The 72,089-nt window shown below is 42.8% G+C and overlaps 2 long non-coding RNA genes across 2 annotated transcripts; one reads left to right on the top strand and one right to left on the bottom strand.

Annotated features, from left to right (window-relative positions):
* Positions 1 to 31,911: 31,911 nt before the first annotated feature.
* On the top strand, positions 31,912 to 32,599 carry LOC142924646 (uncharacterized). Its single transcript, XR_012941758.1, has 2 exons — positions 31,912 to 32,214; positions 32,291 to 32,599. It is a non-coding gene; the product is annotated as an uncharacterized LOC142924646 (long non-coding RNA).
* On the bottom strand, positions 32,362 to 44,034 carry LOC142924645 (uncharacterized). Its single transcript, XR_012941757.1, has 2 exons — positions 33,552 to 44,034; positions 32,362 to 32,518 (listed from the first exon to the last, which is right to left on the bottom strand). It is a non-coding gene; the product is annotated as an uncharacterized LOC142924645 (long non-coding RNA).
* Positions 44,035 to 72,089: the final 28,055 nt, after the last annotated feature.

Below are 72,089 nucleotides of genomic sequence, written 5' to 3'. Positions count from 1 at the left end.
CATTTCACTGAGTAGAGTCTTGAGGCCATTATTTTTCAAAGTAACTTTTTTTTTAATTTAATACATTTGCCAAACGTTGCTTCTCAAATAAAAAGCACTTATTTAAGAAATACATTGATGATTAGAGATATAATTGATGTCTAAGGCCCATTACAATGTTGCAAAAGTACATTTATTGAGAATGAGTTTTAATCAGAAGGAAAAACATTTGTACCCATGTAAGTCGAGTAATTAATCTCTTAACTTCTAATTAGAAATGCAGTGAACATCTTGGCATGAGAGTGAGAGAAAAGTGGTGCTCTAGGGATCTTAACCACACTGATCATGAAGACTTAGTATATATTATTTCATAACACATATTTCATACTTTCACCTTCTAATGCATACAACACACCGACACTGTGTGTTCACAAGCACAGCACGAGTCCTTAACCACCAGGCCTTTGCCATTTTTTTTTAGTGTGATGTTCTAATTTTAGAAAATATACACATACACACATATATATCATTACATGTTATTCGTGACCATTTAGTGCTTTATTATTTACGACACTCGGCTTTGTATGAAAGCACAAACACCTATCATACTTGCAGCCAATTCACGCCTTGCAAGCTGAATATGTGCGGAGATAACCATGGTCGCTCGTGTTGCTGCGCGAATTGCATAATGTGCGCTTGGCGTGCGCTCGGTATGCACAGGATGTGGTGGTACCTGACGCAGGCAAAATTGCCATTTAAAGCGAGTAGGTCTCACGTCACGGCGCTGTGCACTGCAGTCCCTTTTCATCACCCCCATGTCTCCACTGGAAATGAGATATTGCATCTCACTGGGTGCTCACCTGCGTTTAATTAAAGAACTTGACTGATTAGTAGCTGGCAAATGCACGCAGTGGCTGCAACTCTGAGCACACAGCGGCTACTTCATCAGCCTCTGTTTACTTTTTAATTTTGGTAAGTGTGGCCCCTTCATTAGAGGGACTTCGAGATGAAAGACAGCTCTCAGATGCATCACAGGAATTTGCCTGAGGTCATGTAAATGTCCTGCCAATAATATGCCAGCATGATGACTTCCAGACACCATATCACTTTCCAGATAGGAAAGGCAATCAATTGCTTTCGTGATAGCTCAGAATTAAGGGAAACTTGTAGTAAATTGTATTACTAAGTAAGTTAGCAAAAGCAATGAAAAACCCTAATTATATAAATACTTTCTTATTAAATTCAGCTTGATGAAAAGGTTGCCATAGTATATAGTGGTTAGCCCACTGGATTTGCAATCCTGAGGTGTCTGCTTCACCTGGAACGTCAGTTGAATTAATGTAATTTTCCCGAAAAAAAAATAACTTGACGAAATAGCATGAGCATACACCTCATTAAGAGGAACTTTGTTTTAATGAATGCCAGGACGCACTGGTGCTGTCTCAAATTAAGCTAGACCCACTCGCGTGCCTCCTTCCGTTCTTTTCATTACCACTGGAAGAGCCTCTTGGAGCAGCCGGTTGGCAATTACTTTCCCTCTCTTGTCAAACTGGGCGATTCCCTTTAGTCCCCCTGGTGTTGTGGATGGTGCACGGGCTGCGTGGCGAAAATATGTTTCGAAGCGATAGACACACGCCGGGCTTCTGCAAGCCAGCTGTGGCTTGGCAGGCATGCGCGCACACTGCCATCCCTGCTAAACGGGGAGCAGATACCATGGGAGCCTCCCTTTCAGGGACAACATATGCCTGCCGCAGATGGCTGCCATGCGTTCAACCGCGTTGTATAAACTTTTTCAAGGTGATGCCACCTTCAGTGGAAATGACGGATTTTCCTACAAACTTCAAAACACACTACGTGCCACTCATTGTAGATGAGCCCCGAGGTGCTACTGATTGACTTTCCATAAAGCAGTTGCACAGTCTCAGATATGTATAGTTACTTAATATAATGTATCTGTACGTACATATCTTAACATATATATATCGAACAAACACTGAAAAGTGTGCCGCAAAGTATAGAAAAAGTTATGCTTGGAATTACATTGAGAGGCAGAAAGGGGAACATGTGGATTAGAGAACATACCCACCTAAATGGACATAATTCAAACTGTCAGGAAAAGTATTTGGCCTTGGGCTGGATATGTCATGACTAGAAGCGATGGTGGCCAATGGTTAAGATTAAGTATGGAGTGGAAGAAAAATAATGGAATGCGTTCGAGAGGACGTTACTGAGTGGTTGAAGCAATGAGATCAGTCAATGTGTAGGCACTGGGTGGATTCTTTGCACCGCGAGATCATGGGAGGTGGCAGTGGTTTGGGAAGGTCTTCATCCAACACTGTATTAGCCATGACTGAGGATGATGATTATCACGATACATGTGTAAAGACTGTGTCAGCAAGTCTCGATGCGAAGACAGGGTGTCAGCGAGGCTGGATGCGAAGACGAGGCACCAGCAAGTCTGGAGGATCTTGGGTGGGGAAATTCCCCAGAGGTCCTTGGTTGGGGAATTCCCCAGAGTGTCCAAAATGAGTCAGCTGGGGAAATTCCCCCAGAGAATCCACGAGGATAAAAGCAGGGCAAGAAGGGAAGTTCGGGACTCTTGAGAGGGAATCGGGCCATCGTCACTGTCTTCATGTCGACGCTGTCCGCTCGGTCACACGATCTCCACGTTGGCATTTTCTCATGACGACGTGGTCCTAAAGCTACATTACGTGCAATAAAAGAAACCTATAAAGTTCGAATCCGGAGTCGTTACACATGTTTGAATATGTAAAGGTTTGTGAAACAATACACCTGTGAATATTAAACTATACATATATATCATGTCAATTGTAGTAGACACAGATTGCAACTGCCTTCCAAGAAAATTCAAATGTCTTCAAAGTGGCTTATATTTTTGAGACATCGACTCGTGAATTATTTGGCTGGGTGAGACTTTGACGGATTACCGAACTCACACTCGGACGTCTGTGAGTTCAACCCTCAGGAGTGGGTCAAACTCTGCCCATCATCCTCAAGAATACATACTAAATCAGCATCATTTTGAAGCTATACATCATTGTTTGAAAGTGTGGTCTTCGTGATGCAACAGAGGGAAATGTTCACCAATGGCGCCAGACTACCAAAGTAGATGAGCACCTCCAGAGAGACTTCAACTTGACATCGTACAATGCTCAGTTTAACACGTAATGCTTTCTATAACTTCACGTAGGTCGTAATTTATCAAAGACATTTCTTTATACTCTATAGAAGTTCCATTCCTGAAAGAATTAGCCTCCAATAATACATTATGTTATTTAAAAAAAATGTTAATGATGAAGGGGGTGTTTTTTTTGTTTAAAAAGAACATTGCAGTGGTTATAATGAAAAAAATATATAAAGCATATCCACCAAGATTGCAAAAAAATGCAATAACTGCTCATAAACTATTCGTACGATCTTTTAAAAGTCATATTTCATACATATTGTGAACGAAATGCATTTGTAAGACAAATTACGCTATTTTCCTAGGTAGTAGCCAAATTAAAAATGATATAAATGAAGTTTTAAATTATTTCCTATTCTAAAGTCTCGGTGATACTGCTCATAACCCATCTGCTATATTGTTCCATAAAACGCATGAGATGTGGCACAAAGTGGGCACTAAAATAAAGGCGAAGTGGTTAATGAAGACTGGGAAAAGAATCAAAAGCAAAATGCGATTGCAATTTACCGAAATGTGCCCTTCATCCCGTCATAACAGAAAATGAATTTGCAAAACTTCGTGAGGCACCATAGGGAAAACTGGTTATGTGTTTAACCCCGTTAAAATATCATTAATATAGCTATTTGCGTATTTTTTCATGTCACTGTCAATGTTACTGATGTACAAGTCATATGAGGTTAGATGCCCCTCACTGATCAAGTTTGCTGTTCAAGCACATTGGTTCGTTGTTCTTCATTGTCAAATTTAATTTCCCAAAAAATATCCACCCTGTGACATTCCAGGATCATGAGGAGCGGCGATGGCATTGGGAAACCTTCATCCAGCAGTGGACTGACCATGTCTCGATGATGATATTGGTAACTTTCACTGCATAGCTTCCTGTATTGGTTAAAATATAATCAACTTTGACACGTGACATTTCGAATGTTATGCTGCTGACCTTTTAGTGCACATTGTAAGTGTTATCCTGCACATGATTGGATTTTCTCCAGATACTGTGGTCTCCTTCCACTCACACAAAAAAAAAATAAACATTGGCCCAACATGTTGAGCAGAACTCCCTTGACAAAACGTCCTCGTACTCTATGATGATTAAGGAAGAATCATGACTATTGTATATTGTATCCAGCCTAGTGAGAGGATGGTTAGAGCATTTGTGGGACTGTGAGTTTAAATCCTGGTCGAGGGGTCGGCTTAGCTGATCATACATGTGGGGGTTGTTAAAATAAGTACCAAATTTGAGTACCAATTTATGAAGATATGACATATACACCTCCAGCTCAGAGTTGCCACATGTGCAGATGATCACAGTCCAATGCTCATTTGAAGCAAGGAAACACAATAAATAAGTCACAAAGCAATATAGTACTCTTCCAAGATGTCTGCCCAACTTGGAAATGTAGGCCAAATACCCTCCAGAGGGACTCTGGAGAGTTCCTCTTAGTGGAGGTCCTTCCTACAGCAGGGGTGTGAGGAAGCCATTTCAGGACTACACTTTTACTTTAGCAAAGTTATATATTGTATTTTAGTTTGTGAGGCCATACTGTCAGGTTTAAAAGTAATTCGAAAACATATACATATGAATGTATTAAATTTTGATTTAAAGCTTTCGTGACTGCAGGGATTCATATTCTTGGTTCTTTCGGTAAAGTCACGTAGAAGGGAAAAAATAAAATAATAAAAAAATATATAACAATAAAATTCTCACGACGTTTCCACTGCAACACAAGCAATCATCATCAGGTGTTTCCCTTCGACGTGACTTTACCGAAATAACCAAGAATATGAATGTATTAGTTTGGTACCTACAACAAAATTATGATGTAAATATGGATATTATTGATTTCTAAACTACATTATTATTATAATAAATAAGAATAAAATGTGTGCACCATATTTGAGTCTATTGTAGGATAAAGGAACCTTGACATTAATTTTATTATTGTTTTTAGGGATCAAAGATTGTAAGGGTCAAATGCCATATAAGTAGAGGTAATGCAATAACAACACCCTTAATGGAACAGTGCACACTTGACCTTACATAATGAGCTTGATATATAAAATGTGCACGACAAACTAAGGATTACATTTACATTGTTATACACCTTGATGGTCTCGGTACAGTTCTTTGTCATAATTTATGATATACTGATGTGTGTACCTTTACTTTGAAAGTATTTTTTTTCAATTTGATACTTAACTTTCCGTTTTATCTAATAATTAATTATAACAATGAAATGGGTTTCATGAAAAGTGTTTTGTAAATCTACATGCAGTACACACAGTACACACCTAAATACATACTTGGTGTACATATACAGACATACAATGTTCGAGCTAAACAGACAAAGAGGTTCATTCATATATTAGTAGAAATCAATCTTGATTTGACAGTTCATAATAAAGGTTTTTGGGTTAGATCGCGTTTATTTATAAATGTGTCGTAACCCTCCACCACTCGACACGGCCAATCAGCAAAAAAAGTGTCACGTTGACAAAAGACAAATAATTCACTACTTTAGCCCACCGGTGTGTTGAAGAGTGAATCCACATTTACAGTTTGAGTACGACGTTTCGCTGGTAAATACATCCAGCATCATCGGGCAATTCGCCAGAATGGTAAAGCCCTCGCTTGCTCCCGGTTTTATATAGAGCAGCAGGGTGACGTCATCACTTAACTCAAATCAGGTGCAGTGATTAGAGGCGGAGGGGGGGGGGGGTATTGTAATTATATAATCGATTAGTAATCAGTCATTGGTTATGATTAGTAATGAGTTGTAGATTAGTAATTCTTTAATCAAAATGTAATGTGTATTATTTAATAATACGCTTCCAGGCCGCACTAAGCCTGTAGCTGTCAGAGCGATTAAAGTTATTCTTGTTCCTCTCAATTTCAATGGATTCTCTAATTAGTCTTTGCCAGTAATAATTCGTTTTACACACCACTGCAACATTGTCAAAATCAATTGAGTGTCCTAGTGCGGCATGGAAGCATATTATTAAATAATACACATTACATTTTGATTAAAGAATGACTAATCTACAACTCATTACTAATCATAACCAATGACTGATTACTAATCGATTATATAATTACAATACCCCCCCCCTCCGCCTCTAATCACTGCACCTGATATGAGTTAAGTGATGACGTCACCCTGCTGCTCTATATAAAACCGGGAGCAAGCGAGGGCTTTACCATTCTGGCGAATTGCCCGATGATGCTGGATGCATTTACCAGCGAAACGTCGTACTCAAACTGTAAATGTGGATTCACTCTTCAACACACCGGTGGGCTAAAGTAGTGAATTATTTGTCTTTTGTCAACGTGACACTTTTTTTGCTGATTGGCCATGTCGGGTGGTGGAGGGTTACAACACATTTATAAATAAACGCGATCTAACCCAAAAACCTTTATTATGAATAATATTGGTCGCGAAAGCCTACGTGTTAAATTGATTTGACAGTTCCATCATATTTGCCCGGAACTAGTCTATTTTGCCGAGCGTCCACACAACGCTCCCCTCCCCCTACCCCCTCCCTTGCCCCTCTCCCCTCTCTTACCTATATAACCTTTACCACGGCATATCTCTCTCACTTCAGCAAAAACATTGCTGTGGTTTTCTCACCTGATGATGATTGCTTGTGTTGCAATCGAATCGTAGTGATTTATTTTTATTTTATTTTATACCTACGTGACTTTACCGAAAGAACTAGAGAGCATAGTAGAAATCAGTTTCTGCAACAACAAAAAAACGCACAATTCTGGTATTTTCTGATGTTTTAGAAGTTTTCCTCTGGATTTCAGTGGGGAAAAAAATGCTTTCATCAAAAAACGACTCAAACCAAATCCCTCTGTTAAGCCTTATAGACTATTGGGAAAGTTATGTTCGAACAAAATGCCCTTTAAACACAAGATGTGACACGAACAATGATGTGGTCTGCACCCCACAATATTATCAATTTGTACCCTAAACTTAATCATAAAAAGCAATGTACCACTTTCATAAAAAAATGCTTGTAATCGGTGCATAATACCTTTTATGAGATACGGATCAGAAACATGGTAATAGATAAAGAAATGTAATAAAAAACGTAAAATGTGGACATTACATGGAGAGGTTGCACACTTTACATTGTGACGAGAAACACAGGAAGGAAAACATAGATTAGAGAACATATGCAGGTTCACAACATCGTATTATTGCTCAAATGTGCTCACCTTTGCTGGCAGTGATGAGATATTTGTGGGAATTCACATCTCCATACCTGGATCCAGTCTCTCAGTAGGAAAACCAGTTTTAACTTCTTACACATCGATATGTTCTCATTTTATTGACTCCAGACGGATGATAATGGATTGAGTTCACTCTCGACTGGGATTTGAATTCACGGCCTTCCAAATTGATGGTAAACAATAAAGCAGTTGAGATGCAATGACAGACAGAGAGAAGTGAAACAACCACTGCAAAGAGATGTTGGTGAAAGAAAGAGCCATGTTCAACGGCCCAAACGTCCATGGGACTCGAAACATTTATTTAGCTGTATTTTCACCCAATACATACTTCACTTGGAATTGAACATTCTACAAATAAACTGAAGGCACCCCAATGGGTTCTCCCTTATCTCCGGTCGTGGCCAACATTTTCATGGAAAATTTGAGACGGACACCATCCAGGCATCCACTCTACGCCCATCAATTTTGGAAGAGGTACGTGGATGACACGTTCGTCATCTGGCCACATGGCCGACCGGCTCTGAAACAATTCCTCAACCACATAAATTCCATACACCCAGCAATCAAATTCACCACGGAGGTAGAAAAGGATGGCATGCTACCCTTCTTGGATGTCTTAATCAAAAAGAGACTAGATGGCTCAATGAGCCACTCTGTCTACTGGAAAGCAACCCATACTGACGCTTACCTAAAACCTGATTCCCACCACCATCCATTCCAGAAGAATTCCCTCATCAAAACGCTACACCATAGAGCTCAATGTATCTCCGACCATGAACACCTGACCAGTGAACTCAAACACGTACACCAGGCCCTTAAAGTGAATGTATAGTCTGACTACATAATCTGCAAAGCCATTACCCCAACCGTGAGGAAGGAGCCATCTGAAGATCCAATCAAACCATCACCTTACCTTACATTGCAGGGATAACCAAAAGGATTTCCAAAAGCTTGAACAAACACAAGATCCAGGTGCGATTTAACACAGTGCACAAAATTCGTGACCTGATCCCATCTGTGAAGGACAAGATTCCTGACATGCAATATCCCAGTGTTTACAAACTAAGCTGTACCTGCGGCAGCAGTTACATTGGGGAAACCAAACGACATGTCTCGGACCATGTTCGTGAACACAAGGCAGATCTGAAACACGTCAGAACCAATGCTTCTGCCATAGCTGATCATTACTTTAATGCGGCTGGCTCACATGAAATTGATTTCTCTATGACGATGGTACTTTGCAAGCCGACTGGCTATCAACAAAGATTAGTTCACGAAGCCATCTATATATACAGACACGGACACTATTTCAACTGAGACAACGATTTTAAACTCAGCAATCATTGGAAAGATGTCATCAACCACTTTGGGTCATGACTTTAATTTGTGTTTCCTTGTCAACCGCTACCGTCAGAGTGTGGATGGGTGTACCGCGGTGCAATTCCTCCCCTCTCCCATCTCTACCCCCCCCTTCTCTGCCCCACCCCCTCTCTCTCCCCCTGTCTCTCTCGCAGCCCTTTCCCCCGCCCACTCACTCTGGAAGCCCTTATAAGCAGCTACATTTGGAAGCTTGCCCCCACTTTTCTCTCCGCCTGATGAAGACCGCTTGTGTTGCGATCGAAACGTCGTGAGTTTTTTGCTTTAATAAAAAAAAAATGTTTTCTATTTACGTGACTTTACTGAAAGAACCAAGAATATGTATTTCCACAGTCCCAGATGTAAGACGTACACAAGTTTCTCACAATCAAAACATTCCTTTTGCTGAAATAAGCAACAATGTAGCAGGAAACACCATAATACCTATAATTCTATACAACTGTTGAGTCAAGTGCCCTGAATTGATGGGGACAAATGAGAATGATTTTGTTCAATCACTCATGGATGTATTAAGCTGCACAGCATCAGTCGGTCACTGCTGATTGTGTAATAGCTTCAATCAGCATGAGCAGTACTTTACTTAGGATGATGACAACTGGAGGCACTAACCAGCTGCCTTTGTACAAATTGCAGTTTGAAAAACGACTGGGGGCTGCTGAAACAGATGCACATTTTCTTGCAGCACTGACAAACCACATTCAGGGCAAGTCATTGTCAACATGTATCCTTGCTCCAATAAGCAATGAGGCAAAACACTTCTCAACAATGGAAATGCGGAGACAGTGGTGGATATTACGCATTCCTAAGGCAAGGTCCAGTCTCTCTAAAAGTCGCCGCACAAGTGGTATGGGGTGCTGTGGTGGTGAGATTCATAATAAAGGTTTTTGGGTTAGATCGCGTTATTTATAAATGTGTCGTAACCCTCCACCACCCAGCACGGCCAATCAGCAAAATAAAGTGTCACGTTGACAAAAGACAATTAGTTCACTACTTTAGCCCACCGGTGTGTTGAAGAGTGAATCCACAACATTTACAGTTTGAATACGACGTTTCGCTAGTAATTACATCCAGCATCATTGGGCAATTCAGCCAGGATGGTAAAGCCCTAAATTGCTCTCGGTCTTAAATAGAGCAGCAGGGTGACGTCATCATTTAACTCATTTCAGGTGCAGTGATTTGAGGCGGAGGGGGGTATTGAATAATATTGGTCGCGAAAGCCTACGTGTTAAACTGGTGATGAGATGTTAATTACCTCACCTAGTATACAGGAGGTTGTGGGTTCGATCCTGACCCTGACGCCTATATATTTAGACTTTGCATGTTTTCCCTGCAGTCGCGTGGGTTTTTAGTCAGGTTTTCCAGTTTTTTTCCCTCCACATTTAGAAACATGCGTTTTGAGAATTCAGCTGCTATACATTTCCATATGATAAGCCACTTCGGTGAGCTATAATTTTTGGCCAGGTCACTTCTGAAAAAGGACTATTTAGCTGAAGTGGGCCTTACTTAGTAAAAAAAATTTCAATAGTTTTTTTTCGATGCCCTAAATGTGATTGGCTGAGCCATTCTCTGACAAGGCTTTGAATTTGGCTGAGACCGTCAACTCACTGTACTTGAGAACCGAGTTTAATCAAAGGTGGCTCCCATATTAAAATCCAGAATCTCCGTGAGGGCATTTCAGCACTGTGACACAAGCATTAGCCCCTTAAGCCAACCTGCCACAACGGACATAAAGGAGTTCAACACTCAAACAAATAATGGAAGGAGCCTGAGATTGCTGTGCCTGGAGTAGGTGTTTAAGGATATCCAGATCCGTGATATTAACAAGTAGGGGGAATACGGCATTGTAAGGCTGGGCGGCCATCCATGTATAAGGCATGGGTTTTGAAAGCATAGTCACATGAGAGTCTTAGTTGAATGTTAAAATAACAAAATAAACATGGGTAACCGTTAAAGGCCCAGTTGAACTGCAGTGAAAATGCTGCGCAACAAATCTAGTGCAATGAATAGATTAAGATTTTATTAGCGTTTTTTTGTTGTCAAGAAAGAGCATATAGCATATGTAAATATAAGTCAAAATCAAAATGTTTCTGCTGAAACAAACATGGAACAATACTCATCTCCATTGGCAGTCCTGAGCCAGTCGTAGGAATTCAACATCCTAAATGTGAGAAACAGTCTCTCCATCAGGGCAATTACTGTGAACTTACCAGGAAGTGTGTATCTTTTATATCCAATATGGTTTTCCTCATATGTTATGAGACAACGAATCAATTTGGAAATCTCACAGAGCAGAAAACTACACGGGTCAGAATTGACAACAAACTAAAAATAATCATCAATAACACATTCAACGCATTCCACCATTCAGAGGCAGAGAATAACCCGCAGAAGAATGTTTTTCAGAGGATGTTTTAAGTGACCACTTGCAGTGGCCTTTTTAAGGTTCATTATTGAAATTTGGGTCATTTCGAGAGGCCTTTTTATCCTTTACATAATTAGGGAACACCTTTGGCACAAGCTCTTGATTGAAATAATCGCATGACATACAAACCAATAATTTAAATCATTTTAGCTAAATCAAGTGCAGAACCAAATTAAACGTGATGTTTTTTTTGCATAGTCATCAGACACCTTTGAAGACCATCCACTCACTACACTTGATAGTTAGGTTTATTTATAGGCAGCTACTAAAATACAAACCCAGGATCTCAGGAATGTGGCTCAGCGTTTTAACCTTGGAGCCACCCAGTCAGGTTAAGTGATATTTATTTTATCAGCCCTGGTGGGATGATAGGCTGACTCAACCCTTGATTAGATTTGAACTCAGACTTCTGAATGTGAGTTAATAGCTCTAACCAGTGTCTTTCTGCCGATGCTATATTAGTCTTGTTCAGTACACCTTTCCGCACATGACCTTTTAACAAGACCACTGCCCCACCATCCAATTTACCCAATAACTTTCACAGGCAGTTAACCTGAAGTCATATCTGTTTGGTCACGATAGGTTAATGTAATAATTTTTTGACTAAATAGAACATTTTCCACTAAAGTTCCACGAAAAATCAGTGCCAATTAATGTATAATACAAGGCATGTTGCGGCTTGCATGGCGCTTTCATGAGAAGTTTGGGGGTAGAGTCATGTTGAGTTGTTAACAACGAGTTACCGATACCCAAAATCAGCGCATCACAAACAGCCACAATTAAATAAGATGGGACAAATCACCACTCTGTGTGAACTGCAAAACTCCATTTATGACTAAATGGAGCACAACGATAGATCATGTTATCTTATCCCCCGAGTTTGAAATTGCTGCATAAATCAGGCAAATAATATATGGAGTTGTTATCGACCACAGGAGCAATTGCTTAAGAAAGTGACGTCAACCATTTCACCAATGGCAGTGCGTGGCTATTTTTTCCCACACAGTCCTCTTGCAGATTATTTTGGAAAAAAAATGTTGTAAAGATAATTATGACTGAGTGCTGTTTGGGTTTTTCCCCCCTTTAAATCCCAAAAATGTGATGTGTGACAGGTGAGTAGTGAAGAATGTTACGGCAAGTTATTAGCGGAATGGATTTCTGTCTCGGTCACTGAGCTTCAATTCCAGCCATGGCGAGTCACACTTCTGGCAATGTGAGGTCACTGAGAGAACTTGTTTCGGGCCAAACAACAACAACAACAACCATTGCAATACTGCATTGGGTAGTGCTATTGACAGTTGTGGTGAGTTTTTATTTAGGTCTCATCAGTATGTAAACCAGGTAAGGCCCACTGAGCTATTTAGCTCTTTTTTTCAGAGGTGACCTGGCCACAAATGATAGCTCAATGTAGTGGCTTATCATGTGGAAATGTATAGCAGCCAAATATTATAATTGCATCTTGACTTAAAGCTTTCATGACTGCAGGAATCCATATTATTTGGGTCTTTTGGTAAAGTCACGTAGATAGGTTCAAAGAAAATAACAAAAAACTACGATGTTTCGATCGCAACACAAGCGGTCATCATCATATTCTAATTGCATGTTTATAAATGTGGAGGGAAACACTGGAGGACCTGGAGAAGAATCCAGCGACACACCGCAAACTCAAAATATACAGCAGGCGTCAGGGTCAGGATCGAACCCACGACCTCCTGTATAACAGGTGAGGTAGTTAACATCTCGCCACCGTGGCACCCACGATTTTATAGACGCTTTACCTATGGGCCAGGATATAGCTCAGGTTAGCAGAGCTTTCTGGCTTCCAATCATAACACTGGAACATTCAAGCCCCATCCAGGGTTGAATTAGCTCATCATCCCACCAGGTTGGCAAAAGGACACAAACTAGTGAGGCAATACCAGGATGTGGGAAGTTATCAATGGTCGTAATATGGGTAGACTGGTCCCGTTCATAAAAAGGTGGAATTTTCGCATTTTCATGATAGAGCCCATAACGGAGTACAGAACACAACCTCTGCACAGTTGGGAAAGGAGACACTTTGCTTTAGTTCACTTACCACTGACTAACTGACAACTGGTGAATGAATTGCTAATTACAATACATTTCGTTCAGTTTAAATGCAGAAAACAGTTGAATAACAAGTAGCTTTATTTAGCACCACACAATCAGTTTTATAATGTGCCAATTCCTTTTAAAAAATCCTTTAGATTTTATCACTAACTTTAAGTCGACCTGCCCTTGGCATAAAGGTGTGCTAACACCCAAGCCAACAGTTTTCCAGTCAACTCTCCAAAGTGTCACCTGCATCTTTAGTTGCCCAAAGAGAATAATTTAATGCAATGCATCTTTTAACCTCAGACCCACTATCTCCTCTGGCAGTGATACAATCTGTCATTACACCACTCTCATCTGGGCAGATTTGAATCCCATTTATATATGTCAGGCTGTAGCTGTATAGAATGGAAGTATGTCTTCCTTTTGCCATGGGGAATAATAAGAAGAAGACGTGCTGTGTGTGTTCTTTCTGAGCTCAGGGTGGAATATGCTAAACATGCAGCTCCTACTCTGTGCAGTCCTATGAGGTTTCTCCAGGAGTTAAAACGTAATTGCATTTTTCCCTGAGAAAATTTATGTAAATAATATATAAATAACATGTACAAAATAACTACACATTATTGTGTATTTATAGGACTTAACTAAATGCATACGGCACTTATGCAAAATATTATTCTAAGAGTTTTGACATATATTTTTTACGTTTTATGATATTAATTATAAAACATTAAATAAATTAAGGTTATTCTATTGCAGCAAACAGTGCAATTATATTTGTGTTCTGAATTGCTGAAGTTGAGTGTAGAATGAAAACCAAATAAATGTAAAGTCGAGTTTCCGAGTCAAAGTGTCTCCATTCTCAAATGGGCATTGGACGACGCTCTTCAGCGACAGCTGGGCCAGGAATGAATATTCCACATCCCTATAAGTAACAACTTCTTTCTCCATCGGACAACCAATGCTAAAATTCCCATAATGTTGTACTCACGCTATTGCTATTGGAAGGCGTATGGTTTAAGTCAAGACCAACACTTAAAGTCCTGATATTTCACTTGTGAGACTGGCACTTTGCCACTCCCAGAACTCTTGTAACGTGACTGGTAATGCTACTTGTAGTGTATGCAATGTCATATTTGTTCACTCTCAAGTATTTTTTATGATCTTAAATATTATGCAATTTGTTTTCTTATATATGTGTCAACGACACATATTGTAACCACCCCTCACCCACCCCCTTTCATTGAGAGCTCTAAATAATATAGTTGTAAGAGAAGGCAATAAATATTTTATTTTACTGCTAAAATGTCTATAAAACTTACTATCATGATCAGATTTTCAATAGCGCAAAGATTTATGCACATAAAGTGATTGACCCTTACACATCAGCAAGTGTTACAGACAATGCAATTTACAGAGCTTCACCCTGCACCAATTGTGCCTTAATCTTCATTCAAGTAATTTAACAATATTGATTGGCCTGTGCAGCTGGCTATCGACGTATTGTAATTTCAGCAGGAAGACAACTTCATTGGCCCCGGCCAGCACATCCCAGCAAGGGATTAGATCATTACAAAGGGCAACACGGATTAATATTTGCTCAGTTCAGAGCCCTCTGGACTTCAGTTTGGACAACAAAGGCCAACGCTTACAGTGGGACCTTTCAATATCGCCGAATGTGACCATGTGTTTTCGTCCTCATCCCAAAACAGTACACATCACCTTACTTCGCTTCAGAACCTGTCCTTGATCTGTCCAAAGCAGCCTCATTCTCAGCCGGCAGCCCGCTGTAAATCCCCTTATGGATCATTCATAATGATATGAGCCACACAGGAGCATGCAACTGGCCTTGACAGCGCCGGAAAAGCATTAATGCACATGATATGTATATATTATTACCATGCATGGAGCACTGTCTGGTCAAGCCTAAAAGCCCCTTTTTATTCCGTCACATCCCCGAGACTGCCTTTGAGAGCAAAGCTGCACACGGACACTTGCATAGCATGCCCCTGAATGCTATGCAAGTATATTACGACTGTAACTGACACGTGTCTAAATGCATGTGAAAAAAATGTTAAGGTAAAAGTGCAGCCCTGCAAGTGTTTGCTCACGCCACTTCTGGCAGAAGGGCCTTCGCTGGAAGGAGCTTGAGAGAGCTGTTCTCTAGTGGATCGGTTTGACCTCCTCTTCCAAGTTGGCCAGATGCCTGGGAAGAGGTGGCAGGATTTACACTTTATCCCACCGCAGGTAACCAGCTGGTCGACTTAACTAGACATAATATGAAGTGGTTAATCCAATGAAGTCACTGTCCCCCGTCATGAAAATGTGGAATTCCTACTGCTGCGGGCTGGAAATTGACATGGTTACAAGGGCAATGCTCTTTAGAGCAAGAGACACTTCGACGTGCGTATGTATGAAAATCCGCAAAGTTTTTACGCATATTTATGTGTCTAGTAATCAATATCCACAGGGGGTGATATGGCCATATCCGAATGACTGTGCTTGCACTGATTGCCCTGTGTCAGCCATATAGAATCAAACTCTGCAGTCAGTACCGAAGTGAGCTTCGCACGTGCGTGCTTAATCAGTGCTGCATTAATCACAGCATTTTATATATAATGATATCAACATTGCCATACTGTTTGAATGTAATATTATATTTTAATTGTCTGTATTGTACGACAATCTGCTTATATGATGCCTGCTTTGTACAGCAATGTATGGCTACACTTGTGCTTGTTCTAAATCATCCGAATGCAATGCATGATACTTTTCATTAAAAGTTGTGCAATTGCTACAATACCTGAATGAGAGTGCTTGTTCTGTTTTGTGTGCAGTTCTTTGAACTAATTTAAAACATGAATAATAACAGCACACCGCAGGAAAATATTCAAACAACTTACCAGCTTGCAGTTTATTCAAACAACTTTTGAAAAAGATCAATACTTCTAAGAAAAACCCCGACAAGAATACACATGTATACTCGTTTTTTCTTTTCATTGTCGAGAAAAAGAAAATGTAAATTGTTATTATGAATGCCTTAATAATGCAGACATACATTAAACATTAATAAAGCCGTGCAGAATATGCTGTTGTGTAAAATGTACTTTTATGAATAGCCATTGCTGGGGTTTTAAATGCAATTATTATTGCGTGATGTATGTCTGCCGATAAGGAAAGCTACACGGGTGACCTTTTAAATTAATTTCCGCACTCAAAATCACTGACTTAGGATTATTTCATTAAAGCGTAAATATCTGGCACGTAAACTTTCAAACTGTGTGGAGTGGCGGCGTCGTGGGTAGCACACTGTGCTGTGAACCGAACAACCTGAGTTTTGATTCCTGGCCATGACTATCATTCGTGATATCTGAACCGATCCATTCCTTAGACCTGGTGCCAAAGCAAGACAGAAATTCAGTATTCGTTACAGTGCATGCTCGTTAAATAAGTGGAGCCGGTGGGCAGTCGTTACCCATGTGCACCCACACTCAGCCAGTGTGATGAAGCATGGTAAACTAGCCCCCTCCCACTCCTCACCAACCCACACTCATCCAGTGTGATGAAGCATGGTAAACTAGCCCCCTCCCACTCCTCACCAACCCACACTCAGCCAGTGTGGTGAAGCATGGTAAACTAGCCCCCTCCCACTCCTCACCAACCCACACTCATCCAGTGTGATGAAGCATGGTAAACTAGCCCCCTCCCACTCCTCACCAACCCACACTCATCCAGTGTGATGAAGCATGGTAAACTAGCCCCCTCCCACTCCTCACCAACCCACACTCATCCAGTGTGGTGAAGCATGGTAAACTAGCCCCCTCCCACTCCTCACCAACCCACACTCATCCAGTGTGGTGAAGCATGGTAAACTGTCCTCCCCACAGTACGGGAAGGTCATCTTCGAGCAATAGATTGAGAAATGCCATGCATTATTATTCATAAAGTGAGGGAAAAAAGTATTTGATCCCCTGCTCATTTTGTACGTTTGCCCACTGACAAATAAATGATCAGTCTATACTTTTAATGGTAGGTTTATATTAACAGTGAGAAACAGAATAACAACAACAAAAATCCAGAAAAACGCATGTAAAATGTTTTATGAATTGATTTGCATTTTGAGGGAAATAAGTATTTGACCCCCTCTCAATCAGAAAGATTTCTGGCTCCAAGGTGTCTTTTATACAGGTAACGACCTGAGATTAGGAGCACACTCTTAAAGGGAGTGCTCCTAATCTCAGCTTGTTATCTGTATAAAAGACACCTGTCCACAGAAGCAATCAATCAATCAGATTCCAAACTCTCCACCATGGCCAAGACCAAAGAGCTCTCCAAGGATGTCAGGGACAAGATTGTAGACCTACACAAGGCTGGAATGGGCTACGAGACCATTGCCAAGCAGCTTCTTGGTGAGAAGGTGACAACAGTCGGTGCGATTATTCGCAAATGGAAGAAACACAAAAGAACTGTCAATCTCCCTCGGCCTGGGGCTCCATGCAAGATCTCACCTCGTGGAGTTGCAATGATCATGAGAACGGTGAGGAATCATCCCAGAACTACACAGGAGGAACTCTCAAGGCAGCTGGGACCATAGTCACCAAGAAAAAATTGGTAACACACTACGCCGTGAAGGACTGAAATCCTGCAGTGCCCGCAAGGTCCCCCTGCTCAAGAAAGCACATATACATGCCCATCTGAAGTTTGCCAATGAACATCTGAATGATTCAGAGGACAACTGGGTGAAAGTGTTGTGGTCAGATGAGACCAAAATGGAGCTCTTTGGCATCAACTCAACTCGCTGTGTTTGGAGGAGGAGGAATGCTGTCTATAACCCCAGGAACACCATCCCCACCGTCAAACATGGAGGTGGAAAAAATATGCTTTAGGGGTGTTTTTCTGCTAAGGGGACAGGACAACTTCACCGCATCAAAGGGACGATGGACGGCGTCATGTACCGTCAAATCTTGGGTGAGAACCTCCTTCCCTCAGCCAGGGCATTGAACATGGGTCGTGGATGGGTATTCCAGCATGACAATGACTAAAAACACACGGCCAAGGCAACAAAGGAGTGGCTCAAGAAGAGCACATTAAGGTCCTGGAGTCGCCTAGCCAGTCTCCAGACCTTAATCCCATAGAAAATCTGTGGAAGGAGCTGAAGGTTCGAGTTGCCAAACGTCAGCCTCGAAACCTTAATGACTTGGAGAAGATCTACAAAGAGGAGTGGGACAAAATCCCTCCTGAGATGTGTGCAAACCTGGTGGCCAACTGCAAGAAACGTCTGACCTCTGTGATTGCCAACAAGGGTTTTGCCACCAAGTACTAAGTCATGTTTTGCAGAGGGGTCAAATACTTATTTCCCTCATGAAAATGCAAATCAATGTATAACATTTTTGACATGCGTTTTTCTGGATTTTCATGTTGTTATTCTGTCTCTCACTGTTCAAATAAACCTACCATTAAAATTATAGACTGATCATTTCTTTGTCAGTGGGCAAACATACAAAATCAGCAGGGGATCAAATACTTTTTTTCCCTCACTGTATACATTTTCAAACTAACACAACCTAATCCAATGATTATGCAGTAGTAGTTGGGAGACAGATGGCAGTATTAATGACAAACATATACTATCTGCATGCTGGAAAAGCAAAAGCACACATACACCCTCTGTTTTATGACTGTTGACTCCTAAATGCACACTGTTATCTGAATAAACAGCATAACTTCACTATCCTAAACAAAACAGCCCTTTGAGCACCAAGCCATAGAAAAGTCAGGTACGAACACAGATGTCTCCTTTTTTTGTTTCAGTCATACGTGAGCCTGTCAAGGCCATCACATTTGACTGTGCATGAGAAGCATTTCTAGACTGAGGGGACAGAGATATATTTCCCCATGTCCACCCCAAGGCTCGAATCAAAAGATAGTCTCTGGAGAAGTTGCATTATCTGGATTTGACATGTGCATTATCCGTATTCGGCCACCAGCTACGTACGGCGATGACCTTTGAAGAAATCTTTACATATAAATAGAAGCAGTGTAGAGTAGCAGATATATGCATTACAATTAACATCTGAATATAAAAACGTCAAATGACATTTAAAGCCATTCTAATAACCTACAGTACAATTAATACAGTGGTGCCTTGCGTTTTTTGGCCAATGTTATTTGGGTCGGTTCAGTGGTTTTTTTTAATCCTGCCAATGTATGATAGCCATTATCTCGGCAAACCTCAATGAAAAGGAATATTACATTTTGTCAGGAGGGTTTTGGCTGGAACTTTTGGCTAATTCCTCGACAAGTGTTTTGGATTTTTTTCGATTTAAAGCTTTCGTGACTGCAAGGATTCATCTTCTTTGGTTCTTTCGGTAAAGTCACGTAGAATGAGAATAAAATAATAAAATGATAAAATAAAATAACACAATAATATTCTCACGACGTTTCGGCCACAACACAAGCGGCCTTCATCACCACTCCAGCGCTGTCCTACCAGACAGTCTCGTCCCTTCACCTGATGAAGGCCGCTTGTGTTGTGGCACGAAACGTCGTGAGAATATTATTGTGTTATTTTATTTTATCAATTTATTATTTTATTCTCATTCTACGTGACTTTACCGAAAGAACCAAAGAAGATGAAGTGTTTTGGAGTATGGGAGGAAACTTTAGCACTCCGAGAACAGCAAGACACACGAGGGGAAATCCTGAAACAACCTGTTGTGTTGGTGGCACTATTTACCATTATTTTCAATCATGTTGAGCCACCCCATATATAATACATTGTTATCCAACACACAGCGGGATTTGTTTACATTTAAAACAGTGACACAGATTACTATATAAATGGGGATTTAAGATCACGTACAGTAATGTGGAAATGCACTTTGTATGGACAATATGTCCAAATTAAGATATGCATGCCAATAATTTCCCCCAAGAGATTACTTTTTATAAGATCACCCCCTTTTTTTGTTTGCGCAAAGGTCATTAAGGCTTTAAAACAACATTCCATTTTATTGTGGTGCTCATATTAATTGACTCAGGAATCTGAGGAGAGCAATTAAATTAACCTGGAATTAGAATGGTGAATCAACAAAGCCACCGAATGTATTATGTCAGGTCAAATCATCCATCAAAAATCCAGCGCTATGGTATGCAAGAGCTCGTGCTGAGTTTGAGAGTTTTGATGTGATCTATCATCGAGTCCTTTAATTGAACCTTTCATGGTTAAGTGGCTTATCCTGGCATGGCCGAGTCGAGATAAATTATTTGCTAGTAAAGAGCATAATGAACTGATTAATGTACTGGGCTACAGTGTGGACCTGTTTATGCCTTAATAGAATGCGCTACCGCTGTTGATCATACATCACTCTGGCAGTGTCATCAGTTACTGACACCAGAGCACCGCACTTGTGCGCATGCATTCCCCCCACACAGCAGGATTAGCTACATTTACATAGAATGCAACCGAGCGATGCAGGCAACCTTGCACTCACTTGCACATAGACACCTTTGGGCAGGGAGCCATTTGGAACAGGAATACAATGTTTATGCAATTTGTATTTCCATCCCTTAAAAAGACACCCACACCACACACAGTTAATCTCTGTATTGGTATCTATCAGCCTTGGCATGTAACAAGCACATTGGACACCTAATGTACTGTATACAACGCTCTGAAAAATGTGCCACTTTGCCGATAAACATGCTGTAAAATGAACAGATAAATGTGACTTTTTGCTTTAGTTCTGCTTTTTTTTCAATAATTATCGTGTTAAACCCGGCATTTTTTCTACACCTATCAACTTATTCTGTTCATTGACAAGTCAACAAGTCTGATGGTCTCCCTGTTCAAAGATAATCTGGTGGTGATGATCTCAAATTATTGCAGTGAGCTAGTGGTTTGAATGTGACGTGACTATGGTGATGGCCAGTCTTTGACTTATCACAAAGCGATACTAATTTTACAACCCATCCTGGAGAGACGATGTCCCTGAGTTGCCCCACAACTATGGCGTGAACTCATAACTCTTACTGAAAGTAAGATGATCTGTCACAGCCGCATCTAGCCTGTTAATTTAAACGTATCTTGTATAAAAAAAAAACCATACAAATGTTACCATGGTGTAATGGTTAGAACACATCCAGGTGATGTTTAGTTCAATCTCTTGGCATGGAAGTAGAAACAATGGTGCAAGTTTCACAAATCGCCCCATCTCTGTCCACCCATAGGGATAAACGTGTACACCACAGGAAGTCGATTTGCAGTTCCAATATTAAACTAAACTTTTTTTTTATTTTACCAGGTAAGGCCCACTGAGCTATCGGCTTTTTTTCAGAAGCAACCTGGAGACAAATGATAGCACAACAAAGTGGCTCACTACGTGTAAATGTATAGCAGCCAAATACTCTAAACGCATGTTGATTCTAAATGTGTAGGGAAAAAACCTAAGCAATGTTCACGCGACGACGGGGAGAACAATGCAGCTCCAAATATACAGACTTCAGGGCCAGCATCGAACCCACGACCTCCTGCGTACCTCTAGAGGTAGTTAACATCTCGCCGCTGTGACACACTAATATCTGGGCAGCGGTGCATGAGTTTAGATATTTTTGTGAGGCTGCATTTTTACATTTTAACATTTGCAAAAATGTGTCAACAAAAAAACGGTCATGATGTAAAAAAAGAAATACGTAAATATAATCTAACCTTTATTGCATGTGTATAACATGTACAGATATCCAAAGCACAATGTATTTTCTATGAAGTTTTATACATTTAAATTTCACTTATCCTCTTGTGTTGTGTAACATTGAATGGCACATCTGTAAATCAGTCCATGTGACAGTCTCACATATGTTACTGTTTATCATAGCATCCGCACATCAAAATTTGGATGCTGTTTACATAAAAGCTTCATAAGTCCTATCGTGCAATACATCAAGACAAAGCTATCAACACGATAACGTGCTTGCGTTTTTTTTTCTTGTAAACTCATAAAACATTCTGGTGCATTTCCTCCGTGGTTTTACCTGTAGTTATGCACGTTTTGAGAAAGGTTATTTTATATTATATACATTTTGATTCATAAATGTCCACGTCAAAGTAAAACGAGCGAATCTTCCTGCTTTCAAATTACTGCACACTTTTAATTGCAATATGCACATTCCACCTCTTCCTTTTTTACCCAGCGATGTCCTTGAAACACATGCGATAGCTGATTGCGTGTCAGCTAAGTGTTATGCCCTACGCAACTACTGTACAACTTTTTCACCGCAGTATATTATGTAGTGATAAACAATCACATCGCCGACTTGTGCTAGCGACTCGCCACGTTAATTTTGTGCACGTTATAAATCGAACTTAACATCACTATCATGGTTATCTCCCATGTAATTAAGTACACACATATACGGGTCAGACAAAGATCCCCTCTATAGCCTACATAGGCTGTTGGGACAATTAACGCTGGCAAACAGAGTGGAAGAACGGCGGATGTCCAGAATAAACACGTAATTCGAGACCCAAACATCGCAACTTCTGGCTTTGACATTCCTCAAAGACGCTGGTGGTAGCATCATCCGCATCAGAATACCAACAGGCCAGTCCACACATCTCATTCATACATGTACAATTGAAGACAAGCCACAGTGCGACCTTGGCCATGTAACCAAAACTACGGACCATATAATAAACCACTGCAGTCTGTGCTGCTCCTTCAACTACACAGATGTTCTCCCGAAGCCCTCTCTTGGCTAGCAGCACTGCGACATGACAAGCAGCTGCAAGGGCGCTGAGCCAACGATGAACAACAACGGAACAACGTTAATTGCTAGTCTATCGGCGTGAGAAAAAGTCGTAGTTGTCACTTGTGGCCCATAGCCAAGGTTAGTCGTTTCGAGTGAGCTCCGAATGGTGGTGGCGACGACTGCTGCTGCGGCTCGGACAAGCGAAGGGAAGGACTCTTCCAGGTGCAGGGAGTCGGCGACAGTGAAGTTGCGGACACCGGATATGGTCATGGGGACCTTTTTGCCAGTATGAAACATCAGAATAGGTTTTACCCGTTCGGGCGATAACGCAGGCGTTAAGATGTTCCAACGCCAAATAGACACCTTTTGCAAGGAATCAAGTGTGCATTGACCAACACGTACTTGTGGTGAACATGCAAAAAAAATTGCCCTGCGAATAAAGGCATTGTCTTTGAAACTGATTGGCCTACACCGGAGACAGCCTTCTTTATGGACTAGTCTCACCAGTGTTAGAACCAGAGAACGCCAAAAAGCGGACAGTTGCGTTCTCTGGCGCAAAGACAATGCGTATATTTTCAGAGCATGTTTGTTTGCGTGTTCACCACAAGTGCATGTGGTTAATGCAGACATGAATCCTTGCAAAAAAAAAAAACAACATGTCTATTTGGTGTTTGAACATCTTAACACCTGTGCTATTACCAGAAAGGGTAAAACCTATTATTATTATTATTTTTCATAGCAGATATCGCGTTCGCCTTCAGGACGCGCAGGGGTCTGGACTCCTCCCAGACCTCGGGGGAAGTTCAGACTCGTGGCGGACATTGGCAACGCATGAGTCGGCTCCACCCTGGGTGCTTGTGATCAGCACTATCCGTCCGCGTTGATGTTTGTATACGCCGCGTGGTGCTCATTTAAGGCTGAGTCAACCCATGGTAGGCCCAGCGCCGGCTCATATAGCACTCACCACTGATGTTAATAATCGCCGAATAAGGAACTCAGGTCACCACCGAGCCCATAGCTCAGTGTGCTAATCAAGACGCCACTGCTCCCCGCTAAATGTATAAGGACAGCAACAACAGCTGCAATTCGCCACTAACTCGTGGTGACATCACCACGCCACTTGTGCCAGTTCAGGTGCATTGAGGCCACGTGAAGTGTCGAACGCTAGCTGGCAGGAGGTCATGGGACAGACCCAGGTGCCATATATTGACAAACACATACAAGCACAGATGTACATTTTTTTTCCCCCATATCTATGATGTTGCCATTGGAAAGTGCCAGTCCAAAGGCAATGAAATAACCCTTGCTTGAAATGATGGCCCCTAAAAGCTAATAACGCCATTCATTTCTTAATGAGAAGCAAATAAAGCACGGAAAGAAAAGTAATTGGAGGAGATTGTGTAAAGGTCATTTCACTGCCAAGGACAGACAGCCAAGCTTACTTAAAGTAGTTTTTTCTCCCTCCCCTTTTCTACCACCACTACCCTGCCCTCCCTTCCCCGAGGATTTTAACTTTTTTTTGTTGCAATCAGGAGGCACAATCAGAACAAACATTTATCTCTGTCTGGGTGTAACTGTTAAATCTGCCCCCACACAGAGGCTCCCTGGGTTGTAAGAGTTTTAATCAATGCCCCCGTGTTTAATCTGACGGCGCTAGATTTATGGTGATGTGGCTGAGGGCCTGTGGCAGCTAGTGGGGGCATACTTACCGGAAATAATTATCGGGCTTGATTGATTCAGGGATAGACTTTGAGGTTTAAAGGGCCCAGCAAACGCCAAACATTTTGTTAGTCGGAAATGGAGGTCTCATCTGCTTTTACCCCAATGCCTTTGTAATCACAAATGATGGATGTTACCAAAGGCATGGCCTGGTTTGAAGGGATTTAGCAAGGGAAAAAAAAACGATTACAAGGGATCCCTGTAATCGGAGAACACGATAAAGGGCGCACTTCACTTGTAACTTTAGTATGGTCAGCTAATTGTAACTTGAGATGTGTTAAAGTAGTGTAGGTGTTAATGGTAAAGTATCTTCTCCAAGTTCGTGCTTTACAAACGAAAATCCTTACAAAAGCCCACGAAGAACATTACACACTGGAAATGTACCTTCCCTGACCCTGATGAGCCTTCTCTATCCCTGAGGATGTTGTACAGCGGTTATGGGGTGGGTCAGGCGGATTGGTTTGTGCAATGAATACAGGATTTGCATTCATTGCATTCTCTTTGAATGATTGTGAATTGTGTTGGATACTTAAGTCCATCTGACATCATGTTATATTTCACTTTGGTCTCGATTTTAGTGTCAATGACTCCACTTCATGAGTGAGGTGTAAGCACTTGTGCGGTCATATCTAAAATGAATACCGTTTTTGAGTAAATACATTATTTAGAATAAAAGCACTTTACTCTTAACGTTGTGAAATGAGATCCAGTCATCACCTTCATAAGTGGCAAATCAATGTAATCCCGGAATGCAACTGTGAAGACCCTGATTAAACCGTAGAGCACAATGTGAAACACTCACAGCTGCGAAATTCAACGCAGGCAGCAGCAGCAGCAGAAGCAGCAGTAGCAATTCATTCAGCCTCATCTGCAGCTGTCGTGTGACTTTCAAAACTTGGACATTGATCTTTAAGTTGCTATTCACTGGGCCATACGAAAAGAAGAGTGTTGGAATGTGTACGTCATGCACAGTAGCTGGGCGATTCAGTCCAGGCACCTGCAAGTTCTGCATGTCCGCTACCTTTTGAAACCTTTTCTCCTCCTTTAAGCATTGCCTCACCGACCTGCGTAATGACTTCCCTACATGGATAAACGGCTACTCCTTAAAAAAAAACGAGGGCAAACACATTCCTCATTAAATTTTCAGTTAAAATTCAATGCAGAGAAAGAAATAAAGCCAAATGAGCACTTTGAGAAATATCACACACCCTTGAGCTGGGTAATAGCTTTTTTTTTCTCATAGCTCACTGTGTAACAAAAAATAAAATTGTTCCTGGGTAGTAAGTGTTATTTACTAATTGCTTATGCCTCAGAAGTAAAGAAAATGGATATTATTCCCACAAACTTTGCTTTTGTGACCAGAACAGTGATATTTTGAAATTTTACTATTTTCAATGAGATAACGTGTGCATTTGTGTCATTCCTTCATGTAAAGTCCTGGTCACAAAAGCAAAGTTTGTGGGGAATAATAGACATTTTCTATACTTTTGAGGCATAAGCAATTAGAAAATAACACTTACTACCCAGGCACAATAATCGTGTTACATAGTAGTCAACTGAATAGAAAAAAAGCCGAATACAGTATGTTCGTCAAAAGGACGGCATTCATGAAGTAGTGCAGAGGCGATTTTTACTGAGCAATTTAATGCAATGATTTACACTCTGTGACATGCAAGAGTGTTGCTAATTTTGAAAGGCTTTCTAGAAAAACCACACGTATAAACAATGATGCTTACTAACATCAACTGAAAATAACCTTAAATACTAAAATGCTTATTTGTGTATATATCGAACTGCGTTCATTTAAAATGCACCTTTTACATGGCATGCTTTTATTTATCATTCATATGAATGGTTAGAACTAATTTTACTAGGTCGATGTAGGAATTAACAGTGGTCTGACACTGAAAATGTTTTAATAAATCACTGTGAAAAATAGCCATCTATTTTAAACAATTCAATTTAAAATGCATAATTTTAATTAAAGTAAAATTAAGTATTGTTGCGTATAACTGAGAACATTGTACAGACTTTATTAGTTTAGATGAACTGCATGCATTTATTAAAAAAAAACAGTCCCTTATTTCAGGGACAGAGTGCAATAGCTAAAGCTTAGGTGAATTTCCTGCTCAAATTAGCATGGAATCATCAGCACTCATGTCTTGTTTACAGCCCTGAGCCAGGGGTGCAAATTCCATATTGCAGTAGTGGTGATGAGTCTATCCATCTGCAGGACAATCAGTGATGTGAAGTGGTCCCCATGAAGTGGTACTTAATTTATCAACTGCAGATAAATTATTGGCCTAGTCAACCCCCCCCCCCCCCCCCCCAAGGATTTTGCTTGCAACATTCCAATTGCGAGCCATGTTCGGTGTAGCTAGCTGGATACCTGACTGTCAAACCAAGCTATATGTATGTATGTTGAACTTGTTCCGGACCATGCGTATCCAACAAACTAAACACAAAGAGCAGTTCTAAAGAAATTAATTTTCAGTCGAGCAAATTCGTTTTAAAATCGAGAGTATAGTCTTAGTACAGCGGATTCTATCTCTGACTGTATTGTGGGTCCTGGTCTTTCATAGGATGACCACTTACTTTTCAATATAGAGTTACACATCAACTCACAGAGGCATGAAGGGCTAGGCCAAACTTTGAGTGGAAATTGAGCCGCACGTACGAATGTACGTTGGACTTTTTGTTGCACCGCCGGACGTAGCCAACCATGCTCAACGGAGGTGTGGGGGAGGAACAACAAACACAAAAAGCACTTCTGAACAAATTCGTTTTCAATCTAGATAACTCCCGTGGCTTCCTAATATTGGAAGGAAGAGCATTCACAAAACGGCCGAAAAAGCACATCTGAACGTGCACGATGCAGTGATCGCCTTTGTTCGATGACTTGCCAAAAGCCGCTGTGAGGATGACTGTAGTTCGCGTGGTGGTTTGTGCTCCTTGACGAGATGAGCAAGGTATTGTGGTTCGTTTTGTGGAAAGCACTTTGTGTGCAATGAATGCGACCTGATAATGCATTTTCACTCTCACGCAGGGCGACCCAGTTAGACGCTACTCGCAGCACTTGTTTGTGCGGGTGGCTGCCTCACGGAAACAAATAACCTACAATACAAAACATCTTAGCACCGTTTATATTCTCACTAGTCTTTTGCCCGTCCAAGGACGGGTGTATTGCATTAGATCTGAAACTTGCAAGCGAAAAGCAGACCGCGACGTGATATTCATTGCATCAATTAGTGTGCAATTTGTAAGGCCGCGGTGACACAGACCTATTTCATTCTAAGGCTATAATCCTTTTTATTATGAATGGGGGGGGGGGGTGTCCATGTGGAGGATGTCACCTGCTCATGATTATTAATGAGGGGGGCTGGTCGACGTAGAGCGACGTCACGAGCGTTAAGGACAGACATTCCTGGGTGATTATTGTAGGTAAGCACAAAAGCTCAAATCAGGCAGGTGGTGAAGGAATCTAAATCATAATTTATATCTTTATCATTATGAAAGAGGCACCATACATATGTAGTGGAATAAATAGGCGCATGGGGGTAATTGGTGAGATTGCGCAGGGGCAGGACAGTCGGGGTCATATTGGGACGAGGAGGTAACGATTAGGCCAATTAAGCTGGGGAGCCAAGGACGGCTGTGATTGGCTGGTGTTGTTGTCAGGGCTGGAGTGTGATTGGCTGGTGTTGTTGTCAGGGCTGAGGTGGCGTCTTGAAGTCTGGCGAGGTCACAGGCACACGGGCACGCGGAGCGCCGTTGGGACTGCGGGTTAATTAATTGGGGTGTAATGAGAGCGGGGATAAATTGGGGAGACGTGATGAGAAACGGGGAGTTGGAGTCGGGGGCTGAACGAGGCAAGACGTGGAGCAGCTGAAGAGAGAAGTAGCCAGCAGTGGAGAGAGCACAGTGAGAGTGGAGAGCAGAGACGAAGCAGTTAGCAGTGGAGAGAGCACGGTGATAGCGGGGAGCAGGGACGAAGCTGCCAGCAGTGGGGTAAGCACAGAGACATCGGAGCTGACGGAGACGTGGAGATTGGAGAGACAAAGGCGGCGAGCGAGTCGAGTGAGGCACGGCGAGCGAGCTGTGGCAACAAGGGAAGTGTGGAGCATTGAGGGCATGTGGAGAACTGTAAATAAAGTGTTGGAAGAAAGACAAAAGTTGTCCGAGTGAAATCAACCACTACACATATATATTGAGAAAATGCTGCTGTATAATATATAGTAAGGGGGCATCCATTTAGTACATACGCATGGAGGGGGGGTTAACCAAAATGCGTACGCTTGCGTATGCGTGGTCTACTGACAATGTACGTAGCATAGGAAACGGGGGTGGGGGGGGTGAAGCCTTGATAATAATTATTTGTCTACATTGGCCTTTAAATGAGTTAGATAGTCCGGTGGTGGACTATCTGTTTGCTTAAACATGTTAATATTATTAATCCTTGATCGTGTCTGCGTGGATTCGGCCGTTCTGTCGGATTCGGGGTCGGGGGGGGGGGGTGTAAAAAGTCTGCGTGCGTACAGGGAGGGGAGAGGGATCAAGTTTTGACAGATTTTTGCGTACGTACTCAATGGATGGCCCCTAAATATAAATAAATCGCACAATAACTTTGATTTTAAACATTATTAAATCCTGTTATTGTTTGAGTACTTTAATCAAATATAATTCATAAAACCACCTGGGAATTGCATTATTAATCAACAATTTGTATCTTATTAAAAATTCCTCATTTGCGTGTGTACAATCTCCCTTGGTTTAATTTATGCTGGGAATACATATGCAAGTCCTTCATTAAATATTCTGATAACATAAAAGTAATTGTTTTTTTTAATTATTTGCATAAGATCGAGATAGGGATCACAATATATGTCAAACAAGGGACTGTTGACAGATTGATAACATACCAAAGCATATGCAATGATACTCGGCGTTAATATAATATCGTTAGTACCAATCAAAGGTATGGTCCATTCACGTTGATCTGTTTCAACATTTAAAAAAAATACAGTAATATGCGTGAATCTGCGTACATTTCTGACATTCAATTCTCAAAACCATTTTACCGTATTTGTATATTTCCAGATAGCGTCATGGGTACTAAGAGAAAGACTCACAATAACTGGATTTTGTATTTCTATATGGGATATTAAACATATTTCAAAGCAAGGGTTCACACCGTGGTCAACATGTTTTAAACTGGATTTAATGCTGCAATTTGTTGCAGAGTTATGAGGGTAGCCTATAATCTGCTCATGGCCTCAAACCAGACTACAGGCAATTATGTGCCATAGCCTCGTGGGAAGTTTTTTTCCCCCCGAATCGCCCCAGGCTAATTCTTCATCCAAGCAAGTATTTAACATCCGCATGCACACAGGCAACAGATAAGGGATTATTTCCTCGCCATTTTGCAGACCCTGTGACATGCCACAAGCTGTGGGAAGTCATGCTACAGTCCCAATGTATGTTCCCCACCTGCAAAGAGTGGCGATTTAGTGTATGTGTCTGTGCAGTTTTTTTGGCAGCTACAATAAGGTAATTTGGTTGATGGGATGGCTAAAATATACTTTTATATGTTTTTGTTATTGTGGAGGATTCATTCTGTTACTTGCGTTCTCCACATGGATTAAATATAACATTCAGGAGCACTTTCATATAATTCCCTGCACATCTGAATGGCGTGGTTGGCTACGTACGGTGCGAAAGAAGTTCAACACACATACTTTAATTCTTATCAATTGCTACCATGACCGAATTGGTTTGGAATAACAAAAGGGTTGATCCAATATGTCCGGTGTACTTACTGGAGTATATATTCATCCGCAGAATACATATTATACTGTATACACAACTCATTGTGTCTCTTCATTTCATATTTAGCCAGAATCTACCTTAATTTAATACGTATGCTTTCATGACCAATGTGATTAATAAAAAGCGATCAAAATGTTAACAATTTTACACGACGTTGCGTTGGAGATTGTATCCAGCATCATCAGATTTCACTGAGCTCGCTGTTTCAACATTCTGGTTTGTTGAAAACGCAAAACTATTGGCATATTTTTCCATGCACATATTTGTCCAACTTTGTTTTTTTTGGCTTCGTCGTGTGGTGGAGGGTTATATATATAAAATAGTGACATTATACCTGCATAATCTAACCAAAAAGAAACAATAATTTATAAGAATATACTTTATGCATGGTCTGGTCATTTGCCAAGCAAAGGGTCACGTGACAAGATACACTAAGGATATATAATAACCACTGTATGTCCAAATGACATACCCCTAAATAATTAATGTTAGGATTACACAATGCCATAAATATTAAATGTACACCTTGCTTCAGGGCCTTTCGACATGGTCAGCAATTCTACATACATGTGGGGAGACTACTTATACAAATGTTTCTCATACTTAACAGTGTTTTCTATTCTAGTGCATAGGGCACTATATGTTCCAGGATATTACTTTTCAGATGTAAAATTGGTTACAGAGCACAAATCATGTATATATTTAATAATATAGTTGTATGGACTAATTACAATATTAACAGGATACAATCTCTTTCTTGAGAATTGAGGTGCATGAAATATACCTCAATCATCTATTCCAAAAGGGTGATGAAATGACTGGAATTGCAGACACATCGGCATGTCACATGCATATAAATTGAGATCCGTTTGAAGCACAATCATGCAAACCTTAGAGGGGAATCAAACACATGAACAGGCCATATTTAGAAAAGGTTTTTCTAGAATGGATGAAATTAGTTATTAAACTGTTTTATTTTACCAGGTAAGGCCTATAGAGCTATATAGTTGTTTTCAGAAGCGACCTGACCTTAAATTACATCTCAACGAATGTGGCTTATAATGTGGAAATGTATATCAGCAAAAATACTATACTCTCAACGCATGTTTTAAAATGTGGAGGGAAGAACCGGTGGACCCAGAAATATCCACACGACCACAGGGAGAACATGCAACATCCAAATATACAGGCGTCAGGGTCCGGATTGTTGTATATGTGGGTGTTATGAAAATTGATCAAAAATAATGAAAATTAAATAAAATTTGCATATATCCGAAATTATGTTAAGTTGTGCAATTATGCGTATAAATTATGCTAATTCGAGAAATAATCGTATTAATTATACAAGTGGGTGTGGTTATGTCAATGACAGCCTTTATGATAATCAGGCCCCGCCTCGTTGACGAGGTGGTGTTATCAATCGGGATAATGCAATTAATCGTATGCAGTTATGCTAGTGTCAAGAGTCAACTCGGCTTCGTGGTTTAACTTCGTATTATCGATCAGGATAATACAATGATTCTCGCTTTAGCATTTACCAAGTATGGATTAGAGTTTATGTTAGGTCCCCAAGTTCATATCATTCTCGCTTTAACATTTACTGAGTATGGATTAGTGTGTTTATGTTAGGTCGCCAAGTTCAGGTCTCAATTAGAGTATTTTAATGTAAGGTCCCCAAGTTCATATCTCAGAGTGTTTGTGTAAGGTCACCAAGTTCATATCTCATCGCAGAACCAGATCTTATGCGTAGATTTCAGGAAAGAATCACACGACCACTTCTGCATTAATCAATTTATTTCTAATTAAACCTTAACTCTAAAAGATACAACTCTCGGCTTGGAATTACAACACAGTATCAAGACAGTCTCATCAATGACTGGGTTGTTTCACTTTGACAACAGCACCTGTGGTTAACTCCGCCGCGTGACGCGAGCTGTTGGTGAGAGAGAGAGTCGTTAAAACATCTAAACACGACAAAACTTGATACTCTATTCTGAAAGATTATATTGGAATTCACTTTATTATGAAAGATTATACTGGAATTCACTCTATTATGAAAGATTATTCTGGAATTCACTCTATTATGAGGTTATGCTGGAATTCACTATATTATGAAATATTATACTGGAATTCACTCTATTATGAGAGATTATACTGGAATTCACTCTATTATGAAGGATTATGCTGGAATTCACTCTATTATGAGATTATACTGGGATTCACTCTATTATGAAAGATTATACTGGAATTTAATCTATTATGAGATTATACAAGAATTTGCACACGCAGTACCGCGCTTATGCATAGACCTATAAGCAACCCTTATCACATTGTTAGCACATTAGGTCACGGAACAGTTGATTATTCTGTAGAGTACGCGAGTACGTGCGCGATCAGTAACGAGAAGTACTTAAAGATTATATGACGATATTAATACGAAAAAGGCGATCAAAGACAGTTATTATTCCCAAAGGCACAAATATCTCAACAGATCCTTCAGGTAGATTTATATGATTACCGCAATGGCTTAGGGTGAGGGGGTGCGGTGGGGTGTGCTCTCTCCCCTGATATCCTTATCTTGGACTAACGTTTAATTAATTGTGGACCAGATCGCCTGATAAGGAAGCCGGTTGGATACGCTATTCCCCCCCCCACGTGAGCGTAGCTCCGTGGTGAAGGTGTCAAGGATTCATTCGTATTGATGGATCGGTTGGTACTTATGCGATTAGAAGTACAGCCCAAAACAAAATATTAAGGAGGAAATATTACGAATATACTTATAAACGATGGAGTGTTCACTCGATCTGCCGCAATGCCTTCACAACCACTGATGGCCTATGGCCTTGAGTATTGGCTTCTGGTTAAGGACCCGTGTATGTTTGTTTTGAATAGTCAGTGTTTGGAGTTGAGTCTTTAGGTCAAGTGAATGCCTGATTTGTCGTGTAGTGGAGCAGTGTGCGTCATACGGATCAGTTGATTAGGCTCGGCCCACACTGGTTGACGTAGGCTGACCAGCTGACACGTTGTTGTAGTTGCAATGGCGCACACAGCACGCTCGTAGCGTGCGCGGGAGGTGATGTCGGCTTGGCAGCTGGCCCACGTTGTTGTAGTTGCGATGGCGTACACAGCACGCTCGTAGCGTGCGCGGGTGGTGACGTCGGCTTGGCAGCTGGCGATACACGTTCGTAGCCTTGTCGCTAAACAGCGACCCTCGCCACCCCGCGGGCGGCAGAGACCTCCGTGTCGGCAGAGGATGACCCACGCAGGGGCGAGTTGAGCTGTCAAGCGGGCCTTGCCCGCCTGCAGATGGGATGGGGAGCCGCTCCGAAGAGTTGAGCCCCGATGGGCCAGCTCCGGTGAGCCGACCGAACTCAGCTGAGTTCCGGACGAGCTGATGAGTCGAGCCGACCCGCTGGTCGCACCTCGCTCCAGAGCCGACCTGCAGGTCGAACTCTTGCTGATGAGATGGCGAGCTCAGCTGATGGGCTAAGCTGAGCTGAGCTCAGCCGAGCCGAACCAGACTCCGATGAGCCGGCCGAACTGAACTTTCAATGCGGCAGCATCCTCTGTTATGCCAAAATCCTTCCTCTTGACTCCTCCCCACAAGGTGGGGCTTCTTTTGGATTTATCGGTGTGTCGTGGTCTGGAGCATGTATCCGTCTGTGTGTCCTTGTGTATGTATATCCTTGTGTGCGTCATTTACGGCCTTGTTCTATTGATTCCTCTTTCCATAGACCATCAAAAAAGCAGCAGGTGTTACAAATCATCTCACAGGCGTCTTTGTCTGTGTTGCGCAACCTGGAGGGAGGGGCGACATTTTCTCATACGACCTTTACCGACGCACGGAGAAATGGTTAAGTTTTTCTTAAGTTAACATTTTCATCACAGACTTACAGTTATGATTCTGCACGTGACTCGAGGTCTGCTTGTTTGCTGTGTCAGTCTTCCCTCGTGGCGCTTGACTTTAGCTCCATGGAAAGTGCTCTCTTAAGCATATGTATACTCTCATCATGTACGGCAGGGAGACAAAGGCGGCCGGGAGACACTCTTTTTCCCTGGCCCCCGGTCTCAAGTATCTGCAAGGCTATTCCAGCGGGACATAGCTCATGGCGCCTTCAAATTAAACTCCCTGTCCGACTCTCTCGCTGTCTGTCTCAGTCTCTGCCCCATTATTGTGCAACTGCTAGCTTTTGCACAATCACCCAATGGGGTCTCTCCCGCCCTTGCTTCAGGGCTGCGCCTTTATCCGGACTACACCGCCATGTATCTCAAGGCTCCTCATTAATTTCGTCATTCCGTCTGGCTGCGGTGGAGAAGTGTTATCTATCGGTTCTCAGCCTTGTGAGTACAGGTGGCAGCAATAATGAGTCGGCTCTGATTCTTTCCACTCCTATCTCTAGCGTGCCGAGGTCAGTTTCACACGCTGCATTCAGTGTTGCCTCTCTCTCACGCTACGATTTAGACAAAGGCGCCTCTGCTCCTCTTCCATTGCCCTTGATTCAACACTGCCCTATTATTCGCCTATGTGCTAAGGTTAGGGAATTCGTTTTGACTTTAGTAAAATTCTGTGTTTGTCATATGCTTTGGTCAGTATTGGATTAGCAAATGGGCAATAGTTCCTGATGTAGCTCGTCGCCTTGTCTCCAATTGGAGCGAGCACGAGGATTGATGGTTTAGCCTACTCCTGTTGTCGAATTTCGAACTTTAACGCTAGAAGATGCAGAATAAATGGTTGAGTTTTTTTTTGACTCACCTATATCTAGGCTAACGTGAACTCTCCGCGACCCTAGGCACCGCTTGTTCTCAGCTGTGTTTTTTTTTTAAGCGGCCCGTGCTGAGGTTGGAAGGTTGTCCTTGGAGCCTATTATTATTTTTTTATTTAATTATAAGGTGGAGTGTTAGTGTCAGTGTTCTGTCTGCCTCATTATTTAATTTCAAAACAACGGCCCTCTCATGGCCTCCACGTGCGGTTTGTTTAGGTTAGCCCTACCTTGCACACAGATAGCCTGTGATAATTGCATTGCCTTTTCCCCAACCCAATTATTGCCAAGGTCTGCTGCTGAGTTTGTTGGCACGCTCTTATCTCCGTTTTCACCCGCTACGGGAGGACAAGGCGTCTTTTTGGCTTACGTGTTGTTTTTCAGTTACTATGCTCTTATGTTTTTATTCCTTAATTATTTCGAAAAAAAATGTATATATGTATAAGCAAATTTCTTGTTAATATAAATTTTGTAAAAGGGCGCATATCCAACATTCCGCCCCTTTAAAAATGAATCGTGGTCAAATGGCCACGGGTTATTTTTTTAAAAAAGACATGCCTTTTTCCATCTTGAACCATCGACAGTCCTCAAGCTCGGAATTATTTCCTTACAACACGCTCGTACGTGTCACAACTTAGCATGATTACATTTGAAATAAGAAAAGACGAAAAATATTAAGGCAACACGTTACATCGGTTCTTATCAATTATTGTAAGACAGCGATTTGTTTTTAGTTCCTGAGAATAGCTGGATAGCGGTTTCGAACACGGTGGCACACCGTTTCCCTCATTCTACTTCTTTGCAACATGTTTACCAAGTTATTGGCAACCTTATTGCCACCTTTGGTCAAGAGTATATCATCATTTCTCTCATGGCCAGGTATTTTAGTGTAACCTGTGACCTTTCCATGCCACATCACAGCATCATCATCCGGGTTCATCGTCGTTATGGCTTTCGCCAAATGAGTACAGTTTACTGGTTTGTATCAGTCATTTTTTTATCCCTCTCTTGTCATCTGGAATTATGTGGCGTGAAATTATGCTGTGCATAACCAGGATCAGTAAACACCACGAGCTTCCGTGCTCGATTGTCGGGGTCATTTGCATTCTCCTCAGCCCTGTGTACATCGGTTGACTGCGGAAGTCGATTTGTTTCTGGGCCACGATTCGATTCCGTGCCTCTGAGTACTCTGTATTTCAACAAAATTCCCGATCCGTCATGGATCTTCATCTCCTCCATTTCAACACTCTGATCTCCATCCCTCCTTAGTGTGCCAGAGCATAATTTTCCACTCAAAGACTTATGCTTGTAAGTCTCTGTAGCACTTTTCTCTGCCACACTCGCAGTACCACCACGCAATTTCGCGACACAAGGGGTGGCATTTCCATTAACAAGACAATCAGGTTTTACTTCTCCTCCCTACAGTTGGTTATCATCTCCTGTCGGATCATACTTCAATGCAATTATGTTTTCCGGTTCGATATGTGTGTCAATTACGGGTGCAACACTTGCGTTCTCCACCACATTATCAGAACTGGTGCCCGACGCATTTAATTTTTCCCAATCATCACTCTCCTGATTTTCCTGTTCACCAGCAGTTTTCTTAATTTCTTTAACGGGGCTGTGATTTTTCCTCAGCTCAGTGGACACCTCTCTCATTGAAAGCTTCCTCTCAACCCCTGTGAGCGATTCATCACGTGCCCGTGTTACTTTTTGTCTCTCAGCCAAGCTCACGCCTGTCTCCCTATTTCTCATGCCTCTGCTCTCTCCTGGTAAAGCTGGTGGTGGGATCGATCGGAAGTGGACAGATTGTGTTTGACCTTTCGTGTGTTGTGGCATTGGGAACCGGCATGATTCTGCTCTCGGTCGCCACATGCCGCGGTTTTCGTAAATATGTGTCTTTGCACAGTATGATCGCTCCCAGCCTGTGGGCCATTGCCTCGCGGGATGGTTACCCTGTCCTCTGTGGGTGTAATTATTTTGGTAGGTCGTGGGTGCTTTCCGTGGAATTGGGAATCGGCGTGATTCTGCTCCTGGCTGCCACACGTGGCGATTTTCGTAAATATGTGTATTTGCTTCACCCGAGGGGAATATACTCCTGGCCTTGGGTTCTCCTTCACCAGTCCCCTGTTCACCTGTGTGGCCACTAGTGGGCGGTATATACTCCATGAGGGGACAGTCCTTGGGAACTACTGGTCGTATGTCGGCTTCCCCAAAGTCCTTTCCCAGTCTGTTGGTCAGTAGTTGAGTGGTCTGTATTTCTGCTGGACGCTTGGTTTCGTTCTTGATTGTCTGTGACAGGTCGTTGGGTTCTTGTGTTATCGTTTGAATTCCCGTAGAGTATTTTCCGACTTCTTCATCTTCTGGATCCTTATGCTGCTCCGGCATTGACTGTGCCCATATTTGTCGGGATTCAAGGTTCATAATGGGTTTAAGGCGATTCAGTAGTTCGATCCCAATGATCAGCTCTTTTCCTGGGTTCTGTACGACATATAGTGGATGGCTCATGTTGATTTTGTTGAACGTGAGCTTCATCATGAACTTGCCCAATGGTCGCATGTGGGTCCCTTCGCATCCTGAGTAGGTAAGCCTACTTGGCATCATCTGTAGTGTTTCATTCTTCCTCAGGAGGGCAGTCTGGAGTTCATCAAATAGGTCTTTGGATATCATGGATATTACTGCTCCAGTATCACAAAGGCCCTGGCTGGTCAGGGTGTCTTGCAGTATTACTTCCACGTGGACTCGTCCGACTCGTCCTACGGGAATTAATTTCCCCAGATGGTACCCTTTACCCTCTGGTACCACTTCGGTGACTGCTTTGGGGTTTCTTGAGTTTCTTATGTTCACTTGGGCTATCTTTGCGTTGGGTGTTTCCCCTTCCTGTGTGTGTACTGTTGGTATTATTGCCTTTGCTGTTTGCATGGGAGTCTTCATACTCTCTTGGTGTTCTCTTTCCATCCAACTGTGGTGGGCGTATCGACTCCTGTTGGTTGACTGTGGTCTATGCCCTATTGCTAGTGAAGGCGGCAGTCGGAGACGATATGGTGATTGGCTCGGTGGGCGTCGGCCTCCGCGGGGTAGGTATGACCCATCACTCGCTCTCCCTCCTCCATAGTTCCAGGATCCACCCTCTTCTGTATTCCAGGGCCGTGGGTGCCAGGTTCCTCTGGCCTCGCTTCTCTCTCTTCCATAGTTCCAAGATCCGCCCTCTTCTGTATTCCAGGGCTGTGACGGCCGTGGGTGCCAGGTTCCTCTGGCCTCGCTTCTCTCCCCACGTGGAACGTAATTCAGCGTGTTGCTGATGGGTGTTAATTCTAGTGGATTTGGCGCCCTCTCCTGGGGGGTTTCATGTCCGTCCCGTGTGGTGTTATTATTATTTCTTGGTAATTCGCTTCCCTCCAGATCGAGGCATTCTTTATCTTTGGTGATGATGTGTGTTTTGGCAATGCTAATGGTTCTCCGTTCATTCACCCAGGCATTGTGGGCTTTACTTTCGATCTGGCGCAGGGAGGCAGTCTCGGGGTCCAGTATCATTCCTACCATTCTCATTATTTCAGGTCTTAGTGATTGGAAGAACATAACTTTTAATATTTTCCCTTCTTCCTGGGCGTTGTCCAAGTCACCTGCGTAATATGCTCTCTTGAAGCGTAGGAGATAATCTCGTGGGTCTTCGTCTACACGCTGAGTCATCAATTTTGCTGCGTTCAATCCTTCGGATCGTGTGGAGTATTCCCCAAATCTCTTAATTACTGCTCGGCTCAATTGTTTAAAATCACTCTTGACCCTATTTGGCAGGGATGTTACCCATAGTCTGGCGGATTCATGTAGGCTCCTTGATAATAAACACGCCTTTTCTGCTGATTTACTCAGACCCCGGATCATTGCTTCTGCTTCTACTGTTGCGATGTGAGTGTGTATATTCCTGTTCTTGTTGTGTGGATCGAAATAGGGAATTCTCACGAGTGCTTTGTCCATTAGTTTGAGGGTTTTACTATTGAAAGTGTGTTGATCGTCGTCGGTGGCGTCTGTTCCTGAGTGCTCACTCGAGCTGTCCCTGCCTTCGCTATCACTACTGTCATGTTTCCTGTGTCTGTTTCGTGATCTCCCTCTGTCCGAAGATTCGTATCTGTTCCGTGGCTTGTGTCCCTTGTTTCTCTTATGTGGGTCTTGTGATCCATGCTTGTGGGTTGGTGGGCGTGATCTCCTTGAGCTGTGTCTATGTGGTGAGTGTTTTTGTCCTTGACCTTCATGCCGTCTACTACATGTGTGGTGGCTGCTAGGTGATGTGCTGTGTTTATATTTGTCTCGTGCTTCATGGTTGTCGGGATTCCTGTGTTTGTCATCTGTGGCGCGGGTGGTTTTGCGTCGGTGATTTTTACGTGTCGTGCGTCTCTCTGGTGAGCTGTCTGAGCTATCTGTATCTGATTGGTCATGTTTGCGTGATGTGCCTCTCTCTGGAGAGTGACCCCTGCTGTAGGTTCCACGTCGATCGTGCTTGCGTGGAATGTGTCTTTCTGGTGAGCTGTCTCTGTCATGAAGCTCGTCTCGCCCCAGCTCCGCCCTTTTTGGTACTATTCGTACTGAATATCCTGGTGACTTAGTGTTAATCTCTTGTCTCTCTCTAACCTCGAGGTGGTCAGCCTCATGTTTTCCTGTTTTCATCCGTATCTCTCCCTCCCCTCTCTCGGGCCGTGAGGGGGAATCTCTGTCAAAACCACTTTGATTGGTAGCCACCCCTCCTGTGGGACCTGTCCCTGGGTTACGTCCGCGTGGCTCGGAGTGTGGTAAACTGCCACTCCCGTATGTGTTATGTGTATCAACATCTGGGGGTTTTGCTGGTGCAACTAGTGCCGATTCTTTCTCTCTCACGAGGGCGTGCAGACGCTCTACCTCCTCTATTAGGGAAAGTTTCTCCTCTCTTTCCCTTTCAAATTTTACCTCATTCCATAATCTTTCTCTGTCTGTCTGTGTGAGGAGATATGAGTCTATCCTCGCTATTTCTGCAATTTTTACGTCACGTTTGGCTTTGCTACATTTCATCACATCCTTAAGTAGTTTCCCTCTATGTGCCTTAACATCTTCTATATGTCTCCCCTCCCATATGTCTCTCTGCTCTGTCTGCTCTCTAGCAGTCCGTCCAGTACGCTTTAACACAAATTCACGATATTGTTTTTCCATAGATTCCATCTCCTCCTCGGAGGTCCACTATTATGGGGTGTAGTTAATAGACCTAAGAGTGTATCTTAATTTCGACCTCTCATGTGCGGCGTTAGTTACTCTGGAATTTCACCTCAGAGCACGTATAAAAACATTTGTATCATAGGATGTGTTGGTTCAACTCGAGCAAATAATCTTACTCCAACTATCTTTGTTATACTCTGCTACTCTGGTATTTTCCTTCAGAGTGCGTTTTTTGTTTGTTTTACATCAATTTACAGTCACAGGGCAATGTTTATTCACAAAACCTTGGTTAATATAACAGTGATTCGTTCCTTAAATCAAGCATAAACTGTCTGCGAGAGATCCCGGACGAGCCCCCAATTTGTTGTATATGTGGGTGTTATGAAAATTGATGAAAAATAATGAAAATTAAATGAAATTTGCATTATATCCTAAAATGTTAATTTAGGTAATTATGCGTATAAATTATGCTAATTCGAGAGATAATCGTATTAACTATACGAGTGGGTGTGGTTATGTCAATGACAGTCTTTATGATAATCAGGCCCCGCCTCGTTGACGAGGTGGTGTTATCAATCGGGATAATGCAATTAATCGTATGCAGTTATGCTAGTGTCAAGAGTCAACTCGGCTTCGTGGTTTAACTTTGTATTATCGATCAGGATAATACAATGATTCTCGCTTTAGCATTTACCAAGTATGGATTCGAGTTTATGTTAGGTCCCCAAGTTCAGGTCTCAATTAGAGTATTTAATGTAAGGTCCCCAAGTTCATATCTCAGTTACAGTGTTTATGTAAGGGCACCAAGTTCATATCTCATCGCAGAACCAGATCTTATGCATAGATTTCAGGAAAGAATCACATGACCACTTCTGCATTAATCAATTAACTTCTAATTAAACCTTAACTCTAAAAGATACAACTCTCGGCTTGGAATTACAACACAGTATCAACACAGTCTCATCAATGACTGGGTTGTTTCACTTTGACAACAGCACCTGTGGTTAACTCCGCCGCGTCACGCGAGCTGTTGGTGAGAGAGAGAGTCGTTAAAACATCTAAACACGACAAAACTTGATACTCTATTCTGAAAGATTATATTGGAATTCACTTTATTATGAAAGATTATACTGGAATTCACTCTATTATGAGAGATTATTCTGGAATTCACTCTATTATGAGGTTATGCTGGAATTCACAATATTAAGAAAGATTATACTGGAATTCACTCTATTATGAGAGATTATACTGGAATTCACTCTTTTATGAAAGATTATGCTGGAATTCACTCTATTTTGAGAGATTATACTGGAATTCACTCTATTATGAAATATTATACTGGAATTTACTCTATTATGAGGTTATACTAGAATTTGCACACACAGTACCGTACTTATGCATAGACCTATAAGCAACCCTTATCAAGTTGTTAGCACATTAGGTCATGGAACAGTTGATTATTCTGTAGAGTACGCGAGTACGTGCGCGATCAGTAACGAGAAGTACTTAAAGATTATATGACGATATTAATACGAAAAAGGCGATCAAAAACAGTTATTATTCCCAAAGGCACAAATATCTCAACAGATCCATCGGGTAGATTTATATGATTACCGCAATGGCTTAGGGTGAGGGGGTGCGGTGGGGTGTGCTCTCTCCCCTGATATCCTTATATTGGACTAACGTTTAATTAATTGTGGACCAGATCGCCTGATAAGGAAGCCGGTTGGAAACGCTATTCCCCCCCCACGTGAGCGTAGCTCCGTGGTGAAGGTGTCAAGGATTCATTCGTATTGATGGATCGATTGGTACTTATGCGATTAGAAGTACAGCCCAAAACAAAATATTAAGGAGGAAATATTACGAATATACTTATAAACGATGGAGTGTTCACTCGATCTGCCGCAATGCCTTCACAACCACTGATTGCCTATGGACTTGAGTATTGGCTTCTGGTTAAGGACCCGTGTATGTTTGAGTGATATGAATTGTTTTGAATAGTCAGTGTTTGGAGTTGAGTCTTTAGGTCAAGCGAATGCCTGATTTGTCGTGTAGTGGAGCAGTGTGCGTCATACAGATCAGTTGATTAGGCTCGGCCCACACTGGTTAACGTTGTTGTAGTTGCGATGGCGTACACAGCATGCTCGTAGCGTGTGCGGGAGGTGATGTCGGCTTGGCAGCTGGCCCACGTTGTTGTAGTTGCGATGGCGTACACAGCACGCTCGTAGCGTGCGCGGGAGGTGACGTCGGCTTGGCAGCTGGCAATACACGTTCGTAGCCTTGTCGCTAAACAGCAACCCTCGCCACCCCGGCGGGTGGCAGAGACCTCTGCGTCAGCAGAGGATGACCCACGCAGGGGTGAGTTGAGCTGTCAAGTGGGTCTTGCCTGCCTGCAGATGAGATGGGGAGCCGCTCCGATGAGTTGAGCCCCGATGGGCCAGCTCCGGTGAGCCGACCGAACTCAGCTGAGTTCCGGACGAACTGATGAGTCGAGCCGACCCACTGGTCGCAGCTCGCTCCTGAGCCGACCCGCAGGTCGAACTCTTGCTGATGAGATGGCGAGCTCAGCTGATGGGCTCAGCTGAGCTGAGCTCAGCCAAGCCGAACCGGACTCCGATGAGCCGGCCAAACTGACCTTTCAATGCGGCAGCGTCCTCTTTTATGCCAAAATCCTTCCTCTTGACTCCTCCCCACAAGGTGGGGCTTCTTTTGGATTTATCTATGTGTCGTGGTCTGGAGCGTGTGTCCGTCTGTGTGTCCTTGTGTATGTGTATCCTTGTGTGCGTCATTTACGGCCTTGTTCTATTGATTCCTCTTTCCATAGACCATCAAAAAAACAGCAGGTGTTACAAATCATCTCACAGGCGCCTTTGTCTGTGTTGCGCAACCTGGAGGGAGGCGCGACGTTCCCTCATACGACCTTTACCGACGCACGGAGAAATGGTTAAGTTTTTCTTAAGTTAACATTTTCATCACAGACTTACAGTTATGATTCTGCACGTGACTCGAGGTTTGCTTGTTTGCTGTGTCAGTCTTCCCTCGTGGCGCTTGACTTTAGCTCCATGGAAAGTGCTCTCTTAAGCATATGTTTACTCTCATCATGTACGGCAGGGAGACAAAGGCGGCCGGGAGACACTCTTTTTCCCTGGCCCCCGGTCTCAAGTATCTGCAAGGTCATGCCAGCAGGACATAGCTCATGGCGCCTTTAAATGAAACTCCCTGTCCCACTCTCTCGCTGTCTGTCTCAGTCTCTGCCCCATTATCGTGCAACTGCTAGCTTTAGCACAAACACCCAATGGGGTCTGTCCCGTCCTTGCTTCAGGGCTGCACCTTTATCCGGACTACACCGCCATGCATCTCAAGGCTCCTCATTAATTTCGTCATTCCGTCTGGCTGCGGTGGAGAAGTGTTATCTATCGGTTCTCAGCCTTGTGAGTACAGGTGGCAGCAATAATGAGTCGGCTCTGATTCTTTCCACTCTTATCTCGAGCGTGCCGAGGTCAGTTTCACACGCTGCATTCAGTGTTGCCTCTCTCTCACGCTACGATTTAGACAAAGGCGCCTCTGCTCCTCTTCCATTGCCCTTGATTCAACACTGCCCTATTATTCGCCTATGTGCTAAGGTTAGGGAAGTCGTTTTGACTTTAGTAAAATTCTGTGTTTGTCATATGCTTCGGTCAGGTTGTACAGACACTTATTAAAGATGAATTAACATTCAGTATTGGATTAGCAAATGGGCAATAGTTCCTGATGTAGCTCGTGGCCTCGCCTACAATTGGAGTAAACACGAGAATCGATAGTTTAGCCTACTCCTGTTGTCGAATTTCGAACTTTAACGCTAGAAGATGCAGAATAAATGGTTGAGGTTTTTTTTTTGACTCACCTATATCTAGGCTAACATGAACTCTCTGCGACCCTAGGCACGGCTTGCTCTCAGCTGTGTTTTTTTTAAAAGCGGCCCGTGCTGAGGTTGTAAGTTTGTCCTTGGAGCGAATTATTTATTAAATTTATTTATTTAATTATAAGGTGGAGTGTTAGTGTCAATGTTCTGTCTGCCTCATTATTTAATTTCAAAACAACGGCCCTCTCATGGCCTCCACGTGCGGTTTGTTTAGGTTAGCCCTACCTTGCACACAGATAGCCTGTAATAATTGCCTTGCCTTTTCCCCAACCCAATTATTGCCAAGGTCTGCTGCTGAGTTTGTTGGCATGCTCTTATCTCCGCTTTCACCCGCTACGGGAGGACAAGGCGTCTTTTTGGCTTACGTGTTGTTTTTCAGTTACTATGCTCTTATGTTTTTATTCATTAATTATTTCGAAAAAAGATATATGTATAAGCGAATTTCTTGTTAATATTAATTTTGGAAAAAGGCGCATATCCAACAGGATCAAACCCACAAACTCCTGTATACCAGGAAAGGTAGTTAACATCTCACCACGGCACCCTATTTGGGAACATATACTGAATTTGAATGACTAAAGGAGCAATATATTTATTAGAAGGGGAGTCAGACAAGGAGACACTCAGCAAAGTTATCCACATCAACGTTAGAAGATAGATTATTCTCCAAACGTTGAATTGGATATAAAAAAAGAAAACATGATAATCATTATCAGATATTTTCTGATTACATTCCCATTATGAGCGACAGGGAATTATTTAAGAACTCGGTAAAAATTTAGCAAAGTTAGACTCCAAATAAAAATGAGCAGAACAAATGTGACCTACAAGTTAGCTAAACGACTGAAGATATCTGTTGGAGGAACACAGCTGAGCAACATCTCAGTTGTAGGGAACAAATTATATTTTACGGAAGGAATGCTGCTGCCTCACCAACAATAAGGCAATACAAACTCCTTGCTATTTTTCATACAGTAAATCTCAAGCAGCAAATTCTTCCTTAAGTTTCCAGCCGGTATTTTGTAGTTGTGTAAGTAATTGTCGATCTGTATTGTGTACATCAATCGCTTAACTATATAATATTAACCCACTGATATACACTGGTGGCAACACACAATAATTAACCGATTAGAAAAAATACAACATTAATTGTGGCAAGTGACAACTTTGAATTTGGGAAACGATATTGGTCTACACAATGGTATCCTGCTGACAAATTATTTCAGGAGACCTTTAACGTGGCTTTATCACTGCAAAACTGATATGCCTATATACAGTATATAAACTGTCTTGCTGAAAAATGCACAACCCACTAATCAATTTGGACATCTATTCCAATAATCAAGTCACAGTGTCCCCCTGTTCAAAGAGGACAAGGGGTTGAATTCATGATTATCGGCAGCCCTGAGTCAGTGGTGGACTTTATGTATTCCTATGGTGGGGGCCAGTCTATCCATAGTATTATCGCCGTAGTTACAAAATGGAATATGTAATGTTTGTGTTCTAGTTCTGCTATATTCATACCTCTAAGCGACTTGTCAAAAACCACAGTGTTTGGTAGGATGGTAGATAGGTTAATGCTCGGTTATCCAGGTTGTGGGTTAACTCTGCTCGCAAAAAATATTAATGTTCATGCTGGTTTAATCACGAGCTGCTTCTCAGCCGTTTGATGGTCAGTGACCGGGTGCCCTCATGACAAAAAAAAAACATGTTGGCATGCAATCTGATTGCTATATAAAAACAGACGTCTCTACATCTTCACACCTGCTATGCATAGATAAACAATGCAATTGTTTTAAAACAATGCTTTACGTATGTTTTGTGCTTTATCCAGGCCAACCCTCCCACTAATTAATTTACCTGGAATAATTATTCCAGGTAAATTATTCCAGGTAAATTAATAATCAGCACTTGACTCTATTTGGCATACGTCTTTAAATTCCCTCTTGTGAGAAGCAGTAGATTATGCAATGACAATGAACTTTAATAACAGAAAATGAATGAGTAATTATGCAAAAATAAATCAATAAGGAATTAACACAATCGATGAAATTACATGACATATACTTGTAAATTGTATAATGTACTTATTTACATAATTATTTTCACACACATCCATATTCTGCACAGTGGTAAATGGATCAGTTAATAGTGCACCTTGCGGCTCTGCTATATTATGTCACCAAAGGGCACCAGGGCTATGGAGCTTGGCCAATTCCAGCTCAGGTCACAAGCACTCAAATTGGGATTCAGCGATATCATTAACTACTGTGTTGGAAAAATCAGCACGTCATTGACTGTTTAATGCAGAAAGGCTTTTGCACTCATCTTGCAATGTGCCATACGTGTGTGATTATAACACACCGGAAGTTAGAATCCAAATATGTGCCAAAATATAATGAATGCTGTAGGTGCCAAATCTTGCTATGGTTCAACATGGGATTGTGCACATTGCGTCTCTTCAGTACAGTGGTAGAGTGTAATTTTCTATTTTTATATTTTCTATTTTACCAGGTAAGACCCACTGAGCTATATAGCTCTTTATTTAGAGGTGACCTGGCCACAAATAACAACTCAACGAAGTGGCTTATAACGCGAAATTTATAGCAAGCAAATACTCGAAACGTATGTTGATTCTAAATTAGGAGGAAAAACACGGAGGACCCGGAGAAAACTATACACGACCACGGGAAGAGAGACATGCAAACTCCAAATATAGAGGCGTTAGGGTCGGGATCGAACCCACAATCTCCAGTATGTATTCGGATGACGATAGTATCCTGTAATGTATGTACGCCTAGTCATCGACTTACGAACCCAATTAGTTCCTGAGACCCGTTTGCAAGTCGAACTGTTCATAAGTCGGAACACAATAATGCACCGTATTTAAATGCCCATATGGTCAGTGTTAATGAAATGTGTTTCGGTTCAACAAAAGGGAAGCAAAGCTTTATACTTAAGAATAAATATTGTACATTTGCATGCAATACTGCAAAACAATACGGCATAGCAATTAAAACAGAGAATAAAGTAACATGAAAATAAAAAGTTGTATTTTCAATGACCTTGAGTCCTGGTGCTGGCTTGTTTGTCGGAAGGGGGGCAATGAGTGACCACAATTGCACATACGCGGGGCAAGCACGCACATACACACAGCCACACACACGGGAGCGTGTTCACACACACACACACAAAGACATCCCAACGACAACGATCCCCCATCGTGTAGCCTTAACAGGCTATTTGGGCAAATGCTGTTAACAAGCAGCGCCAACGAGGGAGTGAGTGGCCAACGCCACTCCCGGCTGCCTTTGTCTCCCCCAGTGGCGATGTTACACACCGCACGAGGTACTCATTTGAGGCTGAGTCGACCTAGGTAGGCTCAAAACCGGTTCATGTAATCGTCACGAGTATTGGTCGGGAGCAAAACTCAAACTCGAGTCGCCGCTTTTGTAGCGAACCGCTACACTGCCGCTTCCCACACACTCACTTTCACACACAAAGACAAATAACAGACTGTTGGGGCAAGTGCTGTTAGCGAGCAGCACCTATGAAGGCCGGAACGGTACACGAGGGGGTGGGTGGCCAGCACCACGCCCGACCGCCTTTGTTTTCCCAATGGCGATGTTTTTACGCACCGCACCAGGTACTCATTTGAGGCTGAGTCGACCTAGGGGAGGCCCAGGACCGGTTCAGATAATCGTCACTGCGTCACTGCTTTTGTAGCGCAGCGCGCTTAACCGCTACACTACCGCTCCCCAACACACTCACTTTCACACACACACATGCGCGCACACAAACACACACTCCCAACGCGAGGCCGACTCATTACATCTTGCGGAGGAGCGGTCCTCAGGAACAAAACTGTTCAGTTTGCAAGTGCGAGTTCGCGTTTTAAGTCAATGTTGTTATTTTTGTACGTCATGGAAGCTGTTTAGTAGGTGCGGATTTTCGTAAGTCGAGAACTGCCTGCATCCTGTAAAGTGTGCATCCTTGTAATGTATTTGGATGAGGATCACGTTTTGTTATTATCTGGAATGTTCTAGGTACTGTTTAATCAGCCTCTGTGTGTGTTGGTGTATGGGTCTTAACATCACTGCAAATGCCCTTCATTTTTTTTTCTTCATAACACAGCAACAAACTAAAGTAATATAAAATAAGCAACATTTTAACCCAATTTGCTACATTTATCATGAGCCAAACGTGTATTTCTTTATTATAATAAAACATACCGACGTTCTCCACGAAAAGCAAATCCTATTTTTCCATTCATTCTTGCTGCTAATTTTGCCAGACGGAGTGGGTAGAGCACCATTGGACACTGACTCCAGCAGCAAATGACGAGTTCGGGGAGAAGCAAGGGCATTCTGCATTGGGCGAGCTCTCACATCACGGGCACTCTCCCTGCCCATCGTCTGAGCTATATAATCAGGCAGCAATACGTCTCACACGTGCACACACTTCATCATCATCATCATCAGCAGCCACTGCTGGACGATAGCCACCCCATGCCATTGCCATCCTTTACGGTTTTGCAATGCCACAATCCATCACCCTCCGGCACACAAGGTGATCTCATCACTCCTGCGTCTGCTGTGGCCATCCTCACATTGGAAAATGTGTGTGTGTGTGTGTTACGGCTCAGACCTGCAAAAACAACCCCTTACCTCCTCGTGGTGTCGGACGGGCAACGCTGTTGTGGGCAGTGCTGTGGGGGGAGGGCCAATTCGGATTTGCCTTTCCCCTCATGGCGTTTGTGACTACCACAGCGGCCAAATGGGGGCTCTGGACGGGTACGAGGGGCTGTTAACCCCTCCACTTTCAATTAATTACCACTAAACCACGACGGAAAATTTTAATTAATAAGCTTGTGCCAGAGGCCCCGGGGGGACAGGCGTCTATGACGTTTCCTGGCCAAACCCAATTTGGCGGAGTCAGGAGACTGAATCCACGTGGCCACACGTTCGAACATCCACGTGTGGCCACGTGGTTGTTCGAACGCTCACTGCGGAGGAGAGGCTGCCACTCCTCTGTCAGGAGCTGGACCGGTACCGCCTGGATCTCTGTGGTATTCAAGAAGTCAGGTGGACCGGCTTTGGCTCCTGCCACCTGAGGGGTGGACAGTCCTCTTCTCAGGGCAGGAGACTACCAAATAACAGGGAGTGGCTCTTCTTCTGAACAAAATAATGAAGGGAGCGTGGAAGCGTGGCGGTGAAGTGTGGGAAACTGTAAGCCCCAGGCTACTTTGGGCTCACCTTCTCATCAACCAGAGGCGAGGAGTGGTGGTCATGGTTACCTATGCCCCCACTGAAGATGAACATCCGTGGAGGGATGCAGGCAACGCCGATTAGTCAGATGCCTTCTAAGACCTGCTGTCATAGGTGCTAGCTAAAGTGGCCCCTCGGGATAGAGTCATCTTGTTGGGTGACTTCAATGCCCGAGTTGGTCATGATGCTGGCACCTGGTCTGGACTGATTGGAAGGCATGGGCCAGATCAGCTCAATAATAACTGCAGGAGGCTGCTAGATTTTTGTGCAGCCCATGAGGTTGTAATTATCAGCACGCTGTACCGGCATTGGCGCATCCACACAACATCATGGATGCATGCCGGGTCCAAGCAAGAACATCTGCTGGACTACATAGTGACGGAACAGCGGATGTTGGCCCATGTCCTTGACACCGTGGAGCTGATCTGCCCACTGACCATCGACTTGTCATCTGTAAGATGCGCCTGCCATTCTTCCACTCCAGTGGTGGGTGTACACCCAGGACCCCATTCAAACCCTTAGTGGCATGGTCTCAGCTAGCTCATGAAAGTTGCAAGGGAGAATTTAATCATCGCTTGTGGCTGGAGTTGGCATCGTCCCCCACTCCTCCTGATGTCGAGGGGAAATGGGCGAGGTTTAGGACTGTGGCTCATACAGCTGCAATGGCTGCTTTGGGTACATGGTCCAGACCTCCCCAGAGACCCTGGCTGACAGAGGAGGTGTTCAAGCTGGCTGAGAAAAATCGACAGGCCCACTCTCATCGGCTACAGCATCCCACGTCGGAGAAGGAGGGGGCTTACCGCAGCCTTCGCTCATAAGTTTGGAGACCCGTGAGGCACTGCAAGAATGGGTGGTGGTCGCGGGTTGCTGAGGAGATGGAGTCTGCATCACAAATCACTCTTTAATTCCATCAAAAAAGTAACCTGCAGCGCCACACCTATTACCATGATTAGGGGAAATAACGGTGATCCAATCTCCGACCCCCAGGAACAGGTTTGCATATTTGCTGAGCATTTCTGTGAGGTCTTGGGGGAGAGGACATTCCTCAGCCTGGATAACGTGGGACAAAGTGGGGGTGACCTTGCCGAGGCTGCGGTGCCTCAAATATTGGAAGAAGTCACCCCCTGTGAGTGGCTGGCTGAGGTGCCATCTGTTGAGTAAGTACTGAAGGCAATCCAGAGTCTGAGACCAGGAAAGGCACCAGGCAGAGATGATCTCCCAAGCGAAATGCTGAGGGAGGGTGGCATTTGTGCACAGTCTGCCCTACATGACATCATAACAACAGTCTGGACCGCAGGATTGGAAGGATGTCCTGGTGGTCCCCCTCTTTATGAAGGGGGACCGCACAGACTGTAACATCTACAGGGGCATCTCACTCCTCAGTGTGCCAGGAAAGGTCCTGGCAAAGATTATTCAACATCGCATTGCTAGGCACGCTGAGGAGAGGCTTGCGGAGCACCAATGCGGTTTCAGGAAAGGGCGGTCCTGCACAGATGCAATATTTTCTGTCCATCTGCTACAGCAGAGGTGTATGGAATTCCAACAAGACCTACATCTCTGCTTTATTGACCTGGTCAAGGTCGATGATACCATCAGTAGGCCTGGCCTCTGGGTTGTTCTTCGTGCTTTCGGAGTCCCTGACCCTCTGCTCACGATCATTAAGGACCTTCATGATGGTGAGCGGGCCCGGGTAAAACTACGTGGCCGGGAGTCGGAGCCATTCCCTGTACACCTTGGGGTGCGACAGGGATGTCCTCTGGCTCCCACATTATTTAACATATTTTTCAAGCATCTAGTTCGTGAAGCCTTCAATAGCTGTACCGGAGGAATTTCCATCTGGTACAGATACAATGGGAGGCTGATCGATGCCCGGGTGCGGTCAAGGGATGGCTCCCTATTGCTCAACCATGTTATGTATGCCGATGATCTGGTAATTGCTGCTCACTCAGAGGAGGAGTTGGAGGTGCTGCTGCTGAATCTGGAGCTTGCCACTAAGAGTTAGGGCCTTACCATCAGCCTCACCAAAACTAAGCATCTGCCTGGGTATTTTGTACCATCGGACACTCCACCCCCACAACTCCCAATCAGTGATGGGGCAGTTGTGGATAGAGTGGAGAGTTTCCCATACCTGGGCAGCATGCTCATGACCGGCTCCAGTTTAGCAGCAGAGGTCTCACTCCGAATGAGTCGAGCGGCATTATCTTTTCATCAGGTGTAATGCTGTGTGGAAGCTACCTGGTCTGTCACTCCGCACGAAACTTCAGGTCTTCTCGGCCACAGTCATTCCCTCCCTTCTATACGCTTGCGAAACGTGGACCCCCGTAATGGAATATCTTCGCAGGTGAGAAATATTTAGGCTGGCCTGCCTACGATCCATCCTGGGTTTAATCAGGCTGGATCGTGTGAACAGCTCACAAATCCTTGAAAGATCTGGACAAAGTTCCATCGGTGAGCTCCTCCGGCAGGCAAGGCTGCGTTGGCTGGGTCATGTAGCCCGCATGCCCGGCCACCGCATGCCTAAACAGCTTTTGTTCGGCTGGATCGATGGAGCTAAATGGGCACGGCACGGACTAGACAAGAGATGAAGTGATGTGGTACAGGAGAATGTGGAGCAGAGAGGACTTGCCGATGACTGGTACCAGCGGTGTCAAGATCGGCCTCTGTGGAGGAGGCTCGGAAGGATGCTACTGGGCAGTTGGAGGCAGTCGCCCTCCAACAACAACGGAGGGCGGAGAAGCGACGCTCACAACAACGAGCGAAGCGCCGGGTGGCTAAAGTACAGAAAGTTGGCACAGTAGGGGGCACAGGTGGTGTATCAGCCAGTCGTCTCAGTCAGTCAACCCGTGGCACCTGGGTCTGCCCCATGACCTCCTGCCAGCGGGCGTTCGACACTTCACGTGTGACCTCAAGGTGCACATAGCCTAGCACAAGCGTCGTGGTGACGTAACTGCCACTTAGTGCCGAATGGTGGTTGTTGTTGTTATGGCTCTGCCTCCTGCAGAACTCTTCACAAGAGCGAACTCATGTCGCAATGCTCCGCGGATGGCCTTGCGTGGAAGTGGATTCATGCACAGCCATTCCCGCCCCAATTCACCACTGCCTCCCTCCTTCTGCTTGATACTGCAGCTGTTGCATCGTCAGCACCTGATCCCTTATAAACTATACTTCATATAGCCATGCAGACTGTAGGGGCGAGTGCTGTTCGCGAGCACCTATTTAGGCTAGCATGGCATATAGGGAGGTGGATTACCAGGGTCATGTCCCACTACCTTTGTCTCTATTGTGCTGATGTTGGCACACCACACCAGCTACTCAGTTATGGCTATGTCAGCTTATGGGAAGCTCATGACAGTGTCGGATATCACATGCCACTGATGCGCATGACCAGAATTCAAAACCAAGGCCACTGGGGTCAATGTGCAGTGAGCAACTCATTACGCTCCCAACATACACATTGACGCAAAGACATCATCTCACGCAATGCTGGGGAGAGCGCTGTTAGCGAGCACCTATAAAGGGTAGTATAGAATAGAAGGGGAATCTGTGGTGATCAATACTGTCTCTCCAGTGCCGATGCGTATGCCACACCTGATTCTCATTAAGACTGAGGCAACCTCCTGGAGGCCGGGGACAAGTTCAGATGTCTATCACCACTTATGTTAGCCGTGGCCAGGAATCAAACTCAGGTCACCGGATTCGTAGCGCAGCGCGTGAAACCACTGTGCCACGGCTGCTCCTAACCCAAAATACATAGACTCCCTGAATAGCTTTTATGAACTTTTTAAAAGGAAAGTGCTGTTATGAGCACCTGTGAAGGTCGACATGGTGAATGAGGGGATGTTATCACGAGTACCACACCCGGCTGCCTCAACCACACACACAACGACAAAGATCCCCTGTATCGCCTCAACAGACTATTTTGGAAAGTGCTGTTAGCGAGCACCTATGAAGGCCGGCATAGCACACGGAGGGGGTGGGTGGCCAACACCATGCCCAGCCGCCTTTGTCTCCCGAGTGGGCGATGTTTTACACACCGCACTAGGGAATTATTTGAGGCTGAGTCGACCTAGGAGTGGCCCAGGAACGGCTCTAATAATTGTCACTGGTGTTGGCCGTGAGCGACAATCAAACTCGTGCCACCACTACCCATTACCACTTCACACACATACACACATTCTTGTCTTTGAAAATGAGAAGCAATGAAACATCCAACCAATCAGTTTAAGCTCGATATCAAACTAAAGGATTGTGCGTGACCTTACATTTAAACTCTAGATCAAACTAAACAATTTATTTAAGCTTAAAATGTATAGCAATGGATCAGCTATAAACCATTGTTGACAGATATTTGCAATATTATATTATTTGAAGCTGTGATGACTCTCAGATTATCGTATTGTTTAACAATAAGTCAGCGTGGGAAGAAAAAAGATCTAAAGTATTTACGTGACACTTCCACTGCATGCTAATAATTGTTTGAAAGTCTGAGATTTATGTCACTTGAGGTCACTACATAACGGCAAATGCAGAGGTTATAAAAAAAGACTGACCATTGTTATTAAGCGATTATTATACTGTATGTCACAAAAGCTGTCTTGAAATAAATACCCTTCCAATTACTAATGTTGCGCCCTAATAAATGTCTTTAGGATAGAGCAAAATAATCCAAATGTCATCTATTTTTGTTACGTCCCACCCCCAAATAAATATTTGCAGATCACTCTGCGCAACACACACATTGTCTCGTTGCTTAAATCAACATTAAGCAGTGCTTACCTCCAAAAACAGACCTAACTAAGCCAGCATTGGAAATTCCACAATGCTATAGCCAGAACAATATTTGCAATCGAATTGTCACCAATTGTATATGCTTATGAGCATCATGTCACAAGATCGATAAATATCCGTTGTGGATGCCTAAAGCATTGCCTCTGGAAGAATACATCACAAGATCCCTGCGTCTCTTATCCACACAATTCACGCCACACTTTCCCACAAGTCCCAATACAGCGATGTTCATCATGAGGTGGTAAAACAGACCTACATATTTTAAATCCCGAGAGCTGGAAAGCCGATTTGAATATGACGGGAAGCATCTGCCTTCATTGATGCCTGTGCTAAAGCTGAGAACTCCATGCATCATGGGTGGCCACTGAGTTGAAGCTAAGATCCCAGCTGTACCAGCCTTGGTGCTCTCACGCGGCATTCACCCTCTATGCTACGCAAACACCTCCCAGAACAACCACAATTGACGTCCTACAAAACGGTATTCATGTTATCAACTCCAGATAAATTAAGGGCTGAGTCCATCCTCAAACCACAAGTTGAACTTTGAACCTTGCAGCTGAGTTGAGTACTCAGCAAACATGTGAGGTTGATAAAGCTTGCCCTTGTGCTAAATTGAATTTATACTTTAAAATGTATTTGCGTTTACAATCAAAGCTTAATGATATCATTAATAAAATACTGAAGAATGAATAATGCGCTGATAGTATCCAATCGTCTAGCTCTATGCTGAAAACGATTTACAAACTAAAGTACAAAATAAGTACACGTTAATGAGCAGTGCAAACAAAAACATGTCTGCAAAAACTATATGTATGCTTTGATTCAGAAGAACCCACAGCAGCATGGAACACATTTGGTTGCCTTCGTATTTAATTTCATGAGCTGGTTATCACTCGCCCCTTTTCCAGCATTGCGCCCACGTTACTTCCCATCTAAAGCACTGTGGAAAAATAGCCTCTCAAATTACGTTGATTTTATGTTTTTTACCAAAAGCGATCGTGTAATTCAAGAGACATAAAACAAATAAACGCAATTTTATACAGCATCGCGTTAAACAAACCCTAAGGTGTTTTAAAGTTCACAAAGACTAATGACATAACAAAAATAATGTTTAAATGGTTCGCACAACACTGGGCTTGTAATACAGACGTCACCAGTTAGATCTCCCGGTGTGACAGTTTAAATAATTGGCGAATTATGAAGAATACCGTCAAGTCTCATCAGCTGATTGCAACCAACACCACTGAAGCTGCCACAATCTTGCCATTGCATCCTGCTGAACTCGCATAATGCTGCGGTGGTTGGTGACTGGAGGGAGCATTGAGCAGCAGGCAACTCCCACCTCAGTGTTTATGGAAGCCATTGCCCTGCTGGAGACTAATCTGCTTTTTGCATCACCGTGATAATTACTCAGGATCCCAGGGATGATGCAGTGTCGTAATTGTTAGCACGCTGGACTACAATTCAGAGGTCAATGGTTAGATCTCCCAGGACGACAGTTGAAACAATGGGCAAATCCCTCGGTCTCTGTACACACCCAGCCGTATAAATGGGTTAGTCAATGGGCAGGTTGCGTGTGGTGGGGTAACGCAGAGGTACTTCCATCTCTTCCAAGGCGTCAGGCCAACAAGGAAGAATAAGCCTAAAAACGCCACCTGAAGGAGCTCTGTAGAGCTCCCTCTCGTACAGGAGTCGGCAACCAAAAGAATAAGAGCAGCCATTTTTTTTCGAATTATTAAAAAAAAATATTCAAGAGCCGCAATGCATGTGAATACGAGACGGCGGTGCTCAATAAATGAGGTCACGAAACAGTCCTCAATGAGCCGCATGTGGCTCCAGAGCCGAAGGTTGTCGAGCCCCTACTCGAGTGGACCCATTTCTGCCAGCTCTGGCACAAGCAAGACATGTCTGGGCTGCACCTTTACGGTTTTTACTCAGGATTACACAATGAGTGGTATTAGCCTACATCGCAATCTTCTCCACAGTTACACGCTCCACACCAAGGCTTACTCCGAGCTTTGATTAGAACTCCTTTACTCTTTGGTTCCATTCGGTAAAGTCACGTAAAATAATAATAATAAAAATAATAATAAAAATCACGACGTTTCGGCCACAATACAAGTGGCCTTCATCAGGTGAAGGGACCAGACTGTCTCGAGGACAGCGCTGGAGTGAACACAGCCAAGCTCAGACCGCGACCTTTAAGCTGTGTGAGAGGAATTGAGGTGCCTTGACAAAGGAATTAGCATAAAAATTAGCATTTAATTGGCGGACTTAGCATGATGAACGGTGTATAGGGGGGGGAGCAAGTGCAGACCGGCGAGGGGGGGAGGGGGAGTTTACAATTGATGGTGTGAAAAAGGAATTTAAGCAGCTGCGAAAGTTTGGGATACCACTACTTGAAAAAATATACTGTACCATTGAAAATTAGTTTAATGTTTGGTTCGATTTAGAACATCTTTCCAATGGTTGCTTAATTTGAAACCATCTTCTCGGTTGAAATTGGCACAGTATATTTTTTCAAGTAGTGGTATCTCAAACTTTCGCAGCTGCTTAAATTCCCTTTTCACGCCATCAATATGTAAACTCCCCCTCCCCCCCTCGCCGGTCTGCACATGTTCACCCCCTCTACACCGTTCATCATGCTAAGTCCGCCAATTAAATGCTATTTTTTATGCCAATTCCTTTGTCAAGGCACCTTAATTCCTCTCACACAAGCTTAAAGGTCACGGTCTGAGCTTAGCTGTGTTCACTCCAGCGCTGTCCTCGAGACAGTCTGGTCCCTTCACCTGATGAATGCCACTTGTGTTGTAGCCGAAACGTCGTAAAAAAAATTATTTTTTATTTTTTGTTGTTTTATACTTTTACGTGACTTTACCGAATAGAACCAAAGAGTATGGATCCTTGCAGTCACGAAAGCTTCAAATCTAGAACTCCTTTAGTTACCACTTTCGGACAACTCATGCTCATCATGTTCCCCATCGCCTGAAATGTGGACAGAGAAAGGGCTGTAGCTCAGGGGATAATCGTCCTTTGCAGGGGTCAACAACACTGCGTTTACAGCAAAACAGACCGAATCGAAATGGGCAGGCCACTTCATGAGAACAACTGACAAGAGACGAGGGACGACATTTACTGTGCAGTGGACACAGAGAAAAGGAAAACAAGTGGAGGAAAATTGGCGGAACAAATGGCAGACAATATCGCAGAGTTCGGCGGCTACTGCTGGAGATGAAGCAACTCAGGTAATTAATGGAAGACAATAGTGGACACCTTTTTTTACCCAGCAGTGGGGTAGTTACAGGGTTACAACAGCACAGCACTTTGCATGGAGGCAATTGTATTTTGAGATTTGCATATTGTATGGTGATTATTGTTATGGGTGAACCTCATTTCAGATTGGAATCAGATTGGATGATTAGATCAGGCGAGTATGGATTGCAATGTGCCCTAATTAACATCGGGTCACAGCCCGATTAAGGACTGGACTTTGCTTAATCAGCCATTCAGAGGGGAATTTGTTTCGTTAATTTAAAAGTATATGTATGCTTGAAAGATATGTTCAGAATACATCGAGTTAAATAATGTCGTATCAAAGTTAATTAAACACCTCTCGTATATATCTTATCGGATTACCTGGTGTGGTGTGCAAATATCAGTACTTCATTACTGAGTGATGATCAATATATAAAGTGTATATTTCAGATTGGAATCAGATTGGATCAATATATAGAGTATATATTGATACTCATGGATTTTCTTTTATCAGAGTCATAGATCGCATTTGGACCAAATGAGAACAGTTCCCATCAGACCTAAACTGTCTACTTCTAATGGTGAGACAACATCACAATGCACAGGTTATAAACAGTATTCTTTATTTGTGACTGAAGTTCCCTTGTTTTATTGATGAGAGGCCACTTTCAATGTGTCATAAGAACATTGTATGAGAACGTAAAAGCGCAGCCCTGAAATTACTTGATCACGCGCTGCCCATGGAAGGGACATCGAATCGGCAAACTCTGGATTGCAAGTTCAGTGTGTTAATCATTACAGCCCGGCAGCATTCATAAGATTATTGAATATTCAGTGTTGTATGTATGCCAAGTGATGGACCAGTGGCACAGTGGTCTCTATACCGCACTTTGAACACAGCGACGTGAGCTAATATTCCTGGCCACGGTGAACATCAGTGGTGAGTAATATCTGAACCGGTGCTTGGTCTCCACTTTACCAATCTGCACTGACCAGCACGATGAGGTATTTTAAACAAATGTCCATAGCTGACGACATGGAGAGATCTTCATTGAGAAGAAGATTGAAAAAGGGCTGTAAATTCTTCACTATTAATGTTTTGAATGCTAGAGCATTTCACCAATAAGAAAACACCCACTTTAACAACAAAAGCACTCAAAGATGTGTCAAGGTCACCCCCCCCCAAAAAAAAAAACTTAGTAAGGGTGCTGTTGAACACATTCAGCCACTACTTTCAAACTCATGTATCCAATGTGACAGCATGCAATCTATTCCCGGTTATTGAGCGACATGTAGGCAGAAGATTTATGCCCAATTAAAACGATTAAAAAAAGTATACAGGAAAAAATAGCTCCGGTGTAACTTGACTAAACGCAATTTACATGCGATATATAACGATTTAATGTGCTTGCAAAGGGGTGGGTGAATATTACGAATAAAGGCCCTTATCATACATTGCAGCCCAGCTTTGTGTTTAATAAAGTTGGATAAAAATGAGTTGGACCAATGCATTTTTTTTTTAATTCAGGGAGGATATAAGTACAAAAAACTCATTAAAATGTATGAACAAAAAACAAACTGATGCTAAAATAAAATACAATAGCCACATGACTATGTAGCCAATCTTGTTTACAAAACTCATGAATGCTATGTCGAATGAGGTACATATTCTGTTTCTGTAACTGAAGTTACCAATTACCAATTCAGCACAAAGGCACCTGCAGTGATAATAATGCTACATGTAAAATTACTAATGTGGAATTATATAGCATTTAAATGCAGCTTATCTTCACATCCTGATAACCTGCGCATTTACGTGTGATTATACTTAAATTACTCATTGTTTTTTTCGGTAAAGTCACGTATATAGAAATACCATAAAATTATATTAAAATTAATCAATCACGACGTTTCGACCGCAACACAAGCGATCTTCATCAGGTGTCAAGAAAAAATCATGGAGGTAAATACAAGAAGATGAGAGACGAGAATTCAACAAGCCTAAGAAAAAAATACGTGAAGCACAACCAGTCAGGCCAGGTAAGTGTCTAACTGTGTTGTTGGCCTGACTGGTTGTCCTTCACATATTTTTTTCTTAGGTTTGTTGAATTCTCGTCTCTCATCTTCTTGTATTTACCTCCATGACTTGTTCTTGACACCTGATGAAGATCGCTTGTGTTGCGGTCGAAACGTCGTGATTGATTTATTTTAATATAATGTTATGGTATTCCTACATACGTGACTTTACCGAAAAAAAAAAACAATGAGTAATTTTATGCAGTCACGAAAGCTTTAATTCTTTATTTATACTTAAAATGGTCACCTACTGAATCACTATCCTTTATATGTGGCTGAGTGACGCTGTTGGCAGATTGCTTGACATATAAAGTGGAAGGCTGTGGGTTCAAATCCTGGTCAAGAGGTCAAGTCAGTCTGTCAATTCCTCTTGGGGGGGGGGGGGGGTGTATAAAGATAAGTATAACGTTGCGGCGAGTTAGTAGTGGTATAAACTGGACCACTGTAATAAAAACATTGGAATTTCGACTGCTGACTAAGAGCAACTAAATGAGTGCCACCCCAATGCTTGTGTAGTGGATTCAACTGAGTCGCAGATGTACTTCTTGGAGGCAACACATTTATTAACACCAACACATTAACACAATGGGGTTACTGCCCTTTTACCAGATAACCTATGGTGGTGGACCACCAGGCTAACCACGCTAGTTACTGGGAGTAGCTACAACGGACAGGATCCTGGCTTGGGTCCTTGTCCATGTGTTGGTGACTTCTCCTTGGACTTAGATCGTCGATCTTCAGATGATGATAGCAACGCTGAACCCCGGTCCCTGTGGGGACCCCGGTTTATATGCTGTTGGGTCGTCGCTGGCCCTGCCCTTGGCCACGACCATCTTCCAGAAACCTCGTCGTTTCTCGACCCTTCCCGTAGGATCTCACCCTGACACGTGACCACCCCCTAGGCCCCACCTGGGGCCCCTGTGTAGATATTACTTGTCACGTGCCTTCCAGGGTCAACCAGAGTGCCATGGCCTAGGGCAGAGGTGGGGAACGTCCGGCCCGCGGGCCGTATAAGGCCCGCGAAATCATTTAGTCTGGCCCTGCCAAGGCAACCGCAGGCGGGACTCGAAATTCAATAAATCTAGGAGCAAACCTGGAAAAGCAGTTGCGAGTCATCAATACCAGCTAACATCACCACGCCTCACCAAAGAGAAGCAGTTACAGCCATCACATTAGGGGTGAGTTAATTAAATGTTTGACCAAATATAACTGGCTAATTTTTAAGTTGATAATTTTGTATGGCCCGCGAATGATGTTATAAATATCCAAATGGCCCTTACTCTCACACTCCCTCCTGTAGAAGTCAGCACTACACGCCACGCGAAGTGCCACTGCGCTATCCCAGCGCTCACCGAGCCCCCTCTAGGGCTCGTACTGCACCCACCTATGGGGTGTCCGCGATGACAATGCATCGCACGCCGTGCCTTGCGAGAGCCGGCATTACTCAGTGACATTCATGATGTTGCTACATACGTGATGTCCACGATGTGAGTACATCGCATGCCTTGCCCCTCTACGGCCGGCATCACACAGTAACATCCGCGATGTCACTACACTTGTATGAATATTGAGACATCTTCACTTTATGTCTAGACCTTTCTACAAATGTGTCACATCTAATGTGTATGCTGGGCAACAGCTATATAAAAAAATAACATTGGGTGTGTTACCGAGTAACTTTGTAACCTTTATCATCCAAGCATGTTAAAGATCTCTTCAGTGGAAAATGTTCCTTCTTTGGGTGGGTAACATAATACATATGCAAACTATTTTCAAATAGAGTCCACGGATTTGAATTTGGCACGTATGTTCATAAACATATTATTGCCGAGCAACAATTATTCCCTTTGTATATTTCCCCTTCCCAAATCCGCATTGACCAGCAACGTGACGCATGGCCATATAATCATCGAGGTGTAGAGGTCACCCTAAACCTAGCAGTGGATAGGCAAAAGTACAGTACGTCTATTTCCCCCACTTTATTGTAGCCTGAATCCTTCTATGTTCATTTCGTATATATTTGGGGTAAAATAACTTTTGGATACAATGTAATATTGAGGATGTCTAAAACATGTAAGCCTCATTTGGAATGCAAATGCTTAGTACATATTTTCAGGATATCCCATACATCATCATAAATTTCACATTGCAATCGATTAGGAATGCTTTGACAGCTAATAATCAATGGAACTTTCATATTCATCTTAATTTATTCCATAACTACGTAAAACATGTGCAGTGTACTGAGCTATACATTGATCGGTATAATTTAGATCACATTGGTTTTGGTCTTAGTGGTAATTTACATCTCAATGAGTGTCGAGGAGATATCTAAAATATTAATTGGGTCCGTTTACGTTTTAATATTTTCAGACTCCTTGTCATGTGTGCTTACAGTATACTGATGGCATAATATGCTGATCCAGACATCTCAGTTTTGATTCTTGGCCATGTTCATCAGTGGCCTGGTGTATCTACATTAGTCCTGGGTCTCACCTAGGTTAACTCAGCCTTAAATGTGTACTTGGTACAGTGTATTGAACAAAAGTACAGGGGAGATAAAGGTGACCGAGGATGGGGCTAGCCACACCAACCCCTCGTGCATTGTGCTGGCCTCAGTACGTGCTTGCTAACCACACTTGCCACTATAGTAAGTAAAGGATACATGGGATCTTTGCTGTGACTGTGCATGTGCATACATGTGCGTTCTATATTATTTTGGCTTGGATTCGTTTTTTTCTTGATTTAAATAAATTTATGGAACCTCACTCATTTAAAATTACTCGTGTGGCAGCAGGCCAAGAGACAAGCCGATAGGCAGATGGCGTGACCTTGTGGCATGGTTTCTGGAGTCTGTCACATATCCTGGGGGAGCCGGGGATTGAGGCCCAGGCATGGACAGCCAGGAAACAGCAGGTGAACTCGGCCTAACCAAGGACCGCGTGGACCTCTGATTGAGCGACACATTAATCAATCGAAATAAATAGAGCCAGTACAAACATTAGTGTTTACCGTACGTGGAATATGATGAGAGGAAAACGCATCGATCCCGCAGCTGCGAGTCAATAAATGGAATGAAATTTATTTACTATTACACACATGTACATTAATTAAGAAAGTGAATACATATTTGTTTTCACCCAAACAAAGAATTTATAATCCATTGTCAATCCACTCAAGGATGAAGCCACCCCTCCCCCCGTACACTGTCAGTCGTGGGGGTTGTTTGACCATACATCACCATGTTAGTGCGTGTTGGTGTAGTGGGGGTTCAGGACAGTGAAGTATGGTCAACAAACCCCTTGACCGACACAGCATGGATGGAAGCCTTCATCCAATAGAGGGATTATTATTCGTATTATTATGCACTTAGCTATTTACATGCAGTCGTAAGTTTTGCCCTGCACAACAAAACCAAGAAGCATCTTCTTGAGAAATGCAATGTGTCATGCTAATGGCATGTTCCATCAGACCTCAGTCTTGGGCTTTCATTTGCTTAAGGGCATATGCCTGTCTCTCGAGATGAGCTCATGCAATGTACACGACTGTGTTTTATGGAAACTGTACGGTACACTGCATCTGTGCGAGTAGAAGCAGGACGTAAGAAAACATCCGTATCTCTTGCACAACAAAGGTCAGGGCTTGGAGGGCATAGAGAGACCATATTTATTACATTGTAGCCTCCAGCAATGCGCATTGTAAAATGCGAAACGAAGAGAGCATTCATATAATCTCACCAAGAAAGACACAATACAATGCAGGTACTAGCACGATGTTCTGTTGGCATATTTTTGATTCAATTTACTTTAATATTACTGTCAAATTATACAGTATTTCATTTGGTACTTTGGATGCAGGCTTGGTGGATCACACAAACACTGGCACCCAATCTACGGAGCTATGAGGTGGTTACTAGATGGCTGTAGAGAAAATAGGATTATGACCTATCAATAGAAAACTATGAGGGTTAAACCTTCCCACGTGAGACTTCTCCAGGTACTCCCATTTCCTTTCACACGCAAAATTTGGAATAATGTTTCTTGAGTATTCAGAGCACACTGAAACTTTCCTGAATAAAATAATGTCATTATCATTACATTTACAATGTCCGTGCTTTTATAGAAATATACCAAAAGTTCCCAATTGTGTGCAAATGCAATTGAAGGTTATATTGACAACAATTTCCACACTAAATTCCCCCCCACAAGACTGTAGGTGAAAACAATCACAACTGCGAGTCATTTATACTCGGAATTCGGGGGCACACCAAAGGCAGTGCCATTAGTAAATCAAGCGGGCGCTTTCCGTCGTTTGCCCCATTTTTTTGGTGCGCGTCAGCAACTTGAGCCCCCCCCCCCCCCCCCCGTGCACGCGACATTGGAGAGATCGCGGCGATGAGGGCTCCGACGTTGACGAACGGCGCCTCCGCTAACGTCCGGGGCAGAGCTTTGTGTTGCGCGGTGCTCGAGCTGTAAAAAATTTTTTTTTTAGCAGCTGCGGCAGCCCCGGCAAAGTGCAGGCTTTTTCAACACCGCTTTGGATCAAATGCACCACGGTAGTGCACGGCAAGTGCCTGATCGTTCATTGCGTGCCACAGGATGGAAATTTCTGATGACTTATGCTCCGCCGTGTTTGGCTTATAAAACTGCTTTACAGCATCTATATATATAAAAAAAAAATCTTCACATTATGATGGTTTTCGTGCAGGTGTAAACGTATGAGTAATTTCAGATGTGGACACGTGAAGTACGTCTCTTTGCCTGAATTCTGATGCTATTTACGTAAACGGTTGTGAATGTTGATGTATGATGCGGAGATAAATCTAAAATAATATATATCAAACTTGTCAAGGTTATAAAAAACACAATCAAGTGCTGGTGCAGCGATAGATGTGAGGAAGAACTGAACAATTTCCCCATATGAATGTTAAAATAACTGCAGGACAAGTAATTATCCTTTGTAATGTCATACAACATTTAAACAATTCTGACATTTTTAAATAAGTGCCCTGAATTAAAGATATCAAACCTAAATGTGATGTGAACAATTTCCAAAGCATCACGTTTTAAGTAATATTGTACGATCTGCTCACAGATACGCAGTGCAGAGGAACACTCAGAAGTGATTGCCTAAATTAAGGGTTAATGGGAACATGTTTTCTTTTATTTAATCCACGATTTATGAACGTGCTTATCAGCAATACATTCACAACGACTGCATGGCAAAAGCACAAGCGTAACCTACTTTTGGCAGCATGCAAGAGTGATGGAGGACTGCCACAGCAGTACTGCATGCTGCATGCACAGGGCAACAGCCAATTATAGAGAAGCATGTGCAGGGTTTCTAAATGGTACCTTTGGCAAAGGCCACAGATGCAGGCTGCTGGCTAACCCTTACTAGCATGGCGCCCAATTGTACAGAGACAGCATTGAATTAATGTTGGTGGTGTTTCACCACAAATAGAGGAATTTTTTTTTAAATTTCAAATGCCAACCCTACACAATCACTTCTCAATCTTATCTTCAACTTTGTCTGGCACTGTGAGCTTAAATGCAGACGTGACCATCAAGGCCCATCACTTGGTTGCGCTAATCACGTGTGAAAGTGCCACCCCCAGTGCTGGAGATATTCTGCTCACCCCTCGTGCTTTTACACATTTGTGCATTTTAATTGCATGACATTCAATGCAAAAATAATATGCAGATACATTTTGGAAAGCGGCGTATGTGTAACAGAAACAAAACGGATTCCTGCACGGTGTGAAGGAGCGGACATCTGACCCTTGGGACCCATGAGGGGGAGCTTTGCTACAGTGTACCTCTAAAAATAAGGTGTAAAGTGTCCGTTTCTTTTGGAGTAAAACGTTTGTGAAAAATTCTCATTGGGTGACTTTGTCAGGTTTTTCTTCCATCATTTTAGCTGCTGTCTGTTTTTTTTATTGTAACAACAATATAGTGTACATTTGCATGGCATTTCAGTGTAACGCTGTAGTAACATACAGTGAGGGAAAAAAGTATTTGATCCCCTGCTGATTTTGTACGTTTGCCCACTGACAAAGAAATGATCAGTCTATAATTTTAATGGTAGATTTATTTGAACAGTGAGAGACAGAATAACAACAACAAAATCCAGAAAAACGCATGTCAAAAATGTTATAAATTGATTTGCATTTTAATGAGGGAAATAAGTACTTGACCCCTCTGCAAAACGTGACTTAGTACTTGGTGGCAAAACCCTTGTTGGCAATCACAGAGGTCAGACGTTTCTTGTAGTTGGCCACCAGGTTTGCACACAACTCAGGAGGGATTTTGTCCCACTCCTCTTCTCCAAGTCATTAAGGTTTTGAGGCTGACGTTTGGCAACTCGAACCTTCAGCTCCCTCCACAGATTTTCTATAGGATTAAGGTCTGGAGACTGGCTAGGCCACTCCAGGACCTTAATGTGCTTCTTCTTGAGCCACTCCTTTGTTGCCTTGGCCGTGTGTTTTGGGCCATTGTCATGCTGGAATACCCATCCACGACCCATTTTCAATGCCCTGGCTGAGGGAAGGAGGTTCTCACCCAAGATTTAACGGTACATGGCCTCGTCCATCGTCCGTTTGATGCAGTGACATTGTCCTGTTCCCTTAGCAGAAAAACACCCCCAAAGCATAATGTTTCCACCTCCATGTTTGACGGTGGGGATGGTGTTCTTGGGGTCATAGGCAGCATTCCTCCTCCAAACACGGCGAGTTGAGTTCATGCCAAAGAGCTCCATTTTGACAGTTCTTTTGTGTTTCTTCCATTTGCGAATAATCGCACCAACTGTTGTCACCTTCTCAACAAGCTGCTTGGCAATGGTCGTGTAGCCCATTCCAGCTTTGTGTAGGTTTACAATCTTGTCCCTGACATCCTTGGAGAGCTCTATGGTCTTGGCTATGGTGGAGTTTGGAATCTGATTGATTGATTGCTTCTGTGGACAAGTGTCTTTTATGCAGGTAACAAGCTGAGATTAGGAGCACTCCCTTTAAGAGTGTGCTCCTAATCTCAGCTCGTTACCCGTATAAAAGACACCTGGGAGCCAGAAATCTTTCTGATTGAGAGGGGGTCAAATACTTATTTCCCTCATTAAAATGCAATCAATTTCTAACATTTTTGACATGCGTTTGTCTGGATTTTGTTGTTATTCTGTCTCTCACTGTTCAAATAAACCTACCATTAAAATTATAGATTGATCATTTCTTTGTTAGTGGGCAAACGTACAAAATCAGCAGGGGATCAAATACTCTTTTCCCTCACTGTATCCCATAAGCTGATATTCAATATTCTGCAGTATTTAGCATGATTCCTTGTAAAAAGTTTTTGTTGCCAGAAAAAAATGGGTAAAACCTATTCTTATATATTTTGGTACTGGCAAAGGAGGTCCCATTAGGCCTCGGCAAGGTAAGGTAATTTACCCTTTTTACTGGGTAAAAGGGTAAGGGTAAAGGTATCGACATGCCAAGGGGTAAGCTAAAGGGTAGGGTAACGGTAGCTCTGAAGAATTACCCGGTAGGGTAAAGGTAGCGCCAAGTATTGCCCGGTAAATACGGTGCCTTGTTTACCGCTAAAAGCTCCGTAGCGCAGTCCGTGGCCTCCATTTAATAAGTAATATTTAAAAAAAACTTTTTTTAAAACACGCTTTAATGAAATTTACGAGTAATTGCAGAACTGCACGACTCCAGGAAGTGGTCCCGAAGCTTGCCATGACGTAAGGGGCCGTGGCCAATTACAGCCAACGTCAGTTGACCGTGGACAATTAGACCAAAACCGAAACATAACATATAAAGAAGAATGTTTAAAAATATATATATATTTTATTTTTAATGATAGAATATAGTATTGTCATCAGTATTACATAAGTATACCAAGTTTGCAGTCGATACCACATTGGGAAGTGGGTTAAAATTGAGTTACAAGATTTGAGGATAAACGACAACAACAGAGTGAATTAAAGAAAGCGTGTAAAATTGGAATAATCGAGAGTATTCTATATGAATAAAGCGCTCTACCTAGCATTTACCTGTTATAAACCTTTTTCATGTGTAGTAGTACCCCAGTAATTACCCTGTAATCGGATAATTTGTATGGGGTAAGGGTAAAAGGTAGGGTAAAGGTAGGCTCGTTGCTTTTAACCTTTTACTTTACCTGCTGAAGGGTAAAAGGTAGGGTAGAGTTATTGTATTGTGGTAAGGTAAAAGGTAGAGTAAAGGTAGGCTCGTTGTTTTTACCTTTTACCTTACCTTGCCGAGGCCTAGGTCCCATTATGTAGATGCTCACCCCGAGTTCTCATTACTCTGATAGTGCATTGTCTTTGAGCTGTATGCCGTTTGGCGTCCTCTGGTCGAACACTGTTTGAGACGAGGCTCAAAAGCTGTCTCTGGTGTGGACCAATAAGTTTTAAGGAAAACGCATATATTATCGGAGTATGCATTTTGTTTGTATTCTGACCACAAGTATTGTGGTTAATGCAGACATGATTCCTTAAAAAAAAAGGTTTAAGATTTGTTACCAGAAAAAAGTGGAAAAACCTATTCTTATAGTATTTAGCATACTTAATTATCCATGATTTAAAGATAATGATCCATTTAAACACTAGAAATACCCTTCACTCATATCGAGTCAAAATTGGAGAGTCTTCTTTGTCATCTCATGTCCCGCCACCAGAGTAAAACATTTATCCAGTATCGGTTCCATGATGTGGCCCGAAAATTGGAGGCTAAAAAATGTCACCTAATGAGCTGGGGTCGGCAAACTAAAGTGATAATTGGGTGGTACTCATCTCTGACGTTGGTACTGAGCCAATAGTGTTGATTCCACCTCCCTTGTGTAAAGACCAGCAAAAGCAGAGAACTGCCAGTAACTTGCATTGATGTTTATTTCATTGACCTTGCAGTGATAACGGGGCTAAGTCGACCTCTAACCATGATTTGAACTCACGCCCGTCAAATTGAGAGATGTGCGCTCTGTCAAAGTGCTTCCCAGCCAGGTGTATTTCCTCCGTAATACCACACTACATCAATACAATTTACACGTTAAGTGGTGCCTTTTTCAAACAATATCCCACAAACTATGAGTTTTTTTGCAGTTGGGGTATTATTTCTCTCTTATGATATTTCGGATTGCACCACATGTCATTCAGCATGATGCCCAGGGTTTCGCTCCATCTGCCAGGAGAATGCAGTTCTGATAATAGCGCCCAGCACGTGCAATGCAGCATCAGACATCATGCCAAACAAAATGCGATGCTGCTCACAATCGCTTTGGCCAACCTGCCCTGTACTCTAGTGCTATTTCGCAGAGAACCACAGCATTTATAAAACCTACGCACACCTGGAAACGTTACTGAATCATTACTAGCTACAATACGTCGTCTGGAACGTTCTGAACGCAGGCAACAGATGGTGTAAAATAGGAAAAAGCAATTCAATTTGTGATAATTGTTAAAGCAGAGAAGCAACAGCATGAGTATACATTGTAACTTTAAACACCTCAACTAGCTTATAAGAGAAGGCGCAACCGACACATCACCGAAACACACCAATCACTCACCACCATTTCATAAAAGGTTGGTTAGGCAGAGGGTAAAAAAATGCTTCCCTTGGCCAGGCTTGACTCATTACCATAAAATTATATAGTTATGTTAATTGCTTTACTAGTGCCTGCACTGGGTACACTCGCTCACGCTCAAAATAGAGACGTATTACTGTGGGTTAGGTTTATTTCGTAAAATTCATCAGCTGGCATGGGCTAGGCTTCATAAAGCTGGGTTTATGCACGACTGAAGCCAGCCCTGGTGATTTTCCCCTTGCCATGCTCATTACTTGAAACTAACACAGGCCAGTATTGGATTGAGTGTGTTTTTTTTTCTCCAACACTGCTGCTTTACGAATTAATTGTATAAGGTCCACATCTCCCTTTGTGTTTGGATATGTAAAATGTGGCTTAAGGTCTCGCATATACCGCCTACACCATTATTTGTGGCTGCCAATACATTTTGGCATCAGCTACGTCATTCAATTTGTGTGTATTAATTCAGCGATCTGACTTGTTTTTTTATGGCAACTGTGATTTACATTTTGGACGTTCAACTTTAATTACAGATTGTCGCACTGTGACAGTAACGCCAATTGGAAATGCGTGCATTGAAATTCCAGTCGGAATTTGACTTGGCCTATCATCTCACAAAGTCCATAAATAACAAACATTTTGTCAGAAATAAACAGTGGTTGTCTAATGTGGGGAGGGGGAGATGACCCCTCGCCATGGGATTATGGAAATTACATAACTGGCTTAGTTTGAATGCAGTTTATTTTATGTCTGAAACAGATATTCCTGTGTAGCCAGATCCCTGGCTATTTTAGAAAGAAGATCCGTGATGCTGCAGTGAGCACAGCAGCAACAACAAAACAAAAGACAAACACATATAACGAGAGCAAAAGCTTAGGCTGACAGGTGCATCCGCAAGTTTTTTTGAAGCAAATCACAATTTGGCCTCTGACATTTTGGGTAAATTTGCAGATTGAAGAGAGGCTTTGACTTCGTAAAAATGTGACAAAATGTAAATGATGCCCGGTGATAAGGAAGACAAAAGAGGTTAAATTACAAGTTGCTAATTTAGAGACATGAACAGCACACCAGCTGAATACAGATGATTGTACCAACATACTGGAATATTTGCAACATTGTTCCCCAACAACTGAACTGTGGTGACCATTAAAATATGACCACAGCTAGCAGCACAAAGGGCCTGTTGCAACGACTCCCTCTGGACGGAATCTAACTTGGAACCCGTAGGCACGGGTAACGCGTGATTATACAGAGCTAGTTTATCTGCACACAATGCCCATATCCACACTGATATTGCCTCCAGTGAATGTGCAGATATGCGTCAGTGAGTGTGCAGATAATGGTTTATTTGCGCACTCTTCAGCACAGACACAGGCCCACAAATGCAGCAGGGAATTAATACATTTTACGCCATTGTGAGCAAAAAGGCACTCGAAATACACATTGGCCTCAAAATGCCTCACATTACACGGAGATCTGTGTTTAAAGATACCATGCAATTAACGTTTACATTTATGATTTATTATGATGCTTGTTCACCTCGGAAAGCCTCCCCGATTCTCTTTTATAGGAGGGTCCTGCCAAGTTTTTTTTTTTTCCAAGTTGTTGGCGCTGATCGCTATGCATTTACAAATTAAACGTTGGAAAATGTTGGACCATGACGCTGGCACAGAATGGCCTAATCTTGCAAATGACATCGCGTAATATTTAATTTCCACTGTGGAGCAGATGGCGCATTATTTTTTCTTTGGTTAATAATACACCCGCAGTAATAACCAGGGCGGCCATTGGATTTGTACAGTGAAACTTTGCAACGCGCAGCGAACATTCGACTGTGGCGTCGTCTCACGTCAGTAATTGTGCCGAGGTCTCGATAAACGACGCGATGCTTTTAAGCAACTCGTGCTGTACTGGCTTCAATTAAGGGTATGTCAACAATTGACATGAAATGTAATCAAGTAGGCGACAGCAGCTCGGTTCTACGAAGTACCACAAAGTACTAGACACCACAGAAAAGTACTAGAAACTACTGCAAGTTTATCGGAAAGGGCCACAAAAGCTCCCCCCCCCAAACCCCCCCCTCCCCTTACCTCCCACCCCGCTAGCTGGCACGTGTGGTGCAATCAATCAGAACGCGTGCTGATTGGCCGATTACTCCTTAATAATATAGAGGATCGCAGAGCTTGGGCATATATTGACACTGGCTCATCGTATTGCTTGCCTTCCTGCTTGCATGTTGGTATTCGTACTTCTGAGTTGTGTCTCAATGACAGTGAGCGAATACTGTGCAGCGTATTACAAGGTGAAATTGTGATATCAATGTAGGACACTTCACTGCCACTGTGCCATGCCCACTGCCCCAAAATGAGAGTAAAATTGATGAAAAAAGACATATGATAATTGATAATTTTCTTCATATTATTTATATATTTGCAGTCTTGGCACACTCCACATTTTTCTATTACCCTCTCTATGAACATTAATACAAGGCAGACCATTTTTCGTTTCATGAAGACAGCGATGAATAACATGATATTGTGATGACAGACTTCTAATTGAGCATTGTATTACTTTACAGTCGTAGCCATTAAAGCTATATATATAGTAGCTACACATTATATAAGTGTCGGTTTGCACTTTGTTCCTAATCATACATTGAATAACTAATAACGATTGCTCTAACATATAG

This window comes from Petromyzon marinus, chromosome 15, assembly GCF_048934315.1.
Source record: "Petromyzon marinus isolate PM22_M1 ecotype Great Lakes invasive population chromosome 15, UKy_Petmar_22M1.pri1.0, whole genome shotgun sequence".
Classification (NCBI taxonomy): domain Eukaryota; kingdom Metazoa; phylum Chordata; class Hyperoartia; order Petromyzontiformes; family Petromyzontidae; genus Petromyzon; species Petromyzon marinus.
The sequence above is the reverse complement of the archived record's forward strand: the minus strand, read 5'-3'. Positions and strand labels throughout refer to the sequence as shown.